Raw genomic sequence first — 72,089 nt, forward strand, 5'->3', positions numbered from 1 at the left:
ATGCCCCCGCTCACATGTCCCCTACACGAATGATCAGGATCAGACCATCTGTGACAAGTCACAACACTTGTGACCATTCCACAAAACGGGCCGCATCCGTAGTGTTACCAAGATAAGGTTCCCTCCTATATCCATATACTATAGACCATTTTGGTTATCACTCAAGACAAGATCCACTTGTATGTCACCACATACATGGTTGAGTCACATATAGATAACCAGGGATTTTATCTTTATTGGTTTTTGGTAAAATCTAAATGTGCAAAGTCAAGTAGTGAAGTAAATATCATTTATATTATACATCACAAGTATTCGTACAAAGTTGTTTACAAACTGCTGGACACAAGACTTTAAGGCACAAACCCCAACAATCTGCCACTTGTCCTAAAGCGAAGTGGAGAGTACAAGTAAACAGGCACAAAACAAGAAACTAGGGCATAAAAACCCAATGCAACAAAATCTCCCATTTGCCCTAGTCTAGCCACGGGCGGTCCCATAGATCCATGCTCTGAAGGTGACCCACAAACACTGTAGCCGTGAGAGCCTTCGTAAACGAATCAACAATGTTTTGCTCCGAGGCGATCTTCGTGACGATCACGTCTCTTTGATGCACTATCTTGCAGATTAGATGATACTTCCGCTCTATGTGTTTGCCGCACTTATGACTCCTGGGCTCCTTGGAGTTCGGCACGACACCACTATTGTCACAATAGAGGGTGATGGGCCTACACATATCTGGAACAACTTCCAGCTCTGTCAAGAACTTCCTGAGACAGACGACCTCTTTAGTAGCTTCACAAGCAGCTACGTACTCGGCCTCCATTTTGGAGTCGGCAATGCACCCTTGTTTAGTGCTCCGCCACACTAAAGCTCCTCCATTAAGAGTAAATACTGATCTGAAGTGGACTTTCGAGAGTCCTTATCAGTCTAAAAGTCAGAATCCGTATATCTAGTAAGGATCAAATCCCGAGACTCATACACGAGCATGTAATCCCTCGTTCTTCGAAGATACTTGAGAATGTTCTTAACTGCGGTCCAATGACCCTGGCCTGGGTTAGACTGATACCTACTGACTATTCCCACAGCATAGTAGATGTCTGGCCTAGTGCAGAGCATTGCATACATTAAACTGCCAACGGCAGATACATATGGGACCCGTCTCATGTTCTCAACCTCTTGAGGTGTCTTAAGACACATGTCCTTAGACAAAGTGACTCCATCCTGATTGGTAGTAGGCCCTTTTTGGAGTTTTACATCGAGTACTTGAGCAAGATTTTGTTACGATGCCTGAGACAACACTAGCACTTTGTTCTTACGATCCCGAAAGATCTGTATACCCAAAACAAATTGAGCCTTTCCTAAATCTTTCATTTGGAATTGGGTCGTTAGTCAGTTCTTAACTATATTTAGTAGACCTACATCATTCCCAATGAGTAGTATATCGTCTACATACAATACTAAGAAAGCTACTAAACTATTTACTATTTTCTTGTAAACACAAGGTTCATCGAGGTTTTAGTCAAAGCCATACGATTTAATTGCAGCATCAAACCGAATATTCCAAGATCAAGACGCCTACTTCAGCTCATAAATGGATCGATTCAGTTTGCAAACTTTTTTCTCTTGACCTTGGGCAATGAATCCTTCGGGTTGCACCATGTAAATTGTCTCCTCAATATTGCTATTCAGAAAAGCTGTCTTGACGTCCATTTGCCAAATCTCATAATCATAATAAGCTGCAATGGACAGGAGGATGCGAATCGACTTTAACATGGCAACAGGTGAGAAAGTCTCATCATAGTCAACCCCCTCCACTTGGGTAAAACCCTTTGCCACAAGTCAAGCCTTGAAGGATTGCACCTTCCCATCAGCACACTGTTTATGCTTGTAGATCCATTTATAACCTATAGGTCTTACTTGATTAGGCTGATCTATAAGATCCCATACCGAGTTGAAGTACATCGACTTCATCTCGAGATTCATGGCTTTAACCCATTCATCCCGGTCAACATCCTCCATTGCCTTTTTATAGTACAACAGATCCTCAACGTCGCCATCTATCACTATAGCTAGGATTTCTGTGAAATCCAAATAGCGATCAGGCGGGTTTGTAACCCTCCTACTGCGTCGAGGTTCCTTCGACTCTTGAGGTGGGACCGACCTACCAGATAAACCATCATCAACAATTCTGTTTGATGAATCAGGTTCTTCAGCAACTCTTGTTGAAGTTTTAGTAGTTTCTTTGGAAAGCTCACCTAACACGACTTTACTTCGTGGACTATGCTCCCTGATATGATCCTCTTCCAGGAAAGTAGCGTTCATAGAAATAAACACCTTGTTTTCTGGCGAATCATAAAAGTAACTTCCTCTGTACCTTTAGGGTAGTCTACAAAGAGGCACAACCTCGATCGTGATTCCAACTTCTTGGGATTTATCTCAAGCACATGTGTTGGGCAACCCTATATGTGGAAGTGACGTAAACTACCTTGACACCCATTCCACAACTCCAGAGGTGTTCTTGCAACACACTTAAAAGGAACACAGTTGAGAATGTATACTGCAGTCTCCATTACAGAACCCCAAAACGAGTCCGGTAAGGAAGCGTAACTCATCATTGAACGAACCATGTCCAACAAGGTTCTAGAGAAATTCATTGACATTTACATTGAGTTACGATAGATTTAAACATCTCTATGTTATGGAGGGAACTTACGGCTAAAGGTCTTAGCACATACAAGTTATTTTCCAGTTTAGTTGTACAAATTGCAACACCATCCTTACGAATAAACGCTTTATTCAATTTTAAAGAAATAGTGTAATTGTATTGTAACAGACACTTTACAGAAATAAGGTTCCTTTTAAGTTCAGGAACTACAAAGACATATTTTAATATAAGAAACCTATTCTGTAAAGTAGATTGCATGTCTCCCACTGTCACAGCTGAGACAACGTGCTCGGTGCCTACTCGCATCGTCATCTCACCAGCCTCCAACTGCCGCCAGGATCCAATCCTCTGAAAAGAAGAACATACATGATTAGTGGTGCCCAAATCTAATATCCAAGAAGAATCATCATTCTCCACTAAACAAGTTTCTGCTACAAGCAAATCATATTTACCTTTGTCTTCCTTAGCCTTAGCCTTGGCAGCCTTCTTTTCCTTCAGATAATGAGGAAAATTCCTCTTCTAGTGTCTGTCCTGATTACAGTGGAAATTTTTCTTTTTCAACCGGCGATGGACGCTTCTTCTGGGCAACAGGTGGCGGGTTAGCAGGCGCATTCCCTTTCCCTTTACCACCCTTCTTCTTCTTTCCCTTTCCAAAGAGAAATGGAAGGTGCAGACTTTATTCCTGAGGTCGAACCTCGATAGAACCTTTTAGAGGACGAGACAACATTTGCCTCACCTCCCTTTTTTTCCTTACTTTTCAGCAAGGATTGGTAAGTCTGTAACTCGTTGAGGAGAGTGGTGAGGGAGTATTCCACTTTGTTAAGAATCGTATTGCTAACGAAGTGAAGGAAGCTCTCCGGCAATGAATGCAGGATAATGTTAACCTAATTATCTTCATCGATTTTAGACCCGTTCATCTCCGCCACGTTAAAGTGGACCATCATATTCAACACATGTTCATGAACAGAGGTGCCTTCCTCTATTTTGGAGTTGAAGATATGTTTCAGAGCCTCATGCTTGAGCTATCCAGACGACTGTCCAAACATTCCCCACAGGGATTCCATGATCTCACGAGCTGAGACCTTGGACCCGTGTTTCTTGGCCAACACGTCACTAAGACTGGCTAGAATATAGGCTTGGGCCTTCTCATTTACCCTTGTCCAACGCTCATACGTTGCCTTAACATTTCGAGTAGCGTCTTAAGGTGGAATAGGAGAACATTCCTCCGTAAGGACAAACTTCAGATCCTCGATGATGAGTATCGTCGTGAGCATATGTTTCCAACTTGAATAATTTTGGCCATTCAGTTTTTCGGCGCTAAGCAAATTAATAGTGGCCAATGCCATTAAAAACCGTTGCTAAAAAAACGAATAACCTTTTATAAGACTTTGCAAAAGCCACATTTTAATTAACCAATTAATTTTTAGCAAAATAGATTTTAAATACCCTAAGTGAAAAGACTTTTATTTTGCAATGATGCCCTAGTGAGGCAGGACAAACATCACTGGTGGGGTGATCGGATGGCCCTTCACTAGGATGAGACAATCTCAACCATTAGGAAAAACTAACTCTTGGAACTAAACCTAATAGCCACAATTTGTTCGGTCCAGAATAGTTAACCCTTAACAATCTTGCATAAGTGTAACCCCTCGTTTTTGGCCCTAGAGTCCCGCCCTAATGCGCTTACCGTAGGGAAAAGACAGATTAGGACAAGAGACTAAGTAACCTTATCCTCTTACAGGAGATCAAATAAAGAAACATGCAAAACAACTATCCTATAGGGGGACACTCCCATGGTGCCACGAGGCGATGCGCAAAAACTTTATTCAATCCAATGAGGAAGACTGAAGGATATGCTATCGCATTTCCCGCTCCCACTTACTATGAACACTCTCTCCATCCACCTTGATATTGACCTACCCAACAACATCCGTTGGGGGGACACGCTAAAGGTGCCTCGAGACCGAGGGTAGATCTCACGGTGTGGACTATGAGGGAGAAACGGAAAGGTGAAAATGAGGCATCAAATGCCCTAAGAACCTCCCACTGAATGTTCTAACTAGAGGTTTATTAACCTAGACAATCCGGCTACTGATTATGATCTAAGTCATTTATAAATTTTGTTCAAAACAACTTTTATCTTTGAAAAAGAAAATCCAAGTAGTCATATTAAACTCTTTAATGGGCTGGCCTTAGTTTGCATGCATGCATCAAATCTATTTAAATTACCTTTCCAGGTAGGTTCCCAGTTAGGGGTGTTCCGTTGCTGTCATCTTAAATGCCCTAGCCTAGACAGAACCCGCCTTCGACAAAAGGTTTACTATAGATAGACTTGCTACATATTAATCTTTTACTAATTATTTTAGTTATAATTTCATTTTATAACCATTTATAAAATAAACAACTAAAACACTCATTCCACACAACGAAGTATTTATGCTTATAAATATAATGTTAAAAAGAAATAAAGCATACATAAATATAACCCTTATATCATATGATGCATGAGCATGCATTTATGTAAATTAAAACATGCTTTTCTAAATTATAACACTTATAAATAAAGAAAATAGGCATGACCTAAGGTGGGGTTTATCTATATGTGCATACCATATGACATATTAAAAACATACATCGCATGTAAAAAATAAAGGATTAATGGATCGGGATGAGCCTTTACAAAAATGGAATGAAATAACCCTATCTATTACTTTTTCATCGAGCAAACCAGTTCTCGGGTCTTGAACCGCTAAGAGGACTCCATCGTGTAGTAAATTTCATAGGTAGACGATCGTCCAGCACGAACTAGACGATAGAAGTAAAACTAAACAATCGCGTAGACGACATCGAGGCAATGAAGCCTGACCGTCTATGCGATCGCTCAACGCGGTGACAGGTAAACGATTTACCTTGCATTACTAAGCGATTGTTTAATCAGTTACTAAGCGATGAAACTTGCTAACCTAAACGATCATCTATGCGATCACTTAACACGGTGTCAGGTAAACGACTTACCTTGCGTTACTAACTGATCGTTTACTCAGTTGCTGAGCGATGAAGCTTGCTGACCTAAACGATCGTCTATGCGATCACATAACGTGGCGTCAGGTAAACGATTTACCTTGCATTACTAAGCGATTGTTTAGTCAGTTACTAAGTGATGAAGCTTGCTAACCTAAACGATCGTCTATGTGATCACTTAACACGGCGTCAGGCAAACGATTTACCTTGCGTTACTAAGCGATCGTTTAGTCAGTTACTAAGCGATGAAGCTTTTTGACCTAAACGATCGTCTATGTGATCACTTAAAATGGAGTCAGGTAAACGATTTACCTTGCGTTACTAAGTGATCATTTAGTCAGTTACTAAACGATGAAGCTTGCTGACTTAAACGATCATCCAGTGCACGCGCGCGTTAAGCGATACGCGAGCATCACAACGTCTATAAGACCCGATACTCAGTGATCGCGTAACTGATCTTCGACAAGATGCGATTAACCCTTAATCGCTTACCCGATCGTCTACACAATGCGATCATCAGTTATCGTGTACCCCATCGACTACAAGATGCGATTAACGCTTGATCGCATACGCCATCGTTGCGATCAACAACGATAGCGTACTCCATCATCTAACCGATTCAATCAACATCGATCGCGTACTCCATCGACTGCACGATACGATCAACATTTGATCGCATTCCCCATCGTTTGCATAATGCGATCAACATCTGATCGCATACCTTCCGCGAAGACCCACAACGCTTGCTCCGATCTTCTTCGTGAACAATTCAAAACTCAAATAGACTTTGAATACAGACTGGATAATGATTATTAATGCCCAAAAATGCAGGGGCCTTTACATACATCCGCAAATGTAAAAGAATTAAAGCAAACCGAGGCTAACATCCATAAATTCGCACATCCACAGCAATTTAACGATTAAACAGTGTAGAAATGCACCCACCAAGAACGTATTTACAATTCTTTTGCAACAATGAATTGGAATATCAGAAAACCGAGTGCTCTGATACTAATGCTAAAGAGATCAAGAAATCATACCAGATGAAGATTTCTTCTTCACAGCGAGACTGAAGCCAAAACCGTCTACCTCGAACAGTCACCACTCGAATAAAAGGAAACGAAGAAGATAACACCACTCAGAGCCCTCAGTATTCTTGGAGTGAGAATCCAAAGGGTGAGCTTTATTTGGATTTGGCAAAGGAAAGAAGGAAGAGCGACCGTACACAACGATCAAGCAAGTGGGAGATGCATTCGGCTATCGCATAGACAATATACTTGATCGTTTAGGTAAAATATACAATCGTATAGCAAAAGTAAGCGATTATCTATACGATCGTGTAGGAAAAGGTAAACGATCATGTAGGAAAAAGGTGAGCGATCGTCCAAAGCGAATGCGTAGGAAAAACTAAACGATCGTCTATACGATCATTTAGAAATACCGGGAGCTAAACGATCGCTTAGGAAAAAGTTAAATGATCATTCAGATAATAGCGTGCGATGATATAATCGGTATGCGATCGCTTAGCAATATTGTATATGTAAGCGATCGTGCAGTCCTTCGTATAGGCACTGATTTTCTAAACAATGGCACTATCTTTTTCACAATATCCGTACACACTGAGATCAACACACCATCTGCTATTTATAAAGCACTCATCTCATCCGTTATTTAGAACGAAGAGGCGCTTTCCCATTTCCTTTATAATTATCCAATAAATATGATCTTATCACATTCATACCTTATAAATTAATATCAAATATTAATTATAATATTTTTCCTCTACTAGATATAAATTATATTTATATCCAATTTCCTTCAAATTAATGTATCTCATACATAAAGTTAATTATATCATATTTAATTAACTCGTTCAATTATATCACATATAATAGAAATCCCTCTTGTCAATTTGAACATTTCAAATTGACCCAAAAACTTACTCTTAACTTGTATCCAAGCTACCAAAGGGACTTTATGAACCTATGGCTCGAAGCTCCAACGGTACGTGAATAGCTGACTAAACTCTTTAGTCACAATATCCACCATCCGTAAACTGTCAGGCATTCCACTAAAGACCGATAGTTGAACTCTTCTTGCCATAGATATATTTCTATATCCATAAGATATAACCAATCATCAGTACGATGACCTTCCACAGATGTTCGTAATTACAGCAGACCAATTTACCGTTTTGCCCCTATAATTACATCTTCCTTCTTAAGTACCACTGATCCCTCTAATGAACAATACAACATAGTCTACTATGTGTGATTACCTCTCAGGCCATGAGAAGGTACGTGGCGCCACATCGTTCAAGCCCTGGAATCAACCCTTAAGGGAGCTATCTATCTACTTACCCTTGCCTCGAGGAAGAAGTGAATTCCATCTTGTGTAGCTGAGTTCCCAGCTCCCAAATCAGACAAATCCTCGAAATGGTAGGTTTGAGTCAGCATTCTGGCCACTCGCACCCATGCAAATCAAAGGACCGCCCTTAATGGCAGGAGTTCCCAACTCACTTAGGATTGAGGTCATGTTACCTATGTTCACCCTAGTGAAGTGAAGTCTCAGTTATGAAATATAACGAGACGTTAACAATTCGTGGCCTGGTCTTATACAAACTCTTTGTATAGGGTGCCCCCGCGCGTATGTCCCCTACACGAATGATTAGGATCAAACCATTTGTGACAAGCCACAACACTTGTGACCATTCCACAAAGCGGGCCGCATCCGTAGCATTACCAGGATAAGGTTTCCCTCCTATATCCATATACTACAGACCATTTTGGTTATCACTTAAGACATGATCCACTTGTATGTCACCACATACATGCTTGAGTCATATACAGCTAACCAAGGATTTTATGTTTATTGGTTTGTGGTAAAATCTTAATGTGCAAAGTCAAGTAGTGAAGTAAATATCATTTATATTATACATCACAAGTGTTTGTACAAAGTTGTTTACAAACTACTGGACACGAGACTTTAGGGCATAAACCCAAACCAAAAGCCTCTCTAAAAATGAATCTCTAAAACAGACAACCGATCATAGTGAGAAACTTGACAAGATAGAAAGCCATGATGCTTCTCTTGATCTTCCAATTGCCCTGAGGAAATGTACTAGATCCTATACAAAGTACCCTATGCATAGCTACATGACGTACAGTAACTTGTCACCGAAGTTCAAGGCTTTTACTACCAATCTAGATACAGTAATGGTTCCGAAGAGCATACATGTGGTAATGGAAACTCATGAATGGAAAGGTGCTGTTATGGAAGAGATTAAGGCTCTTGAGAAAAACAAGACATGGAATCAAGTTGTTCTCCTCGATGGGCACAAACGGTTGGATAAAAATGGGTCTTTACCATAAAATATAAGTCTGATGGGATGATTAAAAGATACAAGGCCAGGTTGGTTCCCAAAGGCTTTACTCAAACCTTTGGAATGGATTACTCTGAGACATTCTCTCCCGTAGCCAAACTTAATACTATCTGGGTGCTGTTATCTATTGCTGTGAACAAGAACCGACCTCTTTATCAACTGAATGTAAAAAATGCGTTCCTGAATGGGGAATTTGAAGAGAAGGTCTACATGAGTCCTCCTCCCAGTTTTGAGAGTCAATTCAAACATCGGGTGTGCAGACTGAGGAAGTCACTATATGGATTGAAACAGTCCCTGAGGGCTTGGTTTGACAGATTCACCACCTTTGTCAAAGCACAAAGGTATAATCAAGGACACTAAAATCATACACTATTTATAAAGAAGTCCATTTCAGGGAAGATCGTAGTTTTCATTGTGTATGTCGATGATATTATGCAATCCATTTTGAAGAGGAGGTCTACATGAGTCCTCCTCCCAGTTTCGAGAGTCAATTCAAACACCGGGTATGCAGACTGAGGAAGTCACTATATGGATTGAAACAGTCCCTGAGGGCTTGGTTTGACAGATTCACCACCTTTGTCAAAGCACAAAGGTATAATCAAGGACACTAAAATCATACACTATTTATAAAGAAGTCCATTTCAGGGAAGATCGTAGTTTTCATTGTGTATGTCGATGATATTATGCAATCCATTTTGAAGAGGAGGTCTACATGAGTCCTCCTCCCAGTTTCGAGAGTCAATTCAAACACCGGGTATGCAGACTGAGGAAGTCACTATATGGATTGAAACAGTCCCTGAGGGCTTGGTTTGACAGATTCACCACCTTTGTCAAAGCACAAAGGTATAATCAAGGACACTAAAATCATACACTATTTATAAAGAAGTCAATTTCAGGGAAGATCGCAGTTCTCATTGTGTATGTCGATGATATTGTGCAATCCATTGACGATGATGCTGAGATTATGGGACTTAAAACAAAAATGGCTGAAGAGTTCAAGATTAAAGACCTTGGGAAGTTAAGATATTTCCTCAGGATGGAAGTGGCTCGGTCTAAAGAAGGTGTTTCAGTGTCTCAATGGAAATGACTAGCTGTAAACCTATTGACACTTCGATAGAGTATAATGAAAAGCTTAGTAATACAGATAACAGAGTTCTATCAACAAGGAAAGATATAAATGATTAGTTGGGAAGTTAATCTACTTATCTCACATGAGATCTGATATATCCTATGCAGTAAGTGTTGTCAGTCAGTTTATGTAGACTCCCTATGAGGAACATATGACAGTTGTTAAGTGTATTTTATGATATTTGAAGGGACTCCTGGTAAGAGTTTAATGTTCAGAAAGTCCGATAAAAGGTGCACTGAAGCTTACACTGATTCTGACTGGGCAGGTTCTATTGTTGATAGAAAGTCAACATTTGGGTATTGCACTTTTTTCTGGGGTAATCTGGTTACTTGGAGAAGTAAAAAACAGGGAATTGTAGCCAGAAGCAGTGTTGTAGCTGAGTACAAGGTCATGAGTTTAGGGATATGTGAAGAGATTTGATTGAAGAAAGTGTTGTCAGACTTTTACCAAGATAGTGAGCTTTTGATGAAACTATTTTGCAACAATAAAGCAGTAATAAGTATTGCAAATAATCTGGTTCAGCATGATAGAACAAAACATGTAGAGATTGATAGACCTTTCATCAAGGAAAGACTAGACAATGGAAGCATATGCATTCCCTATATTCCTTCAAATCAGTAAGTTGCAGACGTGCTCACAAAAGGGTTGCTCAGACAAAGCTTTGATTTTGTGTCAACAAGTTAGGCCTTATTGATATCTATACCCCAACTTGAAGGGAGTGTTGAAAATAATAGTTTAACCTAGGGGTATTTTTGTAATTTACCATAGCCCTAGGGTTTCCTTTTGTCTATTTATTTGAGCATTCTTCTTGTATTCAGTGTATCAATTGAATAATAAAAATCAGTCTCTATCGTGGTTTTTTCTCCCTGTCCTAAGGTTTTTTCATGTAAAACATCTGTGTTCTTCTTCTATCTTTTTCATCACGAGTAGCTAAATTACCATATAGGTTGAGAAGCATATAACCTGTTGGGGTTTATGCCCTAAAGTCTTGTGTCCAATAGTTTATAAACAACTTTGTATGAACACTTGTGATGTATAATATAAATGATATTTACTTCACTATTGACTTTGCATATTTAGATTTTACCACAAACCAATAAAAATAAAATCCCTGGTTAGCTTGACTCAAGCATGTATGTGGTGACGTATAAGTAGATCATGTCTTCAATGATAACCAAAATGGTCTGTAGTATATGGATATAAGAGGGAAACCTTATCCTGGTAACACTACGGATGCGGCCCGCTTTGTGGAATGGTCACAAGTGTTGTGACTTGTCACAGATGGTCTGATCCTGATCATTTGTGTAGGGGACATGGGCGCGGGGGCGTCCTACACAAAGGGTTTGTATAAGACCTGACCACGAAGTGTTAACGTCTCGTTATATAACACCGTTCATAACTGAGACTTCACTTCACTAGGATGACCATAAGTAACATGACCTCAATCCTAAGTGAGTTGAGAACTCCTGCCATTGAGAGCGATCCTTTGATTTGCATGGGTGTAGTGGCCAGAACCCTGACTCAAACCTACCATTTCGGGGATTCGTCTGATTTGGGAGTTGGGAACTTAGCTACACAAGATGGAATTCACTCCTTCCCCGAGGCAGGGGTAAGTAGATAGATAGCTCCCTTAGGGCTGATTCCAGGGTTTGAACGATGTGGCGCCACGTACCTTCTCATGGCCCGAGAGGTGTTCACACATAGTAGGACTATGTTGTATTGTTCATTAGAGGGATCAGTGGTACTTAAAGAGGAAGATGTAATTATAGGGGCAAAATGGTAAATTGGCCTGCTATAATTACGAGCATCTGTGAAGGGTCATCGTACTGATGATTGGTTATATCCTATGGACATAGAAATATATCTATCGCAAGAAGAGTTCAACTATCGGTCTTTAGTGGAATGCCTGGCAGTTAACGGATGGTGGATATCGTGACTAAAGAGTTTAGTCAGCTATTCACGTACTATTGGAGCTTCGAGTCATAGGTCCATAAGGTCTCATTGGTAGCTTAGATACAAGTTGAGAGTCAGTTTTTGGGTCAATTTGAAATGTTCAAATTGACAATAGGGAGTTCGATTATATATGATATAATTGTACAAGATAATTAAATATGATATAATTAACTTTATGTATGAGATACATTAATTTAAAGGAAATTAGATATAAATATGATTTATATCTAGTAGAGGAAAAATATTATAATTAATATATGATATTAATTTATAAGCTATGAATGTGATAAGATCACATTCATTGGACGGTTATAAAGGAAATGGGAAGGTGCCTCTTCGTTATAAATAATGGATGAGTGCATTATAAATAACAGACAGTGTGTTAATCTCGGGGTGCGTGGATATTGTGAAAAAGATAGTGTCATCATTTAGAAAATCAGTGCCTATACGATAGTGACTGTACGATCGCTTACATATACGATATTGCTAAACGATCGTTTACCTTTTTTCTAAGCAAACGTTTAGCTCCCGGTATTTACTAAACGATCGTATAGATGATCGCTTAGTTTTTCCTACGCGATCATTTGGACGATCGCACACCTTTTCCTGCACGATCGTTTACCTTTTCCTACACGATCATATAGACGATCACTTACTCCTACGCAATCGTATAATTCACCTAAATGATCAAGCATATTGTCTATGTAATAGACGACCACATCTCCCACTTGCTTGATCGTTGTGTATGGTCTCTCTTCCTTCTTTCCTCTATCAAATCCAAAGAAAGCCCACACTTTGGATTCCCACTCCAAGAATACTGAGGCTCTGAGTGGTGTTGTCTTCACCGTTTCCTTCTATCCGAGTGGTAACTGTTCAAGGTAGATAGTTAGGCTTTAGACTCGCTGTGAAGAAGAAATTTTCATCTGGTATGATTTCTTGATCCCTTTAGCATTATAAAAGTATGTTTGAATGTATACGTGGTAATTCTGTCACAATGAATTGGAAAGATCCGCTTCCGCTCATTGGTACTCTTGAATAAGAGTTCCTTCAACCAACATGAACTAAGCAACAAAAGAATTATGCGATCACTTGTTTTATGTGTGCCTACTTGCGACACTTGAATAAGTCAAAAGATTATTCTAAGTAAATCAAATCTAGGTTTGAAAGAATTCAAATTTAGAACTCGTAAAACAAGAGGAGATACTCCTTAGAAATAAGTACATCTTTTGCATATTGTACTCACCGCATGCATCCTAAAAATAAGGTAGTGTGGCTAAATACACTGAAAAGTATTGGTTGTATATCGAGTGCACTGCTTGAACGCATAACTCATCTAGTTGCTTAGGGAATGTTGGTGAAAATTCTTCTCAACCCTATCATCGCATGCATCCACAACCACCGCTCACAATGTTTCGCTTGTAGCATAACCTTCAACACATAAAATTTAGACTTAGAATAAAACCAAAAATCAACTGTTTGCGTGAACATTTCATTTGCATTAATGTAAACCCCGTACTCCATTTTTCCTACATAAGTGAGTAACAAGCATGTTAAGTAAAATTATGAAAGGAGGTAAAGAAAGTAGGCAGGTGGAGGAAGAAAATTCTAAGTGTTAGAAATACTTAGTCAAAGTTGAGTTTAGATAATATAACAAGTGAAAATTTGGCTAAGTGTAAGGTCAAAAAGGACCCAGCGTTAAATGTTAGGAGACATTAACACATAAGATGAGAAGGAAACCATGCATTTGTAAGGTTGGATGCATGATTGGCCGAAGTATTGGCAAGAGGCGTTGCCAAGAGTTTCTCATGTGTTGGGTATGTGTGAGCGAGAGTAGAGAAAGCGAGATGTTGAGCGTAAGACGATAGGGTAGACTAGAAAAGCGGGGAGCTACACGATGAGGTAGGCGATCTTGTAAGTGGGCACTGGACGACCATGTAGCAGATGAACGACACTATACGATTGGGTATGCAATCTTCTAGTAAGTGAATGACACTACACGATAAGGTAGGCGATCGTGTAGGCGAACGCTGGGCAATCATGTAGTAATGGCGCGGAGGTAAGCGATGCTCGCAGTAGCTAAGCGATAGGCTATGCGAGAGATCGTTGAGAGCGAGATCGGTTGCTAGACGATTGAGCTAGACGATACGAAGGATCTTGCTAAACGATAGCGCTATACGTTGGACGATAGCGTTAAGCGATGGGGCATTGGCACTGCACAATTGGCATCAACGCTAGACGATGAGCTGTGCGACAAGTGCTAGACGATAGAAGATGGAGTGTGCGATGCACGCTATATTTATATTATGAGACGAAGGCCTAACGTCGATTATGAAGGAAGGAAATGAAAAATAAATAAATTAAAGAAACTCAATAATGGGAATTGGCCGGAAGCACTAAGTGCTGGATGAGGTGGCAGTTTAACCCTTAAACAAGGGAGGCGGAAGGAAATATAAAAGAAAGAGAAACTTCAAAAGCTCGGTTTTGGAAAATAACTTGAGCAAATTAAGTGAGATTGGTGTCGTTTGAAAGTTGGAAGAATCTAGTTATTGAAGTTGTTTTTTTGGAGAAAGATCTCATACAGAGAATAGCAAAAAGTGAAGAAATTGCAGAAGGGGCAGATTCTCGGATTAATCAAAGCCTAGAGTGAAGATTGGAAGCTCTAGGACAAATTACAAGGAATTTTCGGTTGATATTTTGAAAATAAGAAAGTTAACTCAATTCTAAACAAGTTTGTAGAAGAAATTATCTTTAAAAGAGTCCTGGATTTTGAGTTATGGATTTTTAAGTTAAAACAGGGAATTGGTGCGTAAGCAGGCAGCTAACCATAGTGAGGGAGAGAGAAGAAAATGAGTGAGAGCGAGTGAGAGATAAGAAAATGAGCGAGAGCAAGAGTGAGTTAAGGAAGAGGAGGATCTCACTAAGGATGAAGGTCTCACTGGTTTTACGCTGAATCTCGCTGGAAAAGTCACAAATCTCGCTAGAAGTCACAAATCTCACTAGAAGTGGAAAATCTCGCTCATGAGGGTGATCTCGCTCATAATGATCATCTTACTAGCAAAGAAGAGCTAGGAGAGGCATATAAACCATTTAAGATCCCCGACGAGCTGTGAATGACTATAAATGATTTATAAATAGTTTATAAATATTTTAATAATCCATGCTTTATTGACAGTTACCTTTATGTTGGTTATTTTACAAGAAGTTCCAAGCAACTCATTTCTCTAAAGTTTATAAACGCATGCTAGTTACAAAATTTATGAAATATGCTTTGGTACAATGGTTGAACCATGGTAGTTTTCAAAAGGAGATTCTATGACATGTTTATGTTACAAGTATTTGTATTATGTTTTAAAGAATATGTGCTCTTAATGTTGTTGAGCATGCGTTAGCAAATGATATTCTTGTGAAAACTATGATTTATGAGATCAAGCTTTCAGTAAACATGTTTTATGAAAATGTTTTCCTATCAGGTATTTCAACTCAATACTGAAGTACAAGGAGAATGTATCCAAGCTTTACTACCTAGTTTCAGTTATGTTATGATTCTGATGCTAAAGTACATAGAGAAGGTATCAGAATAATTCACTCAGTTCAGTAATCAGCAGTGGTAACCTGTCTCAGTTATGATCCTTGACATCAGGATCCAGTTTGCTCTACGTGCATGTATGACAGTTAATCAGTTCAGTAGGATTGAACAAAAGGGTTCTTTCCTAGCATTTGTTGTAAGGTGCTGAACAAAAGGGTTTTCACCCCTGTCCAGGCTTATGTTTGAGAGATCGAACAAAAGGGTTCTCTCTTGAACATGATATCCGACGTTGAGATTTAACCATGAGGGTTCTCTCTCAACCGAGAATCAGTTTATCTATGTTTTCAGATATAATGGTTTTAAAATTTTTATGTACACGTTGCTTGGCATGTTTTAGTTCCAGTATTATGTTTTCGAGCTTTCAGTTTAAGCATGAGATTTATGTTTTTATTAAGTCACTCACTGGGCTTCTAGCTCATGTTTTCAATGTTTTCCTTTCAGGTCGCGGTCAGTTCCCAAAATACTTTTCTGCTGCTACTCTGCCACTCAAAGAAACAGGTTGAAGGAAGTGTAATTGAAGACCAGTAATAGTTAGTACACATGTGTCTGTCTAGTGACTAGTATTCTAGATGGGGCTCACTAAGTTGTAATATTCACGTATGAACAATACTGCAAAACCTTGTAATGTAAATGTGTTAAGTTCTGAATTAATATGTTCGTATATTGATGATATGTACATATTCAGGGTTTGAGCAAAGTTTAACAAGTTAGATATGGCAGTAAGTGCCAGCAAAAGGGTTGGTAACTACTGTCATCACATTCACTTTTGGATTAAGAAGGGTAATCTGGGAAGGGATGTAACAATTAAGATCAGAGTATCAGTTAATCGCATACTCATAAGCAATTCCTGAGTTCGACTCTGGACTTACTAGGACTCTGGTTGGACTTACACTTGGGTTCTACCAGGAAAAACTAAGTGTTATAACCTCATAATCATCATTCATTTCATCGCATGGTACAAACACATTAGTTACATCTAACTTCTTAAGTACCACTAATCCCTCTAATGAACAATAAATCATAGTCCAATTATGACCAAACATCTCTTGGGCCAGGAAAGGGTGTGGTGCCACATTGTTCAAGCCCCAGAATTAGCCCTTAAGGGAACAATTTATCTACTTACCCCGACATTGGGGAAGGAGTGAATTCCATCTTATATAGTTGTTTTCCCAACTCCCCAATCAAAAGAATACCTAAAATGGTATACTTGCTGAGTAGGCAATCTGACCACTCTCACCCGTACAAATCAAAGGACCGCCTTCATAAGCAGGAGTTCATAACTCACTCAAGATTCAGGTCATGTTATCTATGGTCATACTGGTGAAATGTAAGTCTCTATTATAAATGATGTTTTATAATAAAACTAAACATCCGATCTTATACAAACTCCTTTGTATAGAATACTCTCGCTCACATGTCTCTACATGAATGATTAGGATCAGATCATTTGTAGCATTTTACAACAATTGTAACATCTACAAAACGGGTCGTACTCGTAGTATCACCAGGATAAGGTATCCAGCCTTATCCATCTACTACAAAACCATTTAGGTTATCACTTAAACATGATCTGCCTATATGTCTCTACATACATATTCAAGCTACAAGATAACTTTGGATGTTAGTTTATAGATTTGTGGATTAATGCAACTAAATGTCAAATAAAACATCACATATTTTATTAGATAAATAAGATGTTTGTACAATACAATTACAAACTATAGGACCCTACGAGATCTAGGGCACCAACCCTAACAGATATATGATAGAGCCAAGAGAGGGCGTGACACCATATTGTTCAAGCCCCGAAATCAGCCTTAAGGGAGCAATTTTTCTACTTTCTCTAACTATAGAGAATGAATGAACTTCTTCTTATGAAGCTGCATTTCTAGCTCCTCAATCAAACAAAACCCAAAATGGTAAGCATATTGAGTTGGCGATACTGGCCACTCTCACTTATGCAAATCAAAGGACCACCTTCATAGGCAGGATTTCACAACTCAATCAGGATTCAGGTAAAGTCACCTATGGTCATCCTGGTGAAATGTAGGTCTTTTCTATCAATGACGTTATATAATGAGACTATTCATTTCATGGTCCAGTCTTATAGAAACTCTTTATATAAAACATCCCCACTCACATGTCTCCACATGAATGATCGGGATCAGATCATTTGTAGCATTTTATAACAATTGTAACATCTACAAAGCAGGTCTTATTCGTAGTGTCACCAGGATAAGGTACCCAACCTTATTCATCTACTACATATCGTTTAGGTGTTCTCTTAAACATGATCCACCGTGGTATCATGCTTATAGTGAGAGCATCGTGGTACCACCCTGGAGCGTGCAACGTTCCGAATTTTGACAAAATCCCCAGCGCGCGCGGGGCACGCACGAAGTAGAAGGTGCCCCGTGAGAGCAATAGCGTTGTACGTTGCGATCGACCAAAAAGCCAGAGCGCAACAGTGCTCTAATCGTAGTGAAGCTAAATTCGGCTAACCCTTTTTATATTTCTTTCATTTTTTTAGGGTAAGGATGATGGATCGATATGAAATCATAAGGAGACTAAGAGATGTAATGCAAACTTGAATGAAGGTCGGGGAGAGACTTAAATTCTCTCTTTTTCCTCCATCTTTTAGGCCTTTTTAGCTTAGGTTCTACTTAAATTTTGGGTTGTAGTCATAGATTGGAGCCTCTTGCTTCTTCTTCCTTTGTCTATGAAGAGGGTGAGGTAAATTGTTTTTTTTTCTAAAGGGTGAGGACTATTTTGTATTACTTGATGTATATTCTCTTTATGTATGTATCTTTGATTCAATTTTAATTACTTGATGTATGTTCTTTGGTTGGATTGATGCTCTTACCTTGAATGTATGTAGTATACTAGAGATTTTAGGCTTGCTCGTTGTCTCCCATCTTCGTCTTGCTTAAATCGATAAGTAACAATAATTGGATCTTGCATGTTAAGGCTTGTATCTAATCTCGAATCTTTAAATTGCATGATTTAATTAGGATCAAAGAAACTTGGTTAATTAGGTTGTGCTTTCTAATTAATTAACCACACAATAGAAACCTAGGGCTTAAAGCAAATGTTAATTGATTCTTCATGACCACTAAGGATTCTGTAGGATTAATTACATTTAGATTAATTAGAGCTTCATTAGAGTTTTAATTATTACTTATGTCACACACATGGTTCGGTCTTAGCTAGTTATCCACTATTGTAGAGTCTAGTTAGGTCGGGTCAAGCATGTTGTTGTGCAAAGCATGAGTAAATATGAGTTGAATAAAAAATAACCCAATGATAGGAAATTGCATAGGAACTCAATTTACTCCCAAGGATAGAATCTTCGATCCCTAATTGCATTTATCCACTTTATCTTTACTTTTCTTACACGCTTATTTCTCAAGCACACCAAACTCCTCACATTTATCGCCATAACTATTAAATTAACTTAACAAAACAAATAATGCACCTCCCTGCAGATAGACCCGAACTTACCACCATTACTACGTCTTTGTAGTAATAGGAGTAGATTTGTTAATTTATAAAAATAAAAAAAAATATATATATATATATATATATATATATATTCTTGGACCTTGGAGCAACACTAAAAGGCTACGATCAAGCCACTAGGGATGTTCCAGAATAGATGGTCAATCTAGATTGACCACTCTTAAGGGATTCATTAGCCTTACCTCGACTTCCAAGGCCGAGGCAAGCCAACTAGCCATGAAAGCCGAATTTCCTTTTTTTCTATTTATTAGAAACTCTTCGGACGTGCTTCTTACTGATCTTAGGTCCCTTTTTTGGGAATTAAGTTTTACTTTTATCTTTATCTATTATCGGTCCATTATTTCTCGTAAAATTTTTTAATTTTCTATCTAATTGATTTTTAAACTTTAAAAAGTATATAATAAGTTTTTAGAGATCCCATGACCGTTTTGATGCTTAAATTGGACGTGGATGCTTCACGTGCATTGTGGATTGCTAAGAGGTTTGGAGTAATAGTTTGTGATTTTCAGACCTAGCTGTGTTGGTGGCTTTGTCTTTCCAAGATATCTCAGTTGATATTGTGGTCATTGGGGTCGTGGCCCTCCCATTTGGCCTTAAATTAGCAAGTGAAACTGGCTTCTCAAATGTATGAGTTAGAATCTGATTTCCAAACATTAGTTAAGGTTATTAATGAGAACTCTATGATTCATTCTCTATTTGGTATTATTCTGGAAGAGATTAAAGAGTGGTCGAATACACATTTTGGGTTTTCAATTCATTTCTTGTGATTGTAATGGGGTGGCTCACGAGTTAGCGGGATGGGCCACTTTTTAATGTTGAGGACAAAGTTTGCACGAATAATATGCTTCTGTAGCTCAAGTCTATTATTGATTTTAAAAAATAATCTCGACAGATTTGTCAATTTTAATCCTAAACTTTAAATTTCATCGGTCTTAACCTTAAACTTGAATAATTGTATCAATTTATACCCTAAAAATTCCATCTCCCCTCTCTCCCTTTTCCCTCCCATTCTTGTTCGACGTCTTCGTCTTCGTCGTCACCCTCTTTAATGGAAAAATCTACCACATCTTCTTTTTCTTCAAACAAAAAAACTCCACCTCCCCACTCCTTCTTATTTAGATCTAGCAGTAAAATGCAGGAATCAAACTATGAACAAAAGCTAAAATGAAGGATGATGGAAAAATCTAGCTAAGATGTAGCTATCTAAACAACCAACGACTAAAAGAAATAGATTTGAATGAAACTCACACTAAAACGCATTAGCAAAACCCAAGATCTACAACAACAAACACAAAATCTAAGCTTCTCACGACGAAAAAATAAAAATATAAAAAATTTCGAGAAAAGATAGTTTTACTCAAAAGAGTAATACTTTGTACATCTCAAAATGTACATATCTTTATGCATCTCACTCTCATCACACATATAAAAAAATACATTAGAATATTTCTTTTCTTAGGACAACAAATTAAAATATTTGAATTTGTCATATGGCAAATTATGATTAGAAAATTTTGTGAGATGAAGATTTTCTTACTCAATTTGTTTGGGAGATAAACAAGGCCTACAGTAACAGTTATACAATATCGATGGAGCCCACTTTTTTATTTTTATTTTATATGGGAGGGATGGTAAGTTAGGATAGATTGGGTTAGGTTGAAATACTTTTAGACCTAGTCCAATTATTCAAGTTATAAGTTTTTTCATCTCAAACTATCCTAATTAAATAATGAAACCAACCCAATCCAACCATGAAACATTGAATTAGATTGGTTAGAGTTACTTGAGTCATTTATTAAAAGTTTTGTTTTAAAAGAAGAAAAGTATTTTTTTAGTATAAGTTGGAGGTGTAGCATTTGAACTATGAATCTCTTAGTCCTCAGTACATACAGATGTCATTTGAGTTAAAACTTTTGTTGGCAAAAGAAGTAAAATGTTAAGGGAAGCTGCATTGTATGGCAAATACATTTTAAAAAACCAAAGTCATGACTTCAACTTTTTTGTAATTGCATGTGTGACAATCACATAGAAATCAAATAGCAATCAAATTTTCATGCAAAAGTTTTTTTGACATGTTTGCATGAAAAAAAACAAAACCTAGGGATACGTGCCCAATTTTTAATTTTTTATTAAAGTTGCAATTGCCCCAAATATTAATATGTAAAAAAAGTATTGATTGTTTTAAATTAAGATTATCAACTCAATTTTAGCTTATATTATGAAACTTTTCTTTACAAAGTGTTAAAAAAAAATAAGAGTTTTTGAAAAATAAATAATCCAAACTCGTGTATATGTATATATGTATGTATACATGTTGTGTGTACATATAATTGTATTACAAGTGAAAAAAATATACATTTTGATATTAATAATAAATTAAAATTGGTTCGAGTTATTTTAGGTAAACTCATATATTTGTGGAGGGAGTTAAACCACAGACCTCTTGGTCGTCAGCACACACTGATACCAATTGAACTAAACTTTTTTTTTTCTTTTTTGGTATTTGAGGTTTAAAATTGATGAATAGATGAATAACCTTAATTAAGACATGAAATTAAAATCTCATGACCTAACTATTAGACATTTTAAAATTTAAAAGTATATATTCACACAGTTGAAAATTTAGGAACTTATTAATTAAATATCAATTTTCAAAAACTAAAAAAAGAAATATTTATCAAATGGGGTATAAGTAGTTAGACCTATATATCTATGATTGATTATAATCGAGATAATTTCATGCAGTCTTTTAATCCTACGGTGTGCCTTATGAATAACATCTGTATTTAAGCTTTTATCCCGTATTCTTTTGTGTGTTTCATTTATTGTCTTAACCTTCTCGGTATTAAGACCCAACTAACATACTAACTTAAATGATCAGTTTAAATAATTAACAAGATACATATTGTTTTTTCAACCAAAGAAATAGAGGAAAGGAAAGGGTGTTGTGCTTTATAAAAGTCTAGACATTCTAATTCAACATTTCTCGAGGTGAATCTCACTTCACACCACTCTCACTTTGCTGATGTTAGACTAGAAACTCTAATCTTAAACGAACTTTCAAGTGGACGTTTCCTTTCGAATTATACATTTTTTTTCCTCTTTCTTTTTTTCAATCTCACTAATGGGGATTTTTTTTATTTAACATCTCTTAAGACCGGTTTGGATCGCATATTTTGTTTCATGGGTATATATATCAAATATCTGGGATTTAAATATGTGACTTTTAAATGTCTAAGATAATTAATGTTTGCATTTAGATATTAAGATAACTAATATCTAGAAGTTAAATATATACATTTGATTTACCAATATTGTATGTAGAAAAAAAAATTAAATAATTACTTAATTTGATGTAAGAGAATATTTAATGTAGATAAAAATTAAATTTATTTAATATATTTTTATATTATATTATTTAATCATTTAAAATAAAAATAAATAAATATTCATATTAAATATTAATTCAAAAGTAATTGGTTTAAATGACAAAACTGCTAAATGTAATTTCAAATGTAGCAAAAATGTCACTGTCTACCAAGTACTAATAGACATTAATAGACATCTACTAGTGCCAATAATAAACACTGATATATGTCTATCAGTGTCTATTACTATCAATCATTGACACATTTTGCTATATTTGTAAATAAGTTGACTCATTGTTCTAGAGTTGAAAACAACCCTTAATTAAACATAATTGAATTATTTAATTTAATTACTAAAAATAATTAAATATATATAAATTAATTAGAATATTAACCATTAATAATAAAATTTTATATTAAATAGTTAAAAATAATGTATTAATTGAAATATATAAAGTATAAAGAATAATTTATATTAAAGAATTGATTAAAATTATTGTAATTATTAATTGCAATTAGTTTATTAATTAATTAGGTTATATTTTTTTACTGTTCATCGGCTAGGTATAAAATCCCACCCATACTATAAAGGTATTAAAAAACTTACATTAGATGTGAGTTTTAAAGTTCCACATATACTATTATCTTGGGTTATAAAAAGTCAAATTACTTAAAATAAGTAAGAAGATTCGATGTTTGTCTAAAATTCCACGGCAGAATCACTAAAACAAACAGATCCTTAGGGATTTTTTTCCTTAAGAACATGATTCAGACCCGGAAGACTAAGAACAAAAATGACAATGTCCCACCAAATTGCAATCCTAATAATCCTATGTATGTGATCATATAGTTTGACGACCCGACCCAACTCAACCGAAATCGAATTTAAAAGGTTGGGTTGTGATGGGATGGAGACCCTATTCACGAGTTGTTGATCCGACCAATTTGAATTTTCGAGTTAGTCCAAAAAAATCTCTCAATCCAACTCGTACACACCCACACTTAACACGTTCGTGATGAAATTTGTCAAATCTTTGCAAAGTTTTGATGGAGGTCTTCCAGTGAAAAAGGAAATATCCATTGGCGAGTTGTTGGTCTCGTATGTGCATTAGAAAGGAGGATGGCGGTCTTGGGTTCTAAGATCTCCATATTTTTAATCAGACTATGCTAGCCAAGTAAAGCTGGCAGATTATTAAAAGGCCTAGTAGTCTTCTTACCCAGGTGCTTAGAGGTAAGTATTTCAAAATTAATGATTTTCTTAATACAATTTGAGCAACAATCCTTTGTGTGCTTGATGGATCATTCTATGGGATTGATCTTTATTTGAGAATGACTTCCGATGGAAAGTCAATAATAGAAAGTTAATTCACCTCAACAATGACCCTTGGCTTCCTAGGGAAGGTAACTAAAAGCCACTTAAAATCCTGTTATAAGTTATCTACATTTTGGCGGGAGAGACAAATTGGTGAGATGGATTCCAATGAGAAAGACACAATGGAGATCTGCTCATCTACATTCATTACTCTTATGAATGGCAGCCACTTGAGGTGGCGTTTTAGAAACTAAGCATTTCTTGAATTCTTCATTCAAACCTCTTTGACTGAATCTAATTACATAAAGGTATTAACTTGCTAAATAACACTGCGGATGATATCACATAAGTCTCTTACTCTATTAAGGAGGCAGATTTATCAACTTGCTGAATAACATTACGGATGATATCACATAAGTCTCTTACTCTATTAAGGAGGCAAAGACTTAGGGTTGTGTTTTAGGAGTTATCTTTTTCTCTCATGTTCAGTGATGTCAAAATGTTCCAAGTTCTGATACACTCTCTTACGTCTAAAGCTTTAGAGAAGCATGAGTTCGTTTTTCTTACTTCTTATTCAAATAATTTTCTATATTTGTTTCACATGATGTAATGTTATAGTTCGTTTCGCTTTCTATTTTGCTCTGATTGTCTTAAAAGAAGCATGGAATGCAATTTTTCTGTTATAAGGGAAAAAAAAAAAAAAAGCATGGAAGGTAACTAAAAAGAAAAAAAGAAAAAAAAAGGAAAGAAATTGAATTTAACAAGAGACATGACTTTTCCCCTTTCTTCCTCCCTCCTCGGAAGTCGTTGAAATGGCACTCGAAACTCAGAATCTCTGATTTTATCCCAAACTACTCGCCGTCGCCGGGATCCACCGCCATGGAATCGAGCGTACTGGAGACGATCGGTGTCGAGATCATCGGCGTCATGTCTCCGGTTTCAATTTGTATGCTTCTCGTCGTTTTATTGGTCTATTCCCTCTCCTCAGCCGACCCTCTCGCCTCCGCCTCGATTCGCACCGCCGCCAATCTCGTCTACCTCGAGACCCCTTCCGATTCCACCGCTCAGAAGCTCGAAGGTGCCCTTCTCAATGCCTTGGTCTTCGTCATTCTCATCGCCGTTGTTACCTTCCTTCTCGTTGTTCTTTACTACTACAACTTTACCAATTTCTTGAAGAATTACATGCGATTTTCTGCGTTTTTCGTGCTTGGTTCCATGGGAGGCTCCATCTTCTTGTCTATTATCCAGCATTTTTCTATACCGGTTGATTCGATTACTTGTTTTATTTTATTGTTCAACTTTACGGTGGTGGGAGTGCTGGCGGTGTTCTCAGGAGGAATCCCTATCATCATGAGGCAATCGTATATGGTGTTTTTGGGGATAATTGTGGCTGCTTGGTTCACCAAGCTGCCTGAGTGGACTACTTGGAGTTTGCTTGTAGCTTTGGCTCTTTATGATTTGGTGGCTGTTTTAGCACCTGGTGGACCTCTTAAACTGTTGGTGGAGTTGGCCTCGAGCAGGGACGAAGAGCTTCCCGCTCTGGTTTATGAGGCTCGGCCTACAGTGTCAAGGGGTCCGGAGAATCGGGGGGGATTGGGACTTTTAGTTGCTGGGGTCTCAGATTCTGGATCAATAGAGCTTCAGGCACGTCCAGATAGCAATTTGAACCGTAATGGGAATGAAAACCTTCGTAATTCTGATCGCCCTGCTGCTGACAATCAGAATTTTCGGAGTGAAGAGGTTGAAAGAAATGGAGATGAAGGGGAAAGGTCGCCATTAGTAAGTTACAGTCGAGAAAGGCACTCATCAGATAGTGGATCATCTGGTTATTCAACTGGAGTTCTTACTCCAGAAATGAGACGCCACTTCGGTAACAGAGAAACGGAAATCCATGTTGATGGGGAATTGTCTCCTCTGGTTGAATTGCCAAGTTTGCGAAACCAGATAGAAATGGAAAGGGTTGTCCAAACTGAGGTTACAAGTAGAGGTATTAGGCTTGGTCTTGGGGACTTTGTGTTCTACAGTGTCCTCGTGGGTAGAGCTGCAATGTATGATCTTATGACAGTCTATGCTTGTTATCTTGCTATCATCTCAGGACTTGGATGCACTCTCATTTTGTTATCCGTGTGTCATCGAGCTCTGCCTGCACTTCCCATATCTATCACTTTGGGTGTCATGTTTTACTTCTTGACTCGGTTAGTTATGGAGCCGTTTGTTGTTGGAACTGCCACAAATTTAATGATGTTCTGATTCTACTTTTTTGCCGCCCCAGAGTTTAAATCCCAATTTAGGAAAGGTGATGATTTCATAGATACTGGATTTAATGACAGTGGAAATGAATATATTCATATCGAATTCCTTTTCTCCTTGTGCATCTTAAATGTTTTGATGGTAGATTTTAAGCTCAGCAATGCTTACAGGTCACCATATCTAAACTGTTCAAAGAAGCTACTACATGTCATCATAGTGATTTTTAAGTTCTCAATTAGATTTCAATTACTCTTTCTTCTGTAATTGTATTCTTCGTAAATTTATGTTTCATTCTCTGTTCATACAAAATAGAGACGCAGTTTAATCCCAAATTCACATACTACTTCTATGTTTGACTGAACAAAAAGGGCAGGAATAGAAAATAAGGGGGTGGGTCTTTTGAAATTGTCTTTGAATGCCTATGCAGCAAAATTACACGGCTGACAACCATCTTGGGCTGTACTGTTTTTTTCCCCCCTATTATTTTGTCGTCGAGGAATAAATGTTTCAATTGTATGATGAAATATACAAAAGGGGAGATTGCACACAGGGAGGGTTACAAAACAACCCTCCAACTCATCAAAAGGGGAGATTTGTAAAAGACATGTAATAACACATACACCAAGATAAGGCCATAACCAAAACATCATTAAGTAATTTGTGGAAAACCGGGAATTTTTCATTGAAAAACATGTTGTTCCTTTATCTCCAAATACACCAGAGGGAGGCTCTAATGAGTAGGGCCAGAGAATTTCCTTTTCCTTCTTGAAAGGATGCCCCACCAATAACTCCTGAAGAAGGCTGTTAATAGATTCCATCGATATGGCTCCAGAATTTGCTAGCAAAATTGCATGAGATGAACAAGTGCCCCTGTGTTTCAGCTTCTTTACAGCACATTTACACCAGATGAAAGAAATGGTTGGGTGAGGCTGCCTTCTTCGGATGGCATCTTGAGGATTAATGCTTATGTGGCTGAGTGCCCAACACTAATTTTCTTTATCCTGGGATATGTGTCTTTCCACATTCTATCATCAAAAGAGCTAATGTGAGGTCAGTAGGCTTTGTGAGCTCCTTCATCCTGGATTTGACAGAAAAACTATTTATGGATTCATCAAGCCATGTCCATCTATCTTCTGAGGAGAGAGAGATGTTGAGCAGCTTTGGGAAAAGATGTTTCATTCATTAAATTCTCTCTGTAACATCTTACCAGTTTTCTTGACACCCAAATATTGTAAGATCAGGCAGGTTGTCTCGTGAGATTAGTCGAGGTACGTGTAAGTTGGTCCAGATACTCACAAGTACTGAAAAAAAGGTAAATTCTTCCTACCGTTACTACTTCGGCAAAGTTATTATTGTCAATTCCTGTTTATTTTTATTTTTATTATTTTGAAACAATGACTTGATATAGAGAATTATCCTCCTTTGTTATCATTTTTCTGTTCTCAGCAGGGGAGAGTTACTGTAATGAGCTGCCTTATAGATTTTAGCTTGTTGCCTAGCATGGCTTGCTTTCTCTCAAGCTTAGAGATACATTTGAAATCATCATTTGTAGTCTATGATTTTCCATAGAAAACGAACAGGAATCAGCTTGTAGAACATAGTTGTATGTTTCCACTGAAATTGTGTTTTATATACTGTTTTAACAGGCAACTTACAGGTAGATCGATTTCTTTGTAGGATAACAGGATTTGGGTTTCATTACGTCCAAAGTTTAGGATATTATCTAATTGGTTCCAAATATAGCATTATCTGTCACTTCACGTTGTCTGTGAAACCTTCTATTGCACAACATGATTTTTTTTTTTATTAATGACTCATTTTTCCGCAGTTTTCTTGGCGAGTGGTCTATGTATAGACTATGGAAGGTGCAAAGCTTTGTTTCCTTCCTTTATGATGGGTTGTAGTAGAATCTGAACACGCATGAGAATGTCCTTATCTTGTTCTTTCAAAATGGTATCAATTCTTTCCACATAGGGACATTCTTATATGCTTGTACAGATGAAAGAAGATATTTGCAACGTGGGCTTATTTTCAGTTGGTATAGCCTCTTTTTCTGATTCTTTTGTTCGTTTTGGTTGTTAAGTCCTTTTTCTTTCTGCATGGTGTTTTAGATCCTTCTACATTCTTTAATGACATTTCTGTTCTTTACAAGAAAAGCCTTTTGAAACCTCTTAGCCTTTATCAATGTCATGCCTCCTTATTTACCACGAGATCAATCTATGATAATTTGGTACTGTTTCTATTGAATTATGGCCTCTAATCCTTGAAATACGTGGGCTTCGAGCTCTGCTATTTTCTACCCCAAACAACTTCTAGCATAGCAAATTCGATCAGTTTGATATTTTGAGATTTATTTCCTTCATGGCAAATTGTGAGAGCATGGATTTGAGCTTTTCACTTTTTATTTATTTATTTTTTCTTCCATTGTCAAGTTGGGGTGGGGAGATTTGAGCGAACTTTTGATTGCGAGTGTGAGCATTAACTAGTTGGACTATATTTAGGTTAACGAGCATTCATTTTTTAAAAGTTTATTGATGTATTAAACATTAATATATATTTATATTGGCAGTATAGTTTGATTTAAGAGAATTAATAATGACTAGTTTTTAGTTCAACAAATGTGGAGTGCGGTCGTAACGTCAAGTCTTAAAAAATTATATGTGATTTATCTATTTGGATGCATTTGGACTTGTCAAATATATAAACAACACATAGATTTGAGGAAAAATCATTTTTACTATAAACTTCTGGTAGGTTGTATCAACTTAGGTTGTATCAACTTCAATCTTAAACTTTCATTCACTAGGGGATTATATCAATTTTAGTTATAAACTTTCAATTCATCAATTTAAACCTCAAACTTAAATAAATGTATCAATCTAAAGCTTTGTTTTAATCACCATTTGAAATTTTTCTGCACATGTTTAAAGCTATGTATTACTATTTTAATTATCTTTAAAAAAAATTACAAAAAAAAGTCATTCCAAACAATGTGTGACCAGCATCATGAAGACCAAAAACTCTACTTTCAAAAGTAGAATCCACGCAAAGCATATGAATTCTTGCATGCTATTAGTGGCAGTGACAACGTCTAAAGATGTCCAATTTTTCTGTCTCTATTTATTTTTTTAATATAGCTATTTAATGTTATGTAATTATTATTATTATATAAATATTACATTTAAATTTCAAGTTTGATTGTTTATTGATCAAAATAATGAAAATGTTTAAATTGAATATTTGAATCTAGGTTTTATATTTGAATAATTTGATTTATATTTATTTCTTTTTACTAGAAAAAGTTTTTTTATTTTTTTAGGCCACAATTTGAGTAATTTTATCTTTAAATTCAAATTGATATGTAAAACTAATTATAATAAATAATTTAGTGATAGAGTTAATTATTTAATTAAAAATTTTCCACATCAGTAATTTAAATTAATTCATCTTTTTCAAAAAAATAAAAAAAAACTAACGGGAATATTTTCCCATGGACCCTGATACTCGTAAGTTCCCCATGGGGAATCCCTGTAGGAAATTTTACAGGGATGGGAAATGAAATGGAGAGTGGGGATGAGGATAGGGAATGACATCCTCAACCTCGTCCCACTCCATGGACAACTCCAACGTCATTGAAAGTGGTGGCGATCATAGCACTCTTGGCAACTTTGATGGTGAGAAATTTGAGTTTAACTAAAATGTGGGTGAGAGCAAGGAAAGGTAGTGGTGGACACCTATGAATACAATGAACTAGTCATAGTCAACCTTGTCTAGCTCGTCGACGGTTTTAATTATTTTTCAAAAAGTATTTAAATAAAAATGATTTTTTTGAAAAAATCATTTTTATCTCAAGTTAATCCAAACAGATCCTTAATTGATGGTGTAAGTTGATACATTTATTTAGATTTAAAGTTCAAAGAGATAAAATTAAAAGTTTAGGATTAAAATGATAGGATGAAAGAAAGAATATGAAATTTGGTATTGATAGCCCCCTATTTAGAGGTCATCTTGAATTTTGGCCTCACTTTTTAATTTGGTCAATTTTCGGCCTTCTATAAATGTTATCACCATGTGAATTTATCATTTTTAACCCTTCTTTCTTATCCCTTTTCTCTTTTGCATATATATTTTTTCTTTTTTTCTATCTTTCTTCTTTTTTTTTTCCTTTTTTTCTTCTTCAGTGATTTCTTCTACTTATAATGCATTTTTTCAACGATTTTCCTTATTTTCTTTTCTGGCGATTTATGTTTATGTTGCTTTTTTTTCCAGCAAGATTTCCTTCTCACCCTCTTTTCTTCAGTTGTCCTCCTTTTTCGATATTTTTTTTGTTTATGTCGATGTCTTCTTCTTCTCGAATCAAAGATGTAAGTTGGAGGAATCAAAACGAGAGGAAGAAGCGAAAGTGAGACCAAGAAACAAGAGGAAGAAGTAAGAGTGAAAATTCAAATAAAGGAAAAAATTACAAAATTGACGAGGAAAAAGCTAGAGGAAGAAACGAGAGAAAGAAGGGAGAGAAGAATTTAAAAGAAGAGAAAAAATCAAGGAAAAAAATGAAGGAGAGTAACGTGAATTAGGGAACGAGATGAAGGAGCAAGAAAAACGAGATAAAGGAACGAGAGAAAAGTACGAGAAATCTCAATTACGTTTGACCTCATCTACGTTTTTTGGGATTAAAACAATATTTTCCACATGCGATTGACCTAAATAGAAGATCAAATTTCGAGCACTTTTTTAGAATGGGGTCAAATTTCCAGTGGATTATTTAGAAGTCATCCGTACAAATTTGCGGAAAGAACAGTTTGATGCTTAATTTAATAAAATAAAAAGGAGAGGAGGAATGGAGGATAAGGATAGTCGGTGATAGAGATTGGTCCGATGAACTCTGCAATTGGATTCTAGGGTTTCTTGAGACTGTTCCTTTCCATCTTTGCTAATCCGAAAATGTCTGAATTGCCAGTTGAGCTATGGACACAAATTCTCGAAGTTGGTGTAAAGAGCTATGTTTTGACTTACAAAGATCTCTGTTGCGTCTCCATCTCTTCTCCTCGACTTCGCCGCCTCTCCGACGATGACTGTCTGTGGTCTCATCTTCTCTCTTCCGATTACCCTTCATCGTCTTCTTCTTTTCCGTCCTCCGCCTCCTCTTCAAAGTCCCTTTACAAAATCAGGTACAAGGAAGAATTCATGAGCTGCACGATATCTCTGAATTTCTCTCTTCTAATGGCGTCTGTTTAATCTGATTACGCTGGAACAAATTGGAGAGTCCGTGTTTCTTTTCTCTTCATGACGATTATTATTATTATTTTTTTCTGGTTAGGTTGGAGAGAGATAGAAATAGGAAGAAAGCGGCGCATATGAGAGCGGTGCTTAGAAAGGAAAGCCAAATAGCTGAGCACTATAGAAGGCTTGGTGAATTAGAGAATTGGTTGATGGTGGAGACCAACAAATTGACAACGACCTTGACGGAATTGTCTAATTTACGCACAGTCAGGTAGTGTTCGGCAATTAATTCAATATTTCAGTAATATTTCCTGTTCTTTTCCTCGTTTGATGTTTCAGTAATATTTTCTGTTTGCTTGTGCAACTTGGTTGCTTGCAATTAGTAAAATCGTTGATTGGAATTGTGCTTTCGTTGAGTATTATAGGCAGTGGGTAAAAGGAGGAAACCATAATAACTGATTGTTGTCATTGTATCTAAATTCAATTGGACCATCTTACTAGATTTTTGAGTTCAACAACATGTGGGGGCGAGGATTTCGAATCCTTAACCTCTTGGGTGGATGGTATATTGCCTACATAAGTTCGAACTATGCTTAGGTCAGCATAGGTCACCAAGACAATGAAAAATTGGCTTGGTACTTCGATTATCTGTTGATAACAAAGCCGAGTGGATTCGTTTGTCTAATGTGTGTCCAGTCTTGGTAACTTTTTGAACCTTTTTACCCCTTCACGTGTAATGCTAAAATGTTTAGTCCGGTTAGGAGTCAAATTTTTTAGATATGATAATTGTGTTTTGTCATCTCAGGGAAGCAACAGTAGCTTTGAACGTCTGGCAGCCTGAGGTCATTAGGGCAAGGCAAACACAAATTGTTGAACAATGTAGTGTATCTGTTGATTCTCGGTCTCGGACTCTAGATATGGAGCTCAAGATTTGTAAGCAACAAATTGCTATTTTTTGGAAAGCACTTGTAAGTCTTAAATGTGGAAACATTATTTTTCCATCTGATAAGAACTGTAATTTTAATTTCTAATACTGCTTGCCGCAGAAAGATGAAAGACAAAGACTCAACTTAGCTAAAGAAGAGTTAACTTCATTGAAGTACCACCCTCTAAAGGATCATAAATTTATAGATAGCAGTAATAATGTATCTCACATCAAGAGGAGGTCAAAGGATGCAATAAATGTAAGGTCCTTGCTTGTTGATTATGCTTCAAAATTTTCTGATTGTCAGTTTAAATATTTTTTTTCATCCTCATGATGATTTCGTTACCAAGAAATCTAACTGCTTCCACATGTATTCATAAATTTTAACGTGTGCACTATGTTCTATTAACAATTTTCTTCTTCAAACCATTGTTATTGTTTTCACATGATGTTAGAACTTCTCCCATTTTTACTAGATAAACTCATTAGGATACTTCATACTTCTTTTGACGAAAGTTCCCTAGTGTGATCGTGGGATGCTCGCTGTTCGTTGGTAGATTATCTGATGTATGGAACTTGATGTTCTTTTGAACTTTGAGTCTTTGACCTCCATAAGTAGCATGTATATGGAGGGTGGGGGTGGGTTTGAGGGGAGGGGAGCCTTTCTTCTTGTGATTGATTTATAATTTGGTTGGATTGATCTATATTTTATATACTTAATTATAAAGATTATATAGTCCGCTTTTTGTTTTCATAAATAAATTGGAAGACAAAATTAGGTTACTTTTGTATGAGTTCACTGTGAAAATTGTGCCTTACCTCTGTTTTCATTCGATACCTGAGATGATCTAATTTTGACACATTAACTGGCTTGTTCTCTTGTGGTTATTTTATATTCGTAGTTGAAATTTCTTCTTTGTAGCTCTTCATGACTACAGTATTGTTTATGCCTCAATTTTCACGTGCTCTACTTAGATAATCTTTTCTTCTTTCTTGCCTATATTGGTACCTGTTCCTTATATGTAAGGTAAACATTGCATCTTTGCTTAAAATTTGATTGTGAACTGGCACTGATATGGTAATATATGCTTGATTACCAATTTTTATCAGAGCAAGGTAAAACAGTTACGCAGTACATGACTTGGGGAGCATTGCCTGCTGAAGAATGAGCCTGCTCGCAACATGTGGGCAGTTGCTTAGTATGGAACTACTAAAGATGGTTATGCATTACAATTGAGATGAGCGTAACTGCCGAAGTGTTCTGCACTGGGTGCAGAGTAAGAATAAGATTGACCTGTTATGTCAACATCATATGCAAATCTACATTTTAGTCAAATGGGGAATTTTAAAAATCAGTAGGAAGATTGTCATTAAGGACTTCTTTTATCCAAGGAAATATGTCCACTCCCCATTTGGCCTACGGATAAAGAAACTCATGGTAAACTAAACCCAAGTCTGGACTTCAAAACTAATTCACTGTTGAAGTTCACACCAAGGTACTCCCCTTCACCCTTCATTTCTCTCCCTCTCTTTGGCAGATTATATTGTCTACCTCTTCGTCTCTGGTGCAAAAATGGCTCCCTCATTTATTCTCTCTTCTTTCCTTCATTATCTTCAAAATTTGAATTGCTCATTTTCTCTTCTCTAAATGCTACTCTATTTAAGTCTGTGACCCTTAACCTCCTCACTCCTCTAGCTGCTTCAAGAAAACTCAAAAACATCAGTCTTGCCTCTTCCTCACTTCTCTCATCTCCCTCGCCATTGTTGTTTTCCATGTTGTGGCGTGGCATGATTGATTTGAGATTAAATAACAAAGGAGTAGCTTGATAGGGAACAACTAGTGCCTAAAGCTTGGTGGGGGAAGACAACTACTTAAAGGTTTGTTTCTATCTTTTCAAAATTGGTTGATGTTGATTCATGCATGTTCGATCTGTATTTTTGTTGCATGAATTTCTTCGTTTCTTCCTCTTTGAGAAATATTTCTTTGATATGTTTTTGTCTTTGTTTTTGCTCATTTTGTCCCCATTTTTTACTCTATTTTTGTCTTCGTTTGCTTCTACTTGGATATGTTTTTTCTCATTTTATTCTCTGAAATTTCATTCATATGAAAAAATATCATATATGGGTTGTATAAACGTGTCATTTCATGTCTGAATATCATGTATGAACGGGGAAGTATTTGATGCATGGGTCAGGGTAGCATTACAAATTCATTTAAAATATATTAAACTATTATTGGTGCTAATATATTTGTTTGGACATGTAGAGTCATCCGAATAAACAAGTCATTCCCTCGTTATGATGAGTTATCAGTCGTATTTGGGAAGGATCGAGCTACTAGAGTGGGTTCAGAGACTCCAAGGGACATGGCATCTAATGATGGTGAGCACTTGGGGAAGATATGCATATGTGGGTAGATCTCAAGAATATTACCTCAACTCCCTCGTGTTCGACACAATGCATATACGAGGAAGGAATATCTAGCACGCCAACTAGTAGGTCGACTCCAACTGGACTAACGTTGCGAGGAAGCAAGAAAAAATGAACATCATATCACTAAAAAATGTCGGGCATCGTATTCGTGATAATAAACGTACAAACAAGCCAACTCAAGGGAATTGCATCTTGACTTGAATCAAAGCATGCTATGGAGTCCAGATGACGAAAGGAAGTGTTGGAGATTCTTGCTCAATTACCAAAGTTGTTCTATGGGACAAGGTCAAGCTGATGGATATCATATTCACGAATGCAGATAGAACCAGCAGTTTATTGTCTATTGGAATGGAGCTGAAAAATATGTCCCATGCATCTTTTGGGAAGAGGTGAGTGACCTGCCTTATTGGGTCATTGAACCTTTAATAAAAAGGAAGAGCTCTCTAATGTATGAACATGTCCAAACATAAATATAAGAAATTTTGATATATAAAAACAATCTATTTCTTTGAAGTTAATAGGGTCAGTGCTATGCTGAAGCTTACATTTACTCTTACTGTTCAATCTTCATGTGAAACCAATATCTTTATTGGTTTGAGTTTATGAACTTTAGTAATTTTTATCTGTTATCTGTCTTCTTTACAGGTAAACATAGATGTAAAGTCAGTGCTTTGTGTATATACTTTTTCCTTGAATTCTATGTAGTAGCTCAATTTCCTCATAAATTTTTTCTCAACCAATTTTATTCTTTAAATATTAGATTAAAATACTATTTGGTTCCTAAATACTTTAGGTATTCTTTAATGGTCTAAATTTAGTTAATTTATTTTCAATCAATTTTATATCTAGTCCCTTTACTTTTAATAATTTTTTTCAAGAAAAAAAAAAAACCTTTCAATAGATCTTAAATTGTCATTTAAAGTTTGTTTTGATCAATGTTAAACAGTATTAGTAGTAATAGTAATAATAATAATTTCCATGTGAGAAAAGACACCATGAGAACATATGTTTTCATATTTTCAGAATATGCTAATTAACAAAATTCAGAGTCGTAAAGATTAACATGATGTTTTAGCCTAAATATTAATGATGTGATTTCAGCAAAATCTTTTTAGAGTTCAGTGAGATATTAACATATACACGCGATATAAAAAATAGTATTGACACGTAAATTTTAGCATGTGCTTGTCGTCGTTACGAACTCTTCGTGGGCTTGACTTTCGACTCATTTCGTTTGGTTTAGTCTTACTTTTCGAGTCGATCTACATTAAAGATCTTCAAACTAGTGTGCTAACTACTCTTAGTTCGTATAGGGATTGTATAGTTAAACTAAACACACAAAAGTGAAGTCAGAGTTGCTTTGTTAATTTCTTAATTTTTCCCTTAGAAGGTTGAATGGGGCTATCTATCGTGTCCTTCCTCTAATAGTCCTATAGTTACATATAACTCCGATGATGTTAACATTGTTTATGGAACTTGAGGCTGTAGAATACTTGAATGAGTGTAACCCAATACCGGTTTGGTCAGTGGACCAAGAATCTAAGGCTTTGATTTTTTCCTGTTTGAGAGGTGCATCTTCACATATTGCCTCTCAAATTTCCTTGGACTTAGGTCCGTCGTGGGCATCAAGCCTTAATCTGGGGCAACCCCCAACAAATAATAATAAGAAAGAACACTTCACTCCTAACATTAGATCATCCTTTGATTCAATAATATCCAAAATAGAAACCTCTAACAAAATATTCAGTCTCTAATCCATAGTTTGCTATTAAAAAAGGTGACTTGAAAATTAGTGTGAGTTTAATTTTTTCATACTATGGTATAAGAGATTTATTTTTACTTACACAACAAGTTTTAACTTTTAGATATTTATCTTGTGTTCCTAATTAAAATTGAAGTGTCTTAATCCCATTTTGCAGTTTGACATCTCAGTGATGCACCATTAAATATTTGAGGTCCCCATAGAAATAGAAATAAATTTAAGAGAGAGAAAAGATTGTGATATTAGAAATTCCATAGTCTCACAACTTCAAATGTGCTTTACCTTTTATTTTTTTTTTTATTTATTTTTTTTAAAAAATTTAAGCCACATAAGAATAAGCCTAAGCTATTTCACTCTTTATTCTTACTATTAAGCTTCCCAACCTTTTTTTTTTTTTAATTATTAACTAAATGATAAGCCATTTGAAACATAATTCAATTGGTTTAGACATATAACGATTGACGTTAGAGGTTTGGATCTCTCAACTGCACAAATATTATTAGAAAAAAGAAAAGACTAAATGACCATTAAATATGCATACGGTATAAATTTTAACTAATTTGAAATAGTGTTATATTTTTTTTAAAAAAAAAGTCGGGAACTTTGATCTTTGTTTGAAAAGTACTCTTACACTTTCGACGGTTAAAATATTACTCTTAGTCCCAATTTCTACTCGAGAAATTCAAAGATTTTTACTTCAAATATAATTCTAAAATATTTATGAAAAGTCAAAATAATATTATACATAAGATTTGATGTATTCAATATAATAACATCTAGAAATATACATAAGATTTGATTAAACCATGGAGTAGATGAAATAGAAGCTAGCTCAATCCACACAATCCACCTAAACATAATTCATATGACAAAATAGGAATCTCAAAATCAAATACATAATAATCCATATTCAAAATTTATAATTTAACCAAATGTTTAGTCACTATGTCACGCTTCATAACAATTTTGTTTTTTATTTTTTATTTTTGAAATGTATAGTTTTCACTTTATCTTAAAGAAACACTTGAATTCTTAGTCAAATTTTAAAAATAAAAACTACTTTTTGAATATTATTCTTTTTTTTTTTTAAAAAAAAAGACTTAAACTTGATTTTTCAAAACATGAGTAAAAAGTGAATAACAAAACATAGAAAAATATGAGTGGAAGTAGTTTTGGGGAAAACATCTAACTACGATCGTGAAAATAAGTAGAAAAGTAATAGAGAAATTAAAAAAAAAAAAAAAAAAAAAACTGGGAACACGTGATCAATTAATGTGAGGCGAAAAAACCACGAAACAGAAAAAAAAAATCACTATGTAAAATTATTACAATCACATCAAAATCTCTCTGTCCTTAGCTACAATATATCACATCTCTCAAAGTATTATTGTACTCACACAATTGAACTAGTATATATCGAACTAAAAGTGCTTCATATTAGGATAATGTGTTGAAACTGAAAGTATAGACTTCTTTTATTATTGCTTGAAACTCATTATTTTCTTGAACTTTTCAAATGTAGAACAAGCACCTCTTCTAATATTTAGTCAAAACCCAATAAATAGAATGTATATAAAGTTAAATTATAAAAAAAACAACAAAATGATTATCGAACACAATCTAAACTTTCAGGTCTGTGTTAGCTAAAAGTACTTATTAGACATTTTCAAAGTTGAAGACGTACGAAACAAATATAAACGGAGTTTTTTCTCGTACCACTAAACTTGTAATTTAACCTTTAGAAAAAAAACTTTGGGGTTTGGCACACCTGAGTTAAGTCATGATCTGTATTTAAGCAATCACATGGTGACAACACTATTTGGAGGGGAAGAGAGAGAGAGAGAAGTCTCTATCTATATAACAAAACAAACAACAATAATAATATGAGTTTTTGAGTTGAAAATTGAAGTTTTAGAGAGAGAAACTAGAGAGAGAGCATGGGAAGGCCTCCATGCTGTGATAAAGTGGGCATCAAGAAGGGTCCTTGGACTCCAGAAGAGGACATCCTTCTTGTCTCTTACATTCAACAACATGGCCCTGGTAATTGGAGATCTGTTCCCACTAACACTGGTATTATATATCATCTCTTTCTCTCTCTTATTCTGTCCTCGAGATCGATCTGGGTCTTACTCACTTTCTCGATCTAATGGATTACGGTAAATTTAATCTTTTATTCTATTCTCAGGTCTCCTGAGATGCAGCAAAAGTTGCAGGCTCAGGTGGACCAATTATCTTAGACCGGGAATCAAGAGAGGTAACTTTACTCCTCATGAAGAAGGAATGATCATCCACTTGCAAGCTTTATTGGGTAACAAGTAATTATCTTCATCAATCTCTCTCTCTTTTTTATAATAAAATTGTTTTTTTAGTATAACAATAGTAGAGTGGGAGATTAAACCTTCGATCTTTAAATAGGAAGGTCAGGTCAATTATTGTTGAACTGAACTCAATGCAAAAAAAAGAAAAAAATTGTTTGTCGAGATTTGTGTATTGAAAATTTTAGTATTTTTATTTCTGTTTTTTATATTATCAAATGGGGGAGGAAATAATATTTTAGATGTTGAAATGTTTTCACTAATTCGAAAGATTTTAGAGTGATATATGTTACGACGATGAATTTAATTTAATCATTTATTCATATTTTTGACAAATTTTTGTCATTTTATTATTTTGCAGATGGGCTGCAATAGCTTCGTATCTTCCACAAAGGACGGATAATGATATTAAAAACTATTGGAACACTCACTTGAAGAAGAAGCTCAAATCTGCTTTTGAAGATAATAATTCTCCTCATACTTCCAAAGCTTCAGATCATCACTCAACAACTTCTGAATTTTTCTCAAAGGGTTTCTTTAGTGATTCTTCTTCCAAGAGGACAACCTTGGATTTCGATTCCGCCACCTCCTCCTCCGCCGCCTCATGTTTCGGCATGAATCGATCCTCCACCGCTTCGCCGTCGTCGTCAACTTATTACTCGAGTGCCGAGAATATCTCGCGCCTACTCGAAGGATGGATGAGATCTTCTCCAAAGAAAAACGATGAGAATGACAACGATAACAACAACGAGAATTTATTCTATTTTCACGAGAAACAAAGTCATGATGGAGATTGTCCCATGGTTTCCATCCAAGGCTTAAAACCGAAAACCGAGCAAGATGGCGGCGACGGGTTAGCAGTCGGGAAGGAGATCGAGTCGTCCATCGCATCGGCCGAGAACTTGAACAATGATGACAATAATTTTGAAGTTGGTAAGATGAAGAAGAAGATGAGTTATGAAAGTTGTGAGAATGATAATATTAAGCAAAATAGAAGTGAAAATAACAATCAAAATAATCCTCCATTGTCATTTCTTGAGAAATGGCTGCTTGATGACACTGCTGTTCAAGTAGAGGAGATGATGGCATTGTCACCAATGTTCTAACAACTTTGTTATTATTATTATTTTTTTCAATTTAAACTTTTTTCAATTTTAGGGTTTGACTACAATGGGAGATCAATTGAAGAGAGATGTTCTTTTTCTCTCAAAAAAAAAATGTGATAATATTTAGATTTAATTTCTCAAATTTCCTTAAGTTTAGAGTTTAATGAATTCTCAACCTTCATATAATTGTATATACTAATCAATTACTTTTTTATTAACATATATTATAAGGTGTCTTTTCACTCTTATATTGAAAGGGTAATTGTGAATATAACAATCATGCCCAAAGTATTAGTAGATATACTACAAATGTAAAAGAATTTACAAATATAGCAAAATTTCAATCTAGTCCTTGTAATCTATGAGTTATAGGCTAAGATTTTGCTACATTTGCAATTCTTAAAAATATTGATATACATTTGAATATTATATCTAAAAGTGTTACTCATTACAATTACTCCTATATCGAAAAGTTTGAATTTAATTAAGTTTGGTAATCTATCATATTAATTTCATAAATTTAGTTTAGTGTTTGACTTAAGGATTGAGTTTTGTATAATAATCAACATTTATTAGAGCACTATTGAGTCTACATTTTAAAATTTGTGGTTTTACCTGTTCATCTTTGTTTGTATGATTTTCTCTAGCTTTATTTTTCACTTGTTTAAAATTTATAATAGGTTTTAAATTTTTATTTATATGAATCAATTAGTTTAAATTTTTCCCCACAAAAAATTTGAATCAATTTTTTTTTTTTTTTAATTAGCATGATTAAGACTTCTAAAATCCATTATTTCTCTATACAATTTAATCATTACTTATACAAAATTTGGCTTTTGCAATAAAAAAACCTCAATTACCTAAATTTATTAGGGAAATTTCTATAACCATGAGTTAATTAAAAGAAAATTAGATCAACCTTAAAATTAAAATAAATATGTTCCCTAATTCATTGTGCCAAATTGTCAAAGAAAATGATTCATGCATTACAAGAATGTTAGATTTTTTTTTTAATAAAAAAGAATAATTTCATAGCCTTCCAATCTAACATATCAATATGTTATTCCTTATATCAAATCATGAAAGAAAATAATAAAATGTAATAAGATTATATTAGATATGATGAGAATTATTAGAAAAAGAATAATACATATAAAGAAAGAATTTAAAAGAAATGAATCAATTGAATCAATGTATTCTAAATCAAATCTTCATATGACACATGGCTTTCTAATCTCTTTTTTCTTCTCAAACCTTTGAAATTAAACCAATCTCTTTAATACTAACAACCTTAGGGCCTACTAGGTTAATTATTTTGTTCTTTTGTTTTTTTTTTCAATTATATATATATATATATATATTAATTTCAACCAAATTTGGTAAACAAAAAAAATACATTTTTGAAAGCTAAGTAACTATTTTCGAAATAGGTTTATGAAACAAAAAGAGCTATGATTCGATCTCGTTTCTCTTAATTTCAAAAAAAATTAAGACAAAACTATGATGGAATCATTAGTAAATGATATATTCTAATATTTTATTTCATCAAGTGAATTTAGTTTAGTGAGATCGTTGACATTTAACTGCAAAAACAAGCAACACTAACATATATTAGATCCGTGGTTGATTTTTTTGCTTCTATTATACTAAAAACATTGACATGCAATCATTTCTTTGAAGTTAGATATTCGACTTTCGTATCCTTCAATAATTATTATACTAAAAAAAATCTAAAAAGAACTTATACTATCAACAAAAGTGTCATTAAATTAGTTAGTAATACTATAAAGAAAAAGAAAATAACTTTCAAAGTATAGTAATAAAACCCATCTTTACCAAACATTTGTTCGGGAAAATAGAATTATATTATGGGAAATTTTAGTAAATAAAAAAATCTTAAAAATATTTACGCTTTATAGCAAAAAGTTCCAAAAAAAACACTTTTAAAAATTTTTTGTCATATTTTTAAATATTTTTTATATTTAAAATGGTCCTTTAAATTTTGAAAAATAGGTTCTAAACGTAGCTAAACCCTAGTTTAATTTATTTAGAGTTCATCAAAAGTTCCAAGAATATTGATTATTTAACAATAAGACATAGAGGGAGAATTACTAAGCTTGATTTTTTAAAGATGGAAAACAGAAAGAATGAAAATAGTGGTCAAAATTTTAAAATATAAATATGTGTGTGAAATAATATGATTAAAAAATGTTTAATATGTCTCTCAACTTTTATATGTGTTTATTTATGGTCCCTAAACTTTAAAAAGTTGTCTAATATGTTTTAAACTTTCAATTTTGTGTCCAAATAGTCTTTTAATTATTTGATATTTCTTCAAATTCGCGAACCTACTAGATCTAAAAATTAAAATTTTAAAAGTCCTACTAAACATAAAATTCAATACATGTCTAACAGGTCAATTAATTTTTAAAATTTTGAACATATGTTAGAAACACAAAAAATTAAAAATCAAACTAACCTTTTAATTAAACCAAAAAAGAGTGTGAAAAATATTGAAGTCTATTTATTACAATAACATGCATTGGGCACCTCTTCTTTTCCCTTCTTTATGCATACAACTAGGAGAGAGATGAGCAAGAAAAATAAACCAATCTCATATCACTAATGGCAAATAAAAGAACAATAAGTAAAACTTATTTATAAATATGGCAAAATGTCACTAACAATCAATAATAGATTACGTTAGACATTTATCAATGTCAGTAATAAAAGTCTATCACGATCTATCCCTGATAGACAATGACATTTTGTTATACTTGAAAATATTTATCACAATCTCATATCACTTATTGTAAATGAAAGAAAAATGAGTAAACTATCTATCAATAATGATAGACTGCAATAGACATTTATCAATATCAGTAATAGAAGTTTATCACGGTCTATCACTGATAGACAATAACATTTTACTATATTTGAAAATATTTTCAATAATTTTACCATTATATGTATATATAAAAGGTCTCGAGAATATTATTATTATTAGTTATTAGGCATATAAAAATAAAAGGTAGAAAATGTCACGAAAATCTTGCAGAAGCAAAAAAGAAGAAAATGGGTTGCCCACAAATCCTTCTTGTTTTGGTAAATCTCTATGAGAAGAAAGAAAGAAAGAAACTTGTGATCTTTTTCTTCAACTTTCGGTGTCTCAATACTCAATCCATCTCTTCATATTTGCCTTTTAATTGCTTTTCCCTTTTACTTTTACTCTATATATTTATTTCCTTCCATTTAAATTCAATAATATTCTCTAAAACCAAACCAAACCACTTTCTACTTTATTTTATTTCATAAATATCTTTAACCTTTCGACTTTTTTTTAATATCTTTATAAACTTTTTAAAAAAAAGTTCACAAATATCTTTACGGTTAGTTTTCGTTTCAAGAATGTTTTTGAACTTTGAAAAGTGTCATTAATACCCCTAAATGGTAAACCAAAAAATTGAAAATTTTCTTTATCGTTAGTGTACAAATGAAACATATTGAGAAAATAGTGTAGAACTTTCAAATGTTGTATTAATATCCTTATAAACTTTTCTTAAAAAAATGGTTTAAGAAATTCCCTTTCGCTTGTATATGGACAAAACAGTTGATCTATATACTCCATCATTCCTTCCTTTCAGTTCTACAATACTCTATTAATCGTCTTTTTTTCGTACTCGTAATATATATTCTAATGTACATTTCCTTTATTTTTTTTTTTACAATAAATGATTTTAATGTAACTTTTGAAAGTTAAAAGTGGTATTTTTTTCAACTTCTTTCTAATTACTCAAAGGTATTTTTTTTAAAAAAAATTATGTTTAAGGGTATTAGTGAAATTTTCAAAGTTCAAAGGTTTTTTTTTTTAAAAAAAAAAAGCATTTATGTTATAAATAAAAGGTAAAAATATTTTTTAACTTTTCTTTTTAAGTTTAAGGATATTACTTAAACTTTTGAGAATTTAGGATATTCTTGAATCAAAGTACAAGATACAAAGTTTAGGAATATTTTCTATAACACCATAAATACAACATATTGTTTTTTTCATAAAGTAATTGTCACTTAGGTTTTTTTTTTTTTTTTTTCTATATTATATTTGAATATAAATTGAATTTGTCAAATTTGATTGATCATACATGTTCGACTTAAAATATTGCAAACTTGACTAAAAGATTAGAAGTTTGATTCTACACTTTCATTGGTGAACTCAAAAATGAAAATATATATGTAATTTTTTTTTTTTTTTAATTTTTGTCCCTTCGCATGTATCCCTAATAGTAAATAAGTCTATAAATTCCTATTTGAATCTAGGCCTTATTTTTTCCCTTTTTGTATGGGGCAAAGAATGAATTAAGAGGCTATTTTTAATACTTTTTCTTAAGACCTAGAATAGATTTTTAAATGTTAAAAAAAAAGCGACAACAAATGTGGGAACGAAGATTTAAAAATTTCATCTCAGAGAAAGAAATAATATCTTAATCACTTAAATGTGCTAATGCTATGTTGACAATGTATTTTTTTAATCCAATAACTGGTTATATAGAAGAGATTGAAATCTTTAACCTCTTGGTCGGAGACATGTTTTAACCTATTTGAACCATGTATATTTTTTCTCGAATTCAATGATAGTTTGATAAGGATCAAACTATCAATCTTTTGGATGGTATAATTGATGCTATATCTACTGAATTATGCTTGGGATTGACGGATGTATTCATATTAACAAAAATAAAAACAGTTATACTACAAGAAAAGTAAGTTTCAATAATGCGTAAAAATGCGTAGTGAAAGTTAAAAGAAAAACGCCACTAAAAGTATTAGTAACACCTATACGCGAGTCACGATATATATGTCACAGTAGCCTCGTAATCGAAAATGTACAAATCTATAATTTTTCATACAAAGATAAGCCGAGAAAATATTTCACTCATAGAATACAAAAAGAAATAAGAAACTAATAAAATTGAGTATTCAGACATACTTTTACTGAATATATGTTTTACAAACTGAAATTATTTTCAAGAAATTAAGTTCTTTAAATAAGAGGAAATAATGCAATTTTATTCATCAAGTATCCATATGGTACACATCAATACATAAATTATGATAAATAATGTAAAATACATTTCGAAATAGATCGATGAACTTAAAAAACAATGAATAATGATAAATAAAAAAGAAAGCAAAGCCATATTTTCATTTAATACATTTAATAAGGAAATGCTAGACCTCAAAAAAAAAAAAAGAAAGAAAAGGGAAATGCTATAATTCAAAAGTAATTCAAAATAATAAAGTTAAAGTAGAACTCAAAATAATTAAGTTACTATTGAAAAGATGCCATTATTCATTTGGTCATTAAATTAAAATGCACAAGAAAAAGAGAGGCCACCAACTAGGTGCAAAATAAATGAAAACTTGAAAAGAAAGGAAGCATGATGTATGAGGATTTTTTAGATGAAAGTTCAAATTTTACATGTTTTGTTTCTTCCAAAAAATAATATATAAAATAAGGCCTCGATAGTACATGTCTTATATCACTTGAGTATGTGGCAACTAATGGTCCTTTCATCATATTTTGCCTAAGAAAATTCATAGGAAGAAACCAAAGACAGGATTGCTTCAAGCGAAACACGCTTAAATTTGAAGTTTTTATTATTGATTCACCGAAAAGTAAGTGTATATCATATTAGTATAGGTAGTAGCTATCAATTGTGAAAGTGGGTTTAGCTCAACGATAATTGACATAACCTTCCTCCACAGAGGTCGGAGGTTCGATCCTCATTTTGGTAATAATTGTACTAAAAAAAAGTAGTAGCTATCAATTCCTATAAAGACTTTCTTAACCATGTTTACATGTCCTCAAGATCATTCAGTACCCCATTCTAAACTGAATATTACAAATTCTTAATATTTTTAACATTATATACAAACACTCAATTATATTTTTTTTACTAAAAAAGAGTTAAGTTATATTTTATTAAAAAAAAAGTTTGAAATCGTATTGACTTATAAAATAATTTTTTTAGTACAATTAGTGGTAAGAAGGTTTCTAACTATAGACATTGTAGTTATTGTTTGGAACAAGTAATGGAGTTGTGAACTCATGGAATTATGAAGTCACGAAGTTGTGAATTCATGCGACTTATAGTATAAGAAGCTAATAAGATATAAAATTGATATTTTTTTTAGCAATGGAACCCACAAACTCGTTAAACAAGGAGTGGCCTTTACAACTCCTCCTCTCCTACACCATACTTCCCGACTTCTTAATCCAAACACCCCAATGTACTTATATGCCACTTAGACTGTGGCTCATCTTGGGGTCTTATAAAGTAATTTTATAAACATATTAAACGTCTTGTTTTACCATGATTTTTAATGCTAAAAAAATTATATTATATTAGATGTTATTTTTACGAGATTCGTGATTCGAATTTCCTGACTTCCAATTGTGCTAAAAAAAAAGTCTTATCCCTATCAACTTTATTTGACTAAACATTTTCTAGATTCTTAATTTCCATTTTATTGGGGAGTTCTCATTGCTTTGGGCCAAGGAAGCGAAGGAAATGAGTTCGATTACTTCTTCTCCACCTTTTTTTTTAATTCATATCCTTACCTGCGCTTTGCGTGCCATTGGCGCTTTATTCTCCTTTTATTCTTCAATGGACGATTAAGATGAACTTCACCGTACTTTCCCAATTCAAATTGAAAAGACTATCTCACATCGAGATGTCGATTCATTTTCCATCCCAAAAAGATGGGAAATTAGTAACCCCTATTCCATATGAATCAAGGTCTGGCTCGTGTCATTCCAACAACTGGCGAAGAGTAATATTGTTTAAAAATGCAATTAATAATTATTATTGATTATTGATTTTCTATGCTTCATTGAGTGTAATCTCAAATAATTTGTATTGCAAAAATTTCTCATTCTTTAACTAGTACTTGACTATTGAGGACGTGGATATACTTTAAGGGACTAATTTTATTTATTTATTTATTATTTAGCCATCAAAGGATTATTAATTTCAAAGTTTTGTACTGGATTCCGAGTTCATTGAATCGAAAACAAGACTAATGAGAAAAATCAATTGATATATTGAATCATACGAAAAGATAAATCAATTTACACCTTGAACTTTGAAAGTCGTATCAATTTAAACCTAGATTAATGAGTGTATCAATTTAATCTCTAAACTTTTGTAAGTGTATCAATTCAAATCTCATACTAATAATTGTATCAATTTAAATCCGAACTTTCATAAATGTATCAATTTAAACCTTAATTTTCACAAGTATATCAATTTAAACCTTCCATCATTTTTTATTTGGATACTTTAAGAAAACTTAAGATTTGAATTGATATACTTATAAAAATAGGTTTATATCGATACCATTATTAATTTGGGGTTTAAATTGATACTAATCTCAGGGTTTAAATTGATACAAAAGCTAAAAAAAAAAAAAAAAAAAAAAAAATGAAAACACCTACATTCATGCTGAAAGGAACAATAACTTCAATCCAATTTTCTCAAACATAATTTATCCAATTTCCACATTAATAATCGGAAGACGGTTGAGTATGAAAAATGTAAAAAATTAGAATAACCAATGTGAACATTAATACTAATATAAAAATCAGAATAATACAAGAAACAAGATACATTACCCTCTCTGTTAAAAGTTTGATCTTTTGCCCTACCTTTGGTTGAATTTAAAAACAATAAACCAATGACAAACAAATTACAACTTAAAAGTATAAATATTCATGCTTAAAAATGTTTATTTGATTCATAAACTTTAAAAGGTGTTTAATAAGGTCACTGAACTTTCAGATTTTGTATCTATTTGATTTTAAGACCATAAAAAGTATCACAAAAATGTCTTCAAACAAAGGATGACCTCTAAATTTTTAATAGACGAACAAGACACAAAGTTGCAAGTTTAAGAACCTATTAAACATAAAATTTAATTTTAGACCATCAGCTAATGTTAAAAATTCTAAACATAATTGAAAGTTTAAAGACCTACTCAACATGAAGTTGAAAGCTTAGAGACTTATTAGTCTAATAATCATTTGTCAATCTAAACAATTTTCCAAAATATATGTCAACATCAACATCCCATCTATATTTTTATCCACATCCCTAAAAAAAAAAAAAAAGATATCAATATCTTTGTCCACATCAAGATCTAAATTCTAGCAGGGCATTAACAAGTTTGAATAATGATCTAATTGCTGCTTCTAGTGCAGCTCCTCTGAGTACCATTATGGCACACTACAATATCATCTGCCTATTTCATTGACAGGGAAAAAAGAACTAAAGACATACACCCTTTCTGTAAAGACTAAAGAAACTTACTTTGTCCTCTGTCATAGCAGAGTATTTTTCTAGTTATATCCAACACAACCCTCCATTTCTCTCTCTGTCTCTATCTTATTTTAGTTAACTATTGTAGAGAGAGATAGAGAGAAAGAGAGAGCCATCACATCAGTTCTTGGACAAATTACTTTGAAACCCCACCTATCAAAAATAGCAATGCATGATGAGAGTGAAATAAGAGCCACCTCCTATGGCTATTGATCCTAACACAGCATTAAACAGCCAGCCTTTTTCTTCTTCATTTCATTACAAATAGTGTTTGTATGGGAAGGGACCACAGCTAGCATTGATTCTAAAATCTATTCTCACTATATACACTAATTTAACTTCCACTTAGGATTAGCTGGTACTATGTGACTGGTCTGTGTGTGAAGATCATGCTGTCAAATGTCACCCTAACTTTATGATTTTCTAGGTCCTCATCCAAGAGTGATTCTATAATTTAGGTGAATTATGTGTTTACATCTACACAATTTTTTTTTTGTTTGCATATATATTTAACTTAGCAGTTTTAATTTCGTAAATTTTTAGTTATAGCATTTCTATGATTATTAACAATTGAAAGGCTTTCTATGATTATTAACGATTGGAAGGTTTTCCTTATAGACTTGTTTCGGGAGGGGAAGGATTCTCTCTGCCCCTTGCACGTAGGTTGGTCTTTTGTCTTTGGGTGGATATATGATTTCTTAGTTTCCCATTTAAAAAATAAATAAATAAAAATAAATAAAAATAAAAATCTAATGATTTAAAGAGTAGTAACTACAAAACTAATACTTTTGGTTAATCACGTAGATTGCCTTTGGTAATTATATGGTTCTTAATTTTTTAATTTTTGAAAATTAAGTCTATAAACACCCCTTCCACTTCTAAATTGTATTATTTACTTTTTACCCATGTTTTCAAAAACCAAACTGAATTTTGAAAATTTGAAAAAAAGATAAAACTTGTTTTTGTTTTTAGAATTTGAATAAGAATTCAACCAACTCTTCCGAAGAAATATGCAAATCATTGTAAGAAATTAAAAGGAAATAAACTTAATTTCAAAAACTAAAAACCAAATGGTTATCAAACAAGACCGAGTTATTAAAGATTTATGTCCAAGTGCAATTGTCCTTTGAGTTTGAATTATACTTATTTGTTAGGCATTTGTCTTGATTGGGTATAGATAATTTTTTCATAGTTTAATCTTATGACTAGATTTTGATATTTTTTTACAATTGGATTTAAGAGTTTTTTGGATCCTAAGTATATCTGGCTAGATTGACTTTGAGGTAATTTATTGGTTTGATTTTCAGCCATTCAACTTGGTTTTGAGAATAGTATTAATTCCATATTCGAAATGAAAAAGAATCAAAACTTTAAGAATAAATTTGTATAACCCAATTGCAATTAAATTTCCTTGTAAAAATTTTTTATTTAAAAAAAAAAATCCTCTCTTAATTATTGTTAAATTTCTTTTAGGATGTTGCCATTATATTCAATATTTTTTATACTAAAATAAGAAGAGTTTGATTAAAATCCCTAAACTTTAGACAAACTACATTGCATTTTAATCTTATAAGGACCAATACTAAAATAGAATAAGACAAAGTATAAAACCAAAGTAATACTCTAACCATTTTTAATAATTGTCATAATAATCATTATTTGTGAACCAAATAACACGTAAGTTCAGACAAATAAAGCCTCATCACATGACTGGATCTCCAAGAAATTATTCCCCTACTAAAACTTCAGCAATTATCATTTAATATTAAAGGGAGAGAAGAAAAAAAAACTTACATGATTCCATAAATGATCCACTTATTGTCCACGGATGAGCTGATCCCACAGCCTTGAATGCAATTGAATCCTGTCCAATTCATAAAACAGCTTTTAAAACCCCCTGTTTATCTCCCTCTCTCTCTCTCTCTCTCTCTAAAACAATATCTATGTACAATGGCAATTAAAAGAAAGGTAATTGCTTACCGCAAGTCTACAGCATTTATGTAACCTTATTTATAGCCATCAAATTAGGACAATTATCTGGACCCAGTTACAGAAGAGAAAAAGCAACCCATCTTGCTCAAAGGCCTGAAAGGTCATCAGAGTCAATAAAATCTTGATTTTGTTTACCAAGTATCAATTTTAATAATAATGAACCTTCCAGAATAGCGTCATATCGCCTTTGATAAATACATAATGCAGGTAATAGAAGAAACTCATTTCAACTACAAACGAGAATAATAAGACTAAAAGGATCCTCTAATAATCTATTTCATTTTCAACAAACAAATGATTCCTTGGGGTCCTAGGGTTGGTCACTTTTCTTGGTTGGGATGAAAACAGTGGATTCTGATCATTCTTTTGTCTTATAAATTTGAAGTGAACAATGTATTAATTTTTTTTATATATAAACATCTGCTTTCATTGAGAAAAAAATAATAATAAAAGAATACCTTATACACAAAAAGAACAAGCCCAAGGGCAATAAAAAACTCCACTAGAGAAAGGGAGTCCAACACTAAGAACAATGTTGCCTAGAAAGTAATTACAAAAAATCTTTGAAATTGGAGTCCAAAGAGAAATGTGAAATCTCACCTGGGACCAAATCTCACTAAGGTCCCACTCAATAGCTCTAAACACTTTGTTGTTCCTTCCCCCAAAGATTAAGTTTTAATTTTGTTTTTATCATCTCGGATAGAATTTGTTCTTATCAAAAGGGTTCTTTATCCACCAGCATCTTTTATTTCTTTTGGTTTGGACTCGACTAACCCGAGGCCTCTTCTCTTTTCAGCATAAGGTTGTCCCTCGGTGATTCTTCTCTAGGCCCCAAACCCTTTCGATCTTGGAAAATCCTGAAGTTAAGGATTATATGAGTTCTTGTGATTTTCGTGAATTTTATTTTATAAAGAATTCATTGATATAAATATTAATTGATATTTTCATACATTTAAGAGTTTACCATTTTCAAACTTGTTTTACTATGGTGGAGAAAAACACGCCTAGCCTGTATAACTACAGGGTCCTGAGGAAAATATTGGACCCAGAAAGATCAACTTAAAATAATGCTCATGGCTAGAAATAATTAATGCTCAATCCGTCGGGATACTGATTGCATTAAAAGACTTGCTCTATTTGTTTAAGCAAATCCAATATACCGTAACAACTAATTCAATGGAAAATTTTCCTTTCCCTAACCAAAATGAAGTACAAAAATCTGAGAGAGTATAAGCTACTGACCCGGGTTTTCGGAGTAGGTCTTTCTTCTCCTGGTTGAGCCTCCTCGATCATAATAGTCACTTGAACAATTGACTGGGTTTAATTGTTCACACCATATTCCAAGCAAGCCTCGTTATTCAACAGCCAAAGAAAAGCTTTATGATAATTATTAGTCAGATAACACAAAATATATTCAATAATAAAATCACTGATCTTTGTGCATTTTCGGGAGTGGAAAATATAATCTGAGCACCAATGGAGACATAAATAAAGAAGGAACCAAAAATTTTGAATACTGTGAAATTCTTAATAGAATATGTTACAGTAGCTCGAGCAAAACTCATGACAATTCTCTCTCTAATTGTACATACCCGAATTATAAGTAATTCACGCACGAAGGATATTACAGAATTAGGACACATTGACCTGAATACTTAAAATGTAAAGTAAACATCAGAAACCAAAAAGGATAAAGTAGAATGTGCTACTCGAAAATCCGACGTCTTTCTCAAGATAACTTATCTAATCATCAACCTCAGCTTTGATCTCCTTTTGCAATTGTTCCTTGTATTCCTCAAAAGTTCCAGGGAAAAACTCCACAGTGCCATTTTCAACAACCCAAATTTCACTTTTTTCTTCATCCTCGCAGACACGTGATATGAGTCGGGAATCATGACTAACGAGAACAACTCCACCAGTGAACTCATCCAAGGCATCAGCAAGTGCATCAATACTCTGCATGTCCAAGTGATTTGTTGGTTCATCAAGCAGTAATATGTGTGGCTTTGACATGGAAATTGAGGTAAAAACAACCCTGGCTTTTTGGCCCCCAGACAATTTAGCAATCGGCGTGAGGTGATTGTGGCTAGGAAGTCCGAACTTCCCCAACTTAGCACGAACAGCCTCCTGCTTACTTAGACCTTCTTGATCAGGATGAAGACGAAGAAGATATTGAACTGGTGTTTCCTCCATTGTCAGAAGGTCTACAAAATGTTGCGAGTACCTCCCAATCCTCAACTTCTGGCTCCTACGAACTTCACCTTCTGTTGGTACCAAATCACCTGCGAGCAGGTTCAGAAGAGTAGATTTCCCCGCTCCATTGGGCCCAACAATAGCAACCCGAGTTCCCATATCAATTCCCACATCAACATCAGAAAGTCGAAAATCTTCCCTATTTGGATAGCTGAAGCTTACTTCAATCAACTGCAATAATGGTGGGGTGAGCTCGGTGGGTTCAGGGAAGTGGAATTCTACACTGTAATCTCTCCACTTTCTGGGAGCTTCTGGCAGGGGCTCATCTTCATCAACCTTTCCCTTGGACTTGTTCTTTGAGGCTTCCTTAGCAGCAGCAAATTTTGCTCGGTCTTTCACCTTCTCTTGCTGAGCCCTGCTTCCAGACCTCTTAGCTGCTTTCACCTGCTTATCATATATCTCAAACTTCTTGTTCATTTCTTTCCGTCGCTGCTCATACCCACTTTCAAAATCATCAAAATTTCCACGATAAAAATGAAGCCTAAAGTCATGAAGATGAATAATTTCATTGCAAACACTGTTGAGGAAATCTCGATCATGTGACACAACAACAAGTGTTTTCTTCCACCGACAGAGGTACTCCTCCAACCAGAGAACGGCCCTAAGGTCTAGATGATTTGTGGGTTCATCTAGTAATAGAAGTGTTGGCTGAACAAAAAGAGCCCGAGCCAATGAAATTCTCATCCTCCATCCACCACTAAATGAACGGGTGGGACGTGCTTGCATATCCTTGCTAAAACCCAGTCCAGCAAGAATTTTGGAAGCTTGAGCCTCAGCTGCATCTGATCCCAAGAGCTGCAACTTTTCATATAACTCAGCAAGCCTCTCTCCCGCATCATCATCATCATTGTCATCTTGACCACCATCAAAATTCTGCAAATCAGCAACTTCTTGCCGAAGCTTGACCAGCTCCTCATTAGCAGAAACAACTGCTTGGAGTGCAGTTCTATCATCACCAACCACCTCTTGTTCAACCAACAGGACATCAATATTTTTAGGAACTGGTATCTTCCTCCAAGCGAGGAGCTTTAATAATGTGGACTTTCCCATACCATTAGGCCCAACTAAACCATACCTCTTCCCGTGAGATATCTTCACTGATGCATTTTTTAAAAGCTCTTTCCCTCTAGCTGAAACAGAGAAATTATCGATTGTAATGTCTTTGACATTTGCATCAGCTTCATCATTACCATCAAGAACCGAAGCTCGGCTACCAATTACAACAGTGAAAGCATCATGGTCATCTTTTAGAGCTTCTTGTCTGGCCTGTTCTGCAGCATGGGCTGCAAACATATCTTTCCTCTCTCGTTTTTTCAACTCTTTGTCACTTACAGCCACCTCCAGAGGCTTAACCTCGGCCCGGTCCTGCCAGGGTAGCCGTTTCTGGGAACTGGTACTCTGTTGCTCCCCATCAGACACAATTTCTTCTTCCTCATCATCTGAGGGAGGGAGATCAATGCCATCAGTGTAGGCTGCAACCTTTTTTGGAGCCTTTGCTTGAGGTTTAGCACCACCACCCAAAGATGAAGATCCCTTTTTTGGTTTATCTGATTTCTGATCCATACTGGCAAGCATTTCTGACACTGAAAGCTTCTCTCTCTTCCCAGGAACATCTTTACCAGGCTTGACTTTGGAACCACCGCCTTCTTCTGTTTTCTTCCTTCCCATTGCACCAATCAACCTGATAATGGGGAAAAAATTATCTGGCATAGATTCAATAACCATCAAACATGAGTTGTTCACATCTGTCATCTAGTCTAGTAAATAAGTAATAACATTGACCATCTATTTTCTGCAACGCAAGGATCACATAAAAAGTGAAATCATCTTAAAATTTAAAAACACAGATGTGCTACACACATACTAACAAGACATGTTCCCCGAAAAATTAAGTCATAATGGCAAGCACACGAAGGGCATGATAATTCAGAGCATCAAAGGAAATTTATATATATTGAATAATAAAACGATCAGTATATACTCTCAGAAACTATAACAGACCTTTGATACCTTATGAAGCTAGAAGAGATCATTCACCACAATATAATATGCCTTATTTATTTATGCCAAACCAAAGTTCTTATTTTCTAAACATAACTTGAACACATCATTTACACCCAATTTTCTGTGCAAGCAAAATGGAACCTAAAAGTTCATTTCAAATTCATGTTTAAACAACAAAAATATTAAGAAAAAAGGCTATATAAAGTAACTATTCAAACGAAATAAATTAACTGTTCATATGAAAACCCAAAAGCATAATAAACCAGACAAGGCAAATTGCAGATTTAACATCAAAGTAATGAATTTAGAAACACAAACACACAGTCGAAAAAGCAAAGAAATAATGAATTATCCGAATTAAATAGTACCAAAACGAACAGTTGTATGGGTTAATTTTCTCAAGGAAATAAGCCACAAACTAAAATGACCTTGGAACAGTCACGAGTTCACTCCCCGACAGCCAGTAGCCACCAAACTAATACTTAGGGTTAGATCAGAAGAGTAAACACAACAAAAATAAAGCGGTTCCGATGAGGCAGAATAGAAAACAACGGACATCACCACAGGAAAAGCAATCGAAAAAGATGCAGCATAAGGAAGGATAGAAATCGAAATCCAGTATGATTTGAAATCTTGTTTAAACTTTTAATTAATCCAATCGAAAGTTGACCTAACTCCAAATTTAACCTATCTAGAAGTTGATTGAATAAGAAAAAAACATATGATCTGAACAGACCTCGACGATGAGCGACGGAGAGACGGAGAGGCTGCGACGGCAGCTGTGAGGTTGCGGCAAAGAGAGAAACTGAAAGAGAGGAAAGAAATCAGAGCGGCTGCCGGTGGGAAAAAGGAGAAATAAAAGAGATAAAATGGGAGGAGGAAAGAAGGACGATCGAGTGGGGGTTTAACGTTTTTCGTTTTTCCTTTTTTTTTTATATAATTAAAATAAAATATGAGAATTAGGGTTTTCTTTAATTATAAAATAGTAATTTTCTTTAGGCTAAATATATATTTTGAAACCTAATGTCCATGCGTCTTTCAATTTTGGCATTAAGGCTCATAAAGAAAGGGAAAAAAAACTTGCAATTTAGTCCTTTATATTTTAAGGTTAATTATAACTACAGATCAAAATGATCATATTAAATTAAAATTTTCGATCAATACAAAAATTTTCGTGCTGTTGATTTTAATTAATAATAAAAATAATCGATGAATTTGGAATCAATTACAAATATTTATGTATTAAAATTAATATATGTTGATGTCAAGATTTGGATAAAAAATACATTTGAACTTATAAAACAAAGAAAAAAAGCTTCAATACCAAAGTCGGAATGAGAATGTATAATGAAAAAGAAGTCAAAAAATTAAATTCCCTTTTATGAAACTATAGTGATGTATTTATAAGGAAAATAATTTATCTTAATCCTACTAAGATTAGGATATTAGTTTTTTCCTAATCTCAAATAAGTTAGGATTAAATCTTATTTTATCTTTTTCTAATTTATTTATTTATTTTATCAGGGTCTAAATTCACACACAACAACGTAAATGACATGAAAAATAGGCAAATTAGCATCAAATCAAAAATTGTAGAGTAGGGAAATTTTCAATTCCATTTTTTGTGATCAGCTAGCCATCATTTTCATCTAAACGTTATTTTTTCTAAAGATCATCGATTTTATTTTTGGTTAGTTTTCAATTTTGGCATCGATTTTTTGTTGTACACTCCATTTTTTTCTAAATAAAATTTCATGACCATTGAAAAAAAGATTGAGTTAAGCCTATGCCAAAAGTTGGACCTAAAATCAACTAAGTCTAGACTATGCAAGGCCCACAAAAAATCTAGAACTGACAAGTCGGAGCGGCTCAAGATCATATGAGATCTTAGACAAAACTTTGATAGATAGGTCTTTATATAGAAAATATTATCTAAAGTTTATTTTTTTTACTTTTTGAGATGTATTAAATTTTGATAATCTAAGTTTATTAATATATCATTTTAATGGATAATATGATCAATCCATTTAATCTTTCTTGCGACATACCTGACCTTAAATAAGATATTAATTTTAATTTTGAAAAGTTTTTTTTAACAGAAGCAATCGTTACTGGTATTATTAATAATATTTTATAAGCAATATATGTATTTGAAAAAGCATTTACCTTTTTTATATATAATTTAATATTTTAATAGGACAATCAATTTCATTTTGCAAGATGTCTCTTAATATTTTAAATTTAAAAAATAAATCTAAACTATTAATGTTAGAAAATGTATCATGCTTTAATGTACTTTCAAGATTAATATAATAACTTTTCAAATTATCATCATCTAATGACTTTAAAAAAAAATCATATCAGATAAGAAGTTAAAGATATTTTTGTATACTTGAAATTGTTCAAATCTATTTTTAACTGGAGAAATTACTTAATCTATAATATAGTAAAAGTAACCAATTCTAAAAGAATCTTCAGGTTATCATGTTTCTTCAATGTTAACATTCTAATCAAATTGTTTTTTCTTTGAATTATTCTTTTTTCACGGAATATTGGTTGTATTTCCATATCATTTGCAATTTCTTAACCTTTCAAGTGATCTAAGGCAACACCAATATACATATCTTTATGTTGTAAGACTTTACTCACGGATTTACAGTAAATAAGATATCATACCATATAGTCATGCCTATCAAAAATTTAAAATTTTCAAATTCATAAGAAACTAAACAATTAGCTTCACTTTTCACTCTAAGATCTTCACTAGTTTTTCCTAATTTTAATAAAGCGTCTCTTATTTGAGGTGCTTGAAATCTTATTGCTTTAACACTTCCAATTCGACTTACCCATCGTGTTTGTGATAATGGTTTGATAGTCAAGTTGGTTATGTGGTCTAGCAAAGGTTTTTATGAATATTAGAAAAATATCTAATTTTTATCTGAAAAAATTAAATGACTTTCTCTAATGAGACTTTTTTCTACAAATAAATCAATTGATTTAGAATCAATATTTTTCCATCTTTCCTAATCATATATACTATATTTGGAATGCACCATTATCATTACTAATATCATCATTATTTTCTCTTTTTTCACTTTCTTCCTCGCTTTCTAGTTTTTTTTTTTTTTCATTCAAGTTTATTTGATTACTATGCTTCATTTTCAACCATATAATTATTTACTATTTTTGTTTCATCTTTTGATTTCTCTATACTTGTCATTTCTTCTATTATTTCGTCAATTTTATTGATTTTACTTCTAATAACAGATTTATCGGGAGCACCTTTTTTTAGATTCAATCAAATTTTCTACTCTTCTTTTCTTCCTATCCAGATTCATATTTTCTAGTTAGATATATTGATATTCTAAGTAATGCAAATATAAAAAAAATTTAGATGTTAAGGTATTGAACAATCAATAATATGAAATAATTTTTTCATAAAAAGGTGAAAGAATATGAACGAAAAAAACTAGAACTTTGAAGCAGTTGAATTGAGTTGAGGAAATGATATATGTTCTATCAATTGATAATCAACTTGGACTCTTGAGGCCACACCGAATATCAATAAAAACCTGAGAGTTGAGAAAGACTTAAAGAGAGGGAGAGAATTCAACTCAAAATGAATCTAAACTACTACATTTATGGGAAGAACTGGAAGGTTTTAGTTTTGAAAAAATAGATTAAAAAATAAGAAATATGAAAGGATTTCAACTCTCGTGAATTTATGAGAGTTTTGAAGGAGTTTTATCAATGGTTGATATTTTTAAGGAATTCTGAAATGAATTGTGAATTAAAAGATAAAAGGTTAATAAATTTGAAATATCGGTCAATCAAAATTGACAGAGTTTATGAGTCATACATTATGGAATTTTTTCTTTTTTTTTTTTTTGTAATTTGTATTTTCAATATTACAAGAAAAATTTTATGAAAAGTAATATATTATTTTATATTTAAAATTCATGAAAAGAATTCCACTCAAAATGAATCTAAACTAATATATTTATGGGAAGAACTATAAGGTTTTAGTTTTGAAAAAATAGATTAAAAAATCAGAAATATGAAAAGTCTTCAACTCTCCTAATTATATTAGTTTAGATTCATTTTGAGTTGAATTCTTTTCATATGCAAAATATGAAGTCTTTCTAAAATGGGGGCCTTAGGCAGTCGCCTCACTCAAATATAGCTTAAGTCGGCCCTACTAACAAGACAAATGGAAAATTTTAAAATTTCATTTTCAAAAATGGTAAAAAGTTTTCAAACTCGTAAAAATAGCAAAATGATTTTTTAAAATAAAAGATACAAATTAGCAAATGTCTAAACTACTCATTGTAACGACCTAGCTCCCTAAGACTTAAACTAGGTCATTACCACATGCATGTATACATTTCAAATCGACACATTTTCATGATTTGGTAAAAGCCAATTAAATACTATGAATTAAATAACTTTATTAAAAGTAAATAACTAAGATTTATTTAATAGGTTACCCTTAAAACCATAAAAAAAAAAACTAGAAAAATTCTCATGAAAAGTTCAAAAGCACGAATACCAAAATTTCAAGTTCAAACATCAAGATTAGAAATTTTAAAACATAAAATCCTGAAAACACAAGTGGAAGCATATGACTAATCCTAGTGGCTCAATCATAGATTCCGCTTGTCATTCGTCAGCATGCTCTTACCCTTACCATCGTAGCAGCATGTATAAGAGCCGAAATGGGGGTGAAAAAATAAACATGAGAAAGAATGAATATAAAATACTTAGTAAGTAACCCCACTACTAGGGTCAGATTAAGCATCTATGTCCACTAGATGTCACTCTCTAGTGGGACATCATAAACCTCTACTTTCCATGGGATGACTAACTAGTGCAAAGTTGAACCCATTCTACCGTAGATTAGGTGTACCCACATCTTCTAGTGAGTCCCGAAGGAAACAAAAATCAATGGTGAAGTCCCGAAGGAGATCACCACATTTGGTGAATCTCGAAAGAAACACGAACCTCTGGTGAATCTCGAAGGAAACAAGAAACCTTTGGTGAAATTCCAAAGAAGATCACCACCTCTGTGAATTCCGAAGGAAACACGTGTTGGGGTTGATGCCTTAAATCTTGTAGAGTCCTATAGTTTGTAATTCTAATGTACAATAATTTATTTATTTAATAAAATATATGATGTTCTATTTCAATTTTAGTTGCATTAACCACAAACCAATAAACGAAGATCCACTGATATCTTGTAGCTTAAACATGTATGTAGAGACATACGAGTGGATCATGTTTAAGTGATAATCTAAATGGTCTGTAGTAGATGAATAAGGTTGGATACCTTATCCTAGTGACATTACGAGTATGACCCGCTTTGTAGATGTTACAATTGTTGTAAAGTGCTATAAATGATATGATCTTGATCATTCATGTGGAGGTATGTGAGCGGGGATATTCTATATAAAGGAGTTTGTATAAGATCAGACCATGAAATATTTAGTCTCATTATATAACGCCGTTCATAATAGAGACTTACATTTCACCAGGATGACCATATGTAACATGACCTGAATCCTGAGTGAACTGTGAACTCTTGCCTATAAATGCGGTCCTTTGATTTGTATGGGTGAGAGTGGCTGAATTTCCGACTCAATAAGCTTACCATTTTGGGGATTTGTCTGATTCGGGAGCTAGGAACACAGCTACATAAGAAAGAATTCACTTCTTCCCCAACGTCGAGGTAAATAAATAAATTGCTCTCCTAAGGGCTAATTCCAAAGCTTGAACAATATGGCGCCACATGATAGCACATTTCTATCTTCTTCCACTCAACTCTGGGTTTTTTAGCTACTTAATTTGATTAAATTGATCATTTTGTAGGATTCAAGTGTACAAGCAGTCGGATTAAGCGTTCGGGACAAAAGGGCGCTAAAATGATGAAGTTATGAGCTAAATTGATCAAATGACGAAGGAGTGAAAACTGCTGCCCTGCCAAGCATTGCAATGCTCCCAATAAGCTTAAGTTCAACACTAGCTTAATGCTAAAAGGCAGAATGCTCGTGTAACAACCCGATCCTCTAAGACTTAAGTTAGGCCGTTACCAAATACATGCACGCATGGAACTTAAAACGACACTCGATTATGGCAAAATAAATGCTAATTAAATAAAGTAAGTTCAAAAGACTTTCATTAAATTTAAATACTAAAACAATAGTAGGGTACCCATAAATCATAAGGGATAATAAATAAGTCTGAAAAATGATTCTTAAAAGTAAGTCTTAAACATCAAAACTAAAAGTTAAGAGAAACATGAAAAGAACTCTAAATCTCATGAGCGGAAGCGTAAAAACTAGTCCCAGTGGCTCGATCACGAATTCCACTTGTCCATCGTCGGTTAAAACTAAAAGTTAAGAGAAACATGAAAAGAACTCTAAATCTCATGAGCGGAAGCGTAAAAACTAGTCCCAGTGGCTCGATCACGAATTCTGCTTGTCCATCGCTGGTGCATCTCTACCCTTACCTGAAACAACAACATGAGAAAGAATGAGTATAAAATACTCAGTAAGTAACCCCACTACTAGGGTCAGCCTAGGCATCTATGTCATCTAGATACCCATCTCTGATGAAGCATATAAACTACTCTAGTCCTCATGGGACACATATACACATGAAACAAGAAAGAGATTGAGTCCTATCCTACTGTAGTTAAGTATGCCCACTACCTCTGGTGAAACATATAAAATGCTCTAGTTCTCATGGGACACATATACACATGAAAGAAGAAGAAGACTGAGTCCTATCATACTGTAGTTAAGTATGCTCACTACCTCTAGTGAATCCCGAAGGAGACACAAATTGGTGAATCACGAAGGAAACACAAACTGGTGAGTCCCAAAGGAAACACAAACTGGTGAATCCCGAAGGAAACACAAACTGGTGAATCCCGAAGGAAACACAAACTGGTGAATCCCGAAGGAAACACAAACTGGTGAATCCCGAAGGAAACACAAAATCTAATGGGCATCTAACTAATCAGTAAGGACATTTGCCCAGTCTCAAAATCAAAATCATCACTGTATGAATCTATGACATACATATAAACCTCAACATCATGCCTCTACAACATACACATATATCTCAACATCATGGTTCTACAGCATACATGTATACCTCAATATCATCAGATCAAATACAACCATATGGAAGTACATACCATCTCATACTTACATTCAAGTGTCTATGTGCATAAATAAATAATTTAGATCTGGTACCAGAACATACTTTGATCATATTATACTATCAGTCTATCATGCTGTCATTTTGCTATAACATTCATTTATCACGCTAGCATACATCTAATGCCTGGCTCGTGGGCAGTTCCAGTAGTAAGATTACTTACCTTAAATAAAGTCCAAAAATTAATTCAAGTGAACAAACTCCTTTCTAGCTTTCCACGACTTTTGAATGAGATCCTAGAACATGGATAAAAATCGATCTTAACTTTTAAGCCCAATTTTTTTTAAACACTAAATCATTCCAAGATTACTAGCATAACTTACCCAATAGTGGTTTGGCCAAGATCACCTCAAAGTACTAACACCAAAAATTCTCGTCAGAATCAAACTTAATTCATTCGGTTCTAAATTCAAAACTTCTTCAAAACTTGAATCCAAAGCCTAATTAATCTGAGTAAACCAAAAAAACAAAATCAAAACTCCATGGGCATACAAAGCTCTTTCAAGAGAGTTCAATGGTAGCTCCAAGATCTACCCAAGACTTCACCTATTTTCAAGATTCGGTGAAGCCACGGTGGCGCGACTAGAGTAGTGATAGTGACCAGCGGATGGTAGATCTGGACAACGATGCGGGTAGCAAAGCGCCGGAACAATTGTTGATGCGTCTGGAAGCAACGACCGTTGGGGGGAGGGGTTCGCACGTGGTTAGGCTTCGTCGAACGGTGGGCGTCGGTTGGGCAAAAACCTCGACGACGAGTGGCTAGGGTCAGACCGACGGTGTCTGGACGATGGGCTGAGAAGATCGGACTGTTGGTCGAGGTCGGCGGCAGAAGTGACATGATGCAGGCGTGGCGTCGATGGCGGTTGGAGGTAGGGCCTCGGTGAAGGAAAAAGAAATTGAGGGGGGAGGGAGGGGAAGGCGCAGATGCGTGAAGAAGAAAGGGAAATTTGATTTTTATAATAATAATAATAATAATAATAATAATAATAATAATAATAATAATAATAATAATAAAAACTAAAAAGGAAATAAGTATAATTATATTTTATTCCTTTCCTTATTCCACTTTATACTATTAAATTCCTTTCCTTCTCAAAAAGAAAATTAATTCCTACCATTAATTTTCAAATTGAATAATTTCACGCCAACAATTAAATTCCCGCACTTACACTTGAAGCCCAAAATCCCAAAAATGCATTCTAACTAATAGAAATTACTGAAATTCCAAATAATAAAAAAATTACTAAACTTACATTATTACTAAAAAAATATACGGGGTGTTACATTCTTCCCTCCTCGAAGAACTTTCGTCCTCGAAAGTTCATTCTTGAAAAAGCTCCAGGTACTGAGCCTCCATCTCATCCTCACACTCCCAGGTAACCTCCTTGAATTGGTGATTCTGCCATAAGACTTTCACAAAAGTAATTTCTCGGCAGCGCAAAGTCTTTACCTCTCTGGCGAGGATCTCTATAGGCTTCTCCTCGTAGCTCAAGTTGTCATTCAACTGTAAGGGCTCGTAGTCAACAACATGGGACGGGTCTGTCACATACTTCCTCAACATCAAAACATGGAAGATATTATGAACTGAAGACAGTGTTGGGGGAAATGCCAATCGGTAAGCTAGGGGGCCAACTCGCTCCAAGACCTTGAAAGGTCCAATGAATCTCAGACTCAACTTCCCCTTCCTGCCAAACCTCAGAATACCTTTCATGGGTGCCACTTTTAAGAACACTTTCACACCACTCTCAAATTCCAGGTCCTTACATCTTACATCGGTATAGCTCTTCTTTCTACTCTGAGTTGTTTGCATGCGAGCCCCAATCTTCTGTATTGCCTCAATCGTGGCCTGAACTAATTCAGGTCCTAACAATTTCCTCTCTCCTACCTCATCCCAACACACAGGGGACCTGCAACTCTTTCCATATAGAGCCTCAAATGGTGACATGATAATAGTGGACTGGGAGCTGTTATTGTAAGCAAACTTCATTAAATGCAAGTGAGCATCCCAGCTTCCTGAAAACTCTATGGCATAGGCACGCAACATGTCTTCCAATATCTGATTCAATCGCTCTGTTTGCCCATCAGTCTATGGGTGGAAAGATGTACTGAAGTCTAACCGGGTCCCCAAAACTTCCTGAAGACTTTTCCAGAAGTTAGACGTGAAATGAGGGTCTTTGTTCGACACGATGGACACAAGCACTCCATGCAACCTCACCACCTCCTTCAAGTATAACCGTGCCCACTTATTCACTTAAAAGGTGGACTTCCCAGGTATGAAATGTGTTAACTTTGTAAGCCTGTCTACCACAACCCATATCACAATGAAACCTTTGACTGTTCGTGGCAATCCCACGATGAAGTCCATAGACACATGCTCCCACTTCCATTCTGGTACACTCAATGGCTGTAAAAAGCCTGCTGGTTTCTGCCTCGAGGCATTCACCTGCTGGCACACCAAGCACTTACTGACGAACTCTGCAATCTCTCTTTTCATATCATTCCACCAGTAGTAACGTTTCAAGTCCTGATACATCTTGGTGCCGCTAGGGTGAATCGAAAATAAGGAATTATGAGCCTCTGACAACAACTCATCTTTAATATCACTAACTGCTAGCACGCACAAACGTCCCTGATAAAAGAGGCCACCTTTCGTTGAAATTGAGAATTTGCCATCCTGGCCTGACTCCACCCTACGAACTCTCTCTTCCAGATAAGGGTCATCTCGCTGCGCATCAATAATCTTCTGCCTTAGACTCGGACGCACCGACAACTGTGCTAACTATGTCGTGACCTTTTCCATAGCCATTGCAATCTCTGCCCTCTCGAATTCCCTGCACAGGTGAGTCAATCTGGTAATGAGGGCTGCTGAATGAACCACCTTTCTGCTTAGAGCATTTGCCACTACATTTGCTTTTTCCGGGTGGTACAAAATTTCACAGTCATAGTCCTTCACCAGCTGCAACCACCTTCTTTTCCTTATGTGTAACTCTTTCTGAGTGAAAAAGTACTTCAAACTCTTGTGATCGGTGAAGATTTGTATCTTCTCTCCATATAAGTAATGCCTCCAAATCTTGAGAGCAAAAACCACTGCTGCTAACTCCAAGTCGTGCGTGGGATAATTCTGTTCACGCTTCTTTAGCTGACGTGAAGCGTAAGCAAATACTTTACCCTGCTACATCAATACGTATCCCAACCCCTTCTTGGATGCATCACTGTAAATGACAAAACCACCTGATCCATCTGGTACTGTAAGAACTGGGGCTGAAACCAACCTCTGCTTGAGGTCCTGGAAACTGTTTTCACAAGCCTTATTCCAAACAAATGCTGCTTCTTTTGGGTTAACTGAGTCAATGGGGAGGCTATACGAGAGAAGTTCTTTACAAATCGTCTATAGTAGCCCGCTAACCCCAAGAAACTGCGCACCTCACTGACTGTGGTTGGACGAGCCCAACTCGTAACTGCCTCAATCTTTGCAGGATCCACAGAGACACCTTCCTTCGATACTATATACCCTAGGAAGGACACCTGCCTCAACCAAAATTCACATTTAGAAAACTTAGCATACAGCTTATTGGCCCTCAACGTCTCCAAATATTTTCGCAAATGCTCCTCGTCCTCGGCCTCTGTCTTAGAATAAACCAAGATGTCATCAATAAAAACAATCACAAAAGTGTCGAAGAATTCCTTAAACACCCTATTCATGACATCCATGAACACTGTTGGTGCATTCGTTAGACCGAACGACATCACTATGAACTCATAATGTCCATACCTCGAATGAAAAGCTGCCTTGGGTCTGTCACTATCCTTTATTCTTAGCTGGTGGTATCCTGACCGGAGATCAATCTTAGAGAATACCGTAGCTCCCTGCAACTGGTCAAACAAATCATCAATCCTGGGAAGAGGATACTTTTCTTGATGGTCACCTTGTTCAGCTCTCTGTAATCAATACACAGACGTAATGATCCATCCTTCTTTTTCATAAACAAAACAGGTGCACCCCATGGTGACATGTTAGGGCGTATGAAACCCTTGTCCAACAACTCCTGCAATTGGACCTTCGGTTCCTTCAACTCTGTCGGGGCCATCCTGTATGAAGCCTTCAAAATAGGGGTTGTTCCGGGCTCCAACTCAATAGCAAAATCTATCTCCCACTACGGGGCAGTCCGGGAAGATCCTCTGGAAAAATGTCTGGAAAATCTCTCATTACTGGCTCCAAAGTCAAGGTGACTTCAGTCTCTCTAGTGTCCACCACACTGGCCATAAAGCCCCAGGCTCCTTGGTCGAATAGTCTACTGGCCTTCAATGCTGAAATCTCTTTGGGTAGGACTACGGTCCCAACCCTTTTAAACTTAAAACTGGCTCTTATAGGAGGGTTAAAGATGACCTCCTTACGGGAGCAATCTATGCTGGCATGATTAGCAGCTAACCAATGCATGTCCAATATCACATCAAAATCGCACATATCTAAAATTATCAAGGTTACATCTAATGCGCGATTGGCTACCTCTACCTGACATGCTTTTATCTGTTCTGTAGCTAACATGATCTCTCCTGATGGAGTGGAAATGGACAATGCAAATGGTAAAGGTTCCAAGTCTAACATGGCATGTTTCATAAATACAGCAGATATAAACAAATACGAAGAGCCAGAGTCAAACAAAACTAAAGCATGGTGCCCCAAAATGGAAAGTGTACCTGTCACCACTGTGCTTGACTTCTCGGCCTCACGCCGAGTGGTAGAAAGCACCCTACCCTGTTGTTGCTGACGATTCGGGCCTCCCTAAAACGAACTTACGGGCTGGCCCCTGTGTTCAGGCGCGTTCCTCCTCAGGCATCTATCTAACATATGCCACTTCTGGCCACATCGAAAACAAATCCTAAAGCTGGCTAGACAACGTCCCCAGTGTTGCTTACCACAAGTGGTACATATCGGCCTATCCTCCCTGCTAGTCACAACCTGGGAACCCTGTTGTCCCCACTGACGTGAAGCATTCACTGTGTTCTGGTTCCTCTGTTGATGCTCAGGAGCCCTGGGCTAAGCCTTCCTTTTCTGACCTGCGGAGGTCCCAATCTCAAGCGACCTCCTGTATTCCTCTCCTATCTAGAAGTCAGCATCAATCCTCACGGCGGCCTGTAGTACCACATCATACGTCTTGAGGTCCAAGGCATGCATCGTCCCTAGCAGTCCGTTCCTCAGGCCCTAGATGAATCTCTCTGTCTTTACTACCTCGGTGGCTACTAGTTCAGGAGCAAAGCAAGATAGCTTATCAAATTCCTGCTCATACTCCTCCACCGACATACTCCCTGCCTCAAGTTTAAGAATTCTGCCTGTTTGTTGTATCGGGTGTTGGCTGAAAAGTACTTCTCATAAAAGCGCTTCTTGAATTGCTCCCAGGTTGCAAGTTTACCACCAGTATCAATCATCTTTTCTGCTGAACGCCACCAGATTTCTGCGTTACCAGTCAACATGAAGACTGTGCATTGAAGCTTGTGCTCTTCCGGGCACCTCATAAAATAGAATATTCTTTCAATAGATGATAACCACATCTCTGCTTTGGTGGGGTCCCCCAACAATCCATTAAAGGGGTGAGGGTCATACTTCCGGAAATCCCTTAGATGTTTAGCCTCCAGAGACAGACCCTGCATGTCTCTATCCTACGGTCGGGTATGTTGTAACTGCTTGGGTGGCACCGATTCCTCCTGAGCCTGGGTCTGGGCAATCTGTCCTGCCATCGTGCTACGAATCAGCTCCTGTAGCTTTCCCATTAGAGAGGATGCAACAACTTCACTAATTCTAGCTAAGCGGAAGCTGGTGGGCATGTAACGACTCGAGTTCAGAAAGGGTACATGAATGAACAGATATCACATCCGAATGAGAGGGATCCTGAGAACATGAAAGTATGATTAAAAAATGCTTAAAATAATTTAAAGTTACTACCTATACCAACATGGTGCACCTTTCTTTTCGGTGGCTCAAATAAGAACTCCAAAGTTAAGCGTGCTTAGCTTGAAGCAATCCTATGTTGGGTGACCTCCTGAGAATTTTCCTAGGATGCATGTCAGTGAGGACAAAGCATGCTGAAAGGACCCGTGTTGGTTTGTGGGGACAACTTTCACTTTTAAAAGAATTCGAGGCAAGTGAAGATGACGTAGTCGGGTTGTAAGGGAATGCCGGGGCCATCAAGGGCCGAATTCGGATTCTAAATCCTGGTCTGAATCTTGGGCCTGGGGTGTTACAGCTCGAGTGTAGGGCAGCTTTGTAACGCTACCCCAAGCGTTACAACGCTCTGGAGATGCCCCAACATGTCACACCCCACTCCAGATTACCCTCTTAACCTGAATAGAATGTGACTGCAGTAGTTACCAACCCTTTTTCTGGCACTTACTGCCTATCTAACCTATTAAATTTTGCTCAAACCTTGAATACATACATATCATCAATATACCAATATATCAACTCAAAACTTAACATATTTACATTACAAGGTTTCGCAGCATTGTTCATACATGAATATTACAACTTAGTGAGCCCCATCTAATATACTAGTCACTAGACAGACGCATGTGTACTAACTAATACAGGTCTTCAATTACACTTCCTTTAACTTGTTTCTTTGAGTGGCAGAGCAGCAGCAGAAAAGTCTTTTGGGAACTGACCACTACATGAAAAGGAAAACATTTAAAAACGTGAGCTAGAAGCCCAGTGAGTGACTTAATAACAACATAAATCTCATGCTTATACTAAAAGCTTGAAAACATAATACTGGAATTATACCAAGCAAATGTGTACATAAAACCTTTAAAACCATTGTATCCAAAACCTGAAACTTAGTTGAGAATGAACATTCATCGCTCTAATTCCCAATGCCAAGCCATGGCCAGATGAGACTTCTACTTCGACCTGTTCATATTGAACTATGGCTAGGAGAGATCCCTACGTCGATCTCTTTAAATATACTGATGGGTATCTCAAGCAACTTCCTTTAAACATAAACATTGATAACAACTCTTAAACACCATTAAACATCATTATTCCCTAGTTGAGAACAAACATACATCGCTCTAGCTCCCAACGTTTGTTATCGGCCAAGAGACCTATACTTCGGCCTCTCATTCGGACTGCCTACGTGCATATGGAGTTTTCTATGTATCGTCAACACCTTAGGTACATATATTCAGATACCTTCCTTAACTTCAGTATCCGGCTTACTCAAGCTATCAAGTTCTCGAAGAGCATTAAAAGAATAACTCTCAAATATAGCATACAAAACTCCTTAGGATACCTTCTCTACCTTCAGTATCCTTTATCATTATGTTTAAAAATACTAACACTTGTACTTTGACAACCTTAGGTATTTAAAACATAGTACATCAAGCTTCATTCAACCTTAGCTTTAACCCTAACACATGCCTCATACTTTGTGAAATAAGTTGGCTTAAAACATATTGAACTAACTTGTAAAAACCACTAGCATGCGTTAGACATGGAAAACATATTTGAAAAACTCATACATTAGTAAACATCATGCGTTGATAAACATTCATAAGCATTAGCAATTCCAAACTATCCTCCTAGCCTAAGAGAAGATATGGCTACTAATATTTGGCAGAAATGCCAGTTATTATAAGCCTTTTATTTAGAATTATGAGGGCTAACAGGTAGAAAACGCAGTGATAATACTTAGAATTTGTGAAAAATTGATTTTTGCGATGATTAGCACCTAAATCCCCACTGACCCAATATTATGCGTTATTCCGTGCCAAAGTGTCTATATTTTTAGCTATCGCAGGAACCACACGCATGCGTTTGAAGCTAACAATCACAGACAAACGCATGTGTTGAAGCCAGTCTACCGCAAAGACGACGCAAACGACAATCACGTGCGTCTAACACATGGAAGTTGCGGTAAACACATGTGTCTAATGCATGGACAAAGCGGTGAACAAATAGAGAATGCAGCCACGGATTGACAACCATTATAAAAGATCGCAAGATGGGTAGAACGCGTTGATAACTTCAGCTGAATTCAGCTCGGACGCATACCTTGGGAGTATCAACAAGATAAGGCGATGTGACAATGCCCATACCGCGACAAAAGCAGCAGTGAGCCATACCTTCATCATTATAGCTGTCGGCATCCAAACTCTATAAATAGCCCTTAAGACCTTCATATTAAGACATCCGAGCTTCTACCTCAAGGCAGAAGTTTGTGATCACAAATGAGAGCCTGAAAGAGATTTCCAGTGAGAATTCCTCATCTCCACAACCCAGACCGAGTGACGATCGGAGCATTCACTGGAGATAGAGCTCGAGAGAGACATCTCCACCATTCAACCATGGCACCATCGACAACCTTGACGTAGATTCCTTCATCTCCCTTCTAATCTTTGTATTGTATTACATTTTAGCTGTAGATATTAAGATATTTTGTGATCAATGCAAATCTTAATTCCTTCATTACCGTCTTCTTCATCATCTTCATTTCTATCATATTTTATCTTCAGCGTTTATTTATCAAAGTCAATCGCATGTTTAATCGTGTAGCCTAGAGATAGGACGCATGAAGCAACCCACCGAGAGGTGTGCGTTGTACGAGTATAGTGAGTTAGTCCTCTTTGCTTGGTGAAAGGTTGTAGCAACGCTTGTCTATGGGATGTTGCATTGCTATTCTATAAGTAAATGGCCGCGTCTAACTACCTGAGAAGGTAAGAGATGGAACACATTAAGCAAGGTTCGCATTGTTCCTAGAGATAGGCACAATCTTATACTCAACGTAACCATACACTATAGAGATATAGTCATGCGGCTGACCATCGAGAGGTGTGATGCGTTAGTGCAACGAGCTGGGATTACTCGGGTGATTTAAGATAGTAAACATTACTATGCGTTATTGGTTGTTGTGTTTCTACCTATTCTCATTGTAAACCTCTTAGTGTTCAATCTGTTTAGCTAGGAGTAGGAGTAGTGTATAAGTTATTTAAACTTTCTTCGCTTTATTTTTATTCTCATTCCTCGCCTCAAACGCATTACTTCACAAATATTACTGAGTGACAAGTCCCTGTGTTCGATCTCAAATTACCCAAGAAACTTGCGTTTGTGTTATACTTGGCACAAACATAAGAAAACTTGTGATAGGAACGCGTGGTCATTGCATGCTAAGATTAACGCATCATCATTCCGATGCATGACCTCAGACGCATGGGAACAAACGCATCAGTTATGTCTAACGCATGATTTCATGATTCAAACCCATCCGTCCTTAATAATTAAAATAAAACAAAACGTGTTCCTAAAATATCCCAACAAGTTCTTGGCGCCGTTGCCGGGGATTTGGCAGCTAATGTTTTGTGAAGTTTTGTGTTTTCGCAGGCACCCTTTCAATCTTAGGCGTATTGTAGATTGTGCGACCAAGCTGCAAACAATATTTGAAGTATAGACGATGCGTCAAAAGTCAAATATTGACCCCGAGATAGAAAGGCTATCTTTCACATGAGCTGGAAGAAGTCTTAGACGCATGTCAACCATCATGCATCCAACAATTGTTGGAAGCTCCAATGGTCAGGGGGAGCCCCCTTGACCCAAGCAGTTGAGAACCATCTCCTGCATGGGAGACTCCTTGCGGTGACAACACTCCAATTTCACCAGGGACATCTTCTACTCTATCTTTTACATTGTTTTATTAGTTTAGTTTATTATTTTTATTTATTGTTATTTTATATATGAGGTTGTGTCACACCCCGCCCCAGATCACCCTCTTAGCCTAGAGAAGGGCGTGACTACAGCAATTATCAACCCTTAGGCTGACACTTACTGCCTAAAAACTCTTGCAGAATAACTCTGATACCAAATACAAATTATGTACAACGGGACAGCTGTAGGCCCACAATTTATTAACTTAGAGACTTAATATGTTTAGAGTATTTACAACATTAGATTTACATGTCCCAAAACCCATAAACCCTAGTCCCTATATGAACAATAGTAACATGTGTACAATATTAACAGTAACCACCTAGCAAACGGTTACAAGTCTTTTCGTCCTTTAGTGACAGAGCAGATACTGAGCTATCTTCAGAGGATTTGACCGCTACCTGTGGGGGGGAAAATAAAAACATTTGAAAACGGGGTGAGCTTATGCCCAGTAAATGACCGAGAAAACATAGTAAATTCTCATGCATAATTTCAGAAAATAGTTTTATCTGAAATATAAACTTTTACAGCATAAATATTTTCCAAGTGTGAATTATATAAAGCTATTTTAAACATAAAACAGTAAAATCATTTCTCAGATCAA

General features: G+C 35.2%; 4 protein-coding genes and 1 long non-coding RNA gene across 9 annotated transcripts; 3 read left to right on the forward strand and 2 right to left on the reverse strand.

The window, feature by feature from the left end:
- Window positions 1-24,628: 24,628 nt before the first annotated feature.
- Window positions 24,629-26,299, forward strand: LOC120074222 (Presenilin-1). The gene has a single exon (XM_090312172.1). The coding sequence runs from the start codon at window positions 24,815-24,817 to the stop codon at window positions 26,183-26,185; it is 1,371 nt and encodes a 456-aa protein (XP_090168298.1). The 5' UTR covers window positions 24,629-24,814; the 3' UTR covers window positions 26,186-26,299.
- A 723-nt stretch (window positions 26,300-27,022) lies between these two features.
- LOC120074033 (F-box family protein) lies at window positions 27,023-35,276 on the forward strand. Of its 4 annotated transcripts, XM_039027011.2 has the most exons (9): window positions 27,023-27,497; window positions 28,014-28,223; window positions 31,143-31,353; window positions 31,503-31,676; window positions 32,211-32,373; window positions 32,452-32,589; window positions 33,441-33,826; window positions 34,027-34,208; window positions 34,597-35,276. In XM_039027011.2, exons 2-7 carry the CDS (start codon window positions 28,172-28,174, stop codon window positions 33,468-33,470), a joined length of 768 nt encoding a protein of 255 aa, XP_038882939.2. In that variant the 5' UTR covers window positions 27,023-27,497; window positions 28,014-28,171; the 3' UTR covers window positions 33,471-33,826; window positions 34,027-34,208; window positions 34,597-35,276. The 4 variants fall into 4 exon arrangements, with proteins under 4 accessions (XP_038882939.2, XP_090168300.1, XP_090168299.1 ...); XM_090312174.1 differs by having other exon boundaries at window positions 33,441-34,208; XM_090312173.1 differs by lacking the exons at window positions 33,441-33,826; window positions 34,027-34,208.
- Window positions 35,277-38,333: 3,057 nt separating this feature from the next.
- Window positions 38,334-39,997, forward strand: MYB60 (myb domain protein 60). Its single transcript, XM_039026712.2, has 3 exons — window positions 38,334-38,595; window positions 38,711-38,840; window positions 39,202-39,997. The coding sequence occupies exons 1-3, from the start codon at window positions 38,463-38,465 to the stop codon at window positions 39,944-39,946; spliced, it is 1,008 nt and encodes a 335-aa protein (XP_038882640.1). The 5' UTR covers window positions 38,334-38,462; the 3' UTR covers window positions 39,947-39,997.
- An 8,061-nt stretch (window positions 39,998-48,058) lies between these two features.
- On the reverse strand, window positions 48,059-50,293 carry LOC150037486 (uncharacterized). The gene is made up of 2 exons (XR_016528552.1): window positions 50,116-50,293; window positions 48,059-48,474 (listed from the first exon to the last, which is right to left on the reverse strand). It is a non-coding gene; the product is annotated as an uncharacterized LOC150037486 (long non-coding RNA).
- A 1,509-nt stretch (window positions 50,294-51,802) lies between these two features.
- ABCF4 (general control non-repressible 4) lies at window positions 51,803-55,538 on the reverse strand. 2 transcript variants are annotated; one of them, XM_039025883.2, is made up of 2 exons: window positions 55,307-55,538; window positions 51,803-54,247 (listed from the first exon to the last, which is right to left on the reverse strand). In XM_039025883.2, exon 2 carries the CDS (start codon window positions 54,232-54,234, stop codon window positions 52,057-52,059), a length of 2,178 nt encoding a protein of 725 aa, XP_038881811.1. In that variant the 5' UTR covers window positions 54,235-54,247; window positions 55,307-55,538; the 3' UTR covers window positions 51,803-52,056. The 2 variants fall into 2 exon arrangements, with proteins under 2 accessions (XP_038881811.1, XP_038881812.1); XM_039025884.2 differs by having other exon boundaries at window positions 51,803-54,269; window positions 55,307-55,530.
- Window positions 55,539-72,089: the final 16,551 nt, after the last annotated feature.

The sequence above is a fragment of the Benincasa hispida genome, chromosome 3 (genome assembly GCF_027475165.1).
Source record: "Benincasa hispida cultivar pf3 chromosome 3, pf3_genome.v1.1, whole genome shotgun sequence".
NCBI lineage: Eukaryota > Viridiplantae > Streptophyta > Magnoliopsida > Cucurbitales > Cucurbitaceae > Benincasa > Benincasa hispida.

Bases quoted from the DNA above. Each gene is read 5' to 3' on its own strand.
- LOC120074033 (XM_090312173.1), top strand. From the start codon at position 28,172: ATGCTTGTACAGATGAAAGAAGATATTTGCAACGTGGGCTTATTTTCA. The intron at 28,224-31,142 runs GTATAGCCTCTT...CTGAATTGCCAG, and splicing joins CGTGGGCTTATTTTCAGTTG to TTGAGCTATGGACACAAATT. The intron at 32,374-32,451 runs GTAAGTCTTAAA...TGCTTGCCGCAG, and splicing joins CTATTTTTTGGAAAGCACTT to AAAGATGAAAGACAAAGACT.
- MYB60 (XM_039026712.2), top strand. From the start codon at position 38,463: ATGGGAAGGCCTCCATGCTGTGATAAAGTGGGCATCAAGAAGGGTCCT. The intron at 38,596-38,710 runs GTATTATATATC...TTCTATTCTCAG, and splicing joins ATCTGTTCCCACTAACACTG to GTCTCCTGAGATGCAGCAAA. The intron at 38,841-39,201 runs GTAATTATCTTC...ATTATTTTGCAG, and splicing joins CAAGCTTTATTGGGTAACAA to ATGGGCTGCAATAGCTTCGT.
- LOC120074222 (XM_090312172.1), top strand. From the start codon at position 24,815: ATGGAATCGAGCGTACTGGAGACGATCGGTGTCGAGATCATCGGCGTC.
- ABCF4 (XM_039025883.2), bottom strand. From the start codon at position 54,234: ATGGGAAGGAAGAAAACAGAAGAAGGCGGTGGTTCCAAAGTCAAGCCT.